At 48.1% G+C, this 72,089-nt stretch overlaps 1 protein-coding gene across 1 annotated transcript; it reads left to right on the top strand.

The window, feature by feature from the left end:
* The first annotated feature begins 44,154 nt into the window (after nt 1-44,154).
* Nucleotides 44,155-51,686, top strand: LOC125538740 (sporulation-specific protein). Its single transcript, XM_048702016.2, has 2 exons — nt 44,155-44,428; nt 51,318-51,686. The coding sequence occupies exons 1-2, from the start codon at nt 44,300-44,302 to the stop codon at nt 51,417-51,419; spliced, it is 231 nt and encodes a 76-aa protein (XP_048557973.1). The 5' UTR covers nt 44,155-44,299; the 3' UTR covers nt 51,420-51,686.
* Nucleotides 51,687-72,089: the final 20,403 nt, after the last annotated feature.

The following is a 72,089-nucleotide window of genomic DNA, read 5'->3' as shown; positions in this document are numbered from 1 at the left end:
CGAGTGGACTCCCATCGGGGGGACCGGCGAGCTAGAAGCAGCGGCTCAAGGGGTCCGGAGCCGGCTACGAGCTCAAGCCGCCCTGCTGCAGCAGCTCAACCAAGAGTTCTCGTTGACACGAACCTCTGTCCGGGTAAGTCCTTCGCTCTTGGCTGCTTTGCTTTCTTGATTTCTTCCGTGGGGGCGCGTCAGCGCACCCACTGGGTGTAGTCCCCGAGATTCGGGCCGACTGCTGCGCAGTCGGGTCGGATCTCTCTCGACGGCCACCTTACTTTGCTTTCTTTCTAAACTTTCAGGAATACCACAACCTTCGTGTTGCCGCCTTCGACTCCCAGGCTCGAGAGCTGAGCCGGCGGACCAACGACCTGGCCGACAACCGAAGTAAGTACTTGGTTTGTTTGTCTCCTGTGGGGGCGCGCCAGCGCACCCACTGGGTGTAGTCCCCGAGATTCGGGCCGACTGCCGCGCAGTCGGGTCGAATCTTTCTTGATGACTCCTTTCTTATTGATTTTTCTTCTTCTTTGTCTTCAGGGGCCAACGCCGACTTGAGGAAGGAGCTTGGCGAAGCGAAGGCCGCCCTTTTCGCCAAAGAGGCCGAGTGCACTGCCTTGGCCCAGGAACGGGATCGCCTGGCCAAGAAGCTGGCCGACCAAGAGGAGAGCCACAAAACGGCCCTTCAGGCGGCGAAGGAGAGCGAAGCCGCCGTGCTGGCGGAGTATGAGATAGCGGCGGCGACCTGGTCCGAGACCCGGTGAGGCCTGGAGGAAGGCTACGGCCGGATTGAAGACTTGATCAATGGTAAGCTGCTTTCCACGGCCTTCCCCCGTCCCTTGTCGTCTGGGTTTTTTTTTGACTTATCTTGGACTGCCGCTTGTTTTTTCTTGCAGATTACTTCCCGGGCTACCCCGTCTTCGCTGCCCAAACCATCGAGGCTCATCGCGAGGCGCGCCGTCAAGCGGGGGCCGACATTGCGCCGGATGCAAACCGGACCCTTGAGGAGCAGCTTCTGGCTGTCCAGGCGCGGCTGCAGCCGGCCCACCGGATGCTCCGCCGGCTCCAACGTGCGGGGGCGCAGGTGCTGGCCGCCCTCTGGCCTGGCGAGACGATCCCCCGCACCCCGAGCCGAACTGCCGACTGGCTGGAAGTCGCAGTCGGACGCTTCGAGGCTTGGAAGGCGTCAGCGGCCCGCCTCGGAGCCGGGCGGGCGTTGGAATTCGTACGGGCTTGGTACCCAGGACTGAGCCTGGACCAGCTGCGTACTTGGCGGATGGAGGCCGACGCGGAGCTGGAGGAGGTGAGGCCGGCTATCGCCCAGCGAGCTTCAATGATCGCCGAGTGCACCGACATCAGTGTTTTCGCACCCGAAATCGATGATGACGGTGTCGCGCAGCCGAAGGAGTGGTTCGGGCTGAACCCGGCGGTGGGCGAGAACTCGGCGGAGGAGATCGCCTCCAGCGACGAGGGCGAAGAGGACGAAGACGACGATGGCGGAGACGTCGAGCCGGCTGGTGGAACAACCAGCCGACCTCAGGCCGACCGTGCCTCCAGCAACGAGGCGTGTGGAAGCACGCCCTCTGCGGGAGGCGGCGACCAAGCCGAAGTTCGTCAGCCGGCCGCTCCTTCAGCCGGCGCGACCGTCTCCGCCAACCAGTCGGCCGCTCCGCCAGCCTGACCTGCCGTCTTTATCTTTCCTGCTTTGTTGTCTTTGAACAATCTTTTGTTAAGTTTCGCAGTTCCACCCACTGGGGGTGTATCCAAACTATGTTGAATGCTGGCCTCTTGGAGGTCTTTTTATGTAAATATTATCACGTGCATGTTTGGTTTCCATTCACGTATGCTTATTTGTCCTTAGGCTTTTCCTTTGCCGCCTTCCCTCTTTGGGGAGGCAAGTACTTGAGCTTTCTTGGATTTAAAGTAAAGTGAATGGAAACCGGCCGGCCGGCTGCTCTGGTAGCCGGTCGACGGTGTGGGAGAAACCGGCTTTGTTATATTAATCCGTTAGTCCCTAGCCGTTTTTCGTGTGGGCGGTCGTTTCTACCTTTGACCCTTGCCAGTCGGACAGCCGGTTCTTCGAACTGCGACTTTGGCAAGGGAAGGCTTGAGAGCCGGCACACTACTTGTCTGACTGCGGGTAGGACATCTAATATAACTTCAGTCGGCCAGTCCCCGAGCCGACTAGTCGGACTCGGTGCCGGACAGAATAAGTAAATGATGCGACAAGCATGATATTTTCATTCATAAATAAGGGATGGCAGTCCCCGAGCCCTCCTCGGGGAGCCTATTGTCTTGTACTTAATACAAAAGTTAGCGTGATACATACTGCCTTTCAACTGTAAAATCTTCGAAGGAGGTTGGCGTTCCATGGCCGTTCCGACTCCTTGCCGGAGTCGTCTCTTTTGCGTGCCTTCGGCTTCTGTGCGTCGATCAGGTAGTAGGAGTCATTGCCTAGAGCTCTGCTGATGACGAAAGGGCCTTCCCAAGGGGCTGAGAGCTTGTGCTGGCCGGCTGTTCGCTGAATCAGCCGGAGCACAAGGTCGCCCTCTTGGAAAGATCTTGGCCTGACCTTCCGGCTGTGGTAGCGGCGCAAACCCTGCTGGTAAATTGCAGACCGGCTGAGAGCTAACAGCCGGCTTTCTTCCAGCAGGTCGACGCCGTCTTCTCGTGCTTCCTTGGCCTCCGCTTCCGTGTACATGGTTACTCGAGGCGAGTCGAATTCGATGTCAGTTGGGATGACCGCCTCGGCACCATACACAAGGAAGAAGGGGGTGAAGCCGGTTGACTTGTTGGGTGTAGTGCGCAGACTCCAGAGGACAGCCGGCAGCTCATCGAGCCAATAGCCGGCCGAGCACTCCAGAGGTACAACCAATCGGGGCTTGATGCCGGAGAGGATGAGGCCGTTGGCTCGCTCGACCTGGTTGTTTGACTGTGGATGGGCGACGGATGCTAAGTCCAGCCGGATGCCTTGGGCTGCACAGAAATGTGCCAAGGCTCCTTTGGCGAAATTCGTGCCATTGTCGGTGATGATGCTGTGCGGCACGCCATAACGAGTTGTTATGTCTGCGATGAAGGTCACGGCAGTCGGCCCATTCAGCTTCTTGATCGGCTTTGCTTCAATCCACTTGGTGAACTTGTCCACGGCGACAAGCAGATGCGTCATGCCGCCACACACCGTCTTGAATGGGCCCACCATGTCCAGTCCCCAAACGGCAAAGGGCCAAGTGAGGGGAATGGTCTTGAGTGCCGAGGCCGGCATGTGTTGCTTGGAGCTGAAGAGCTGGCATCCCTTGCAATGCTTGACTAGTTCTTTGGCGTCGTCCAAAGCAGTCGGCCAGAATAAACCATGGCGGAAGGCTTTGGCGACAAGTGATCTTGAGGCCGCATGGTGGCCGCACTCTCCTTGGTGAATGTCTGCGAGGATTGCAATGCCCTTCTCTTGCTCGACGCATCGCTGGAGGACTCCGGTGACGCTGCGCTTGAGTAGTTCTCTATTGACGATTGTGTACGCTCCGGCTCGACGCTGGACTTGTCTTGCTTCTGTTTCGTCGGCCGGCAGGTCTTGGTTCACTAAGAAGTTGAGGATGGACTGAGCCCAAGATGGAGCCGCGATTTCTTCTACTGCCAAAGTGGCTACTGCCACTAGGGTGGGCGGGCTGGGCGGTGAGGTGCTGGAGTCGGCCGCCGGCTGTAGTGCTGGTGCAGCCCCCGGGCCGGCTACCGCAGTCCCCGATCCGGCTGCCGAAGTCCCCGGGTCGGCTACAGGGGTCTTGAGGTCGGCTACTTGATTCTTCAAGCCGGACCTGGCCGCATCGGGGTCAGGCGGCACAAAGATGGAATCGGATTCCGGAGACGGCTTGATAGACGGCTTGAGGCGTTGTAGAGCGACGCCGGTTGGAATTGCTTGCCGGGTGGAGCCTATTCGGGCCAAGGCATCGGCTGGCTCGTTGTCGGCTCGAGGTACGTGGAGGAACTCGCACCCTTCAAAGTATCCGCTGAGTTGTTGGACCAGGAAACGGTAGCTCGCCATGTTCGCGTCCTTGGCGTCCCAGTCACCGGATGACTGCTGGACTACCAGGTCCGAGTCGCCATAACATAGGATCCGGCGGATGCCAAGCTCTTTGGCAAGCCGGAGCCCGTGTATGAGCGCCTCGTACTCGGCCACATTGTTGGAGGCGGCGAAGTGGATCTGTAGCGCGTATTTGAGCTTGTCGCCTTTGGGAGAGGTAAGGACGATGCCGGCTCCCAAGCCGGTGCGCATCTTGGACCCGTCGAAGTGCATGCGCCAATGGGTGGAGTCCGGAGCCGGCGGCAGGTACTGGGTCTCGGCCCAGTCGACGAGGAAGTCGGCCAGCGCTTGGGACTTGATGCCGGTGCGGGGTTGGTAGAAGATTGTGTAAGGGGCCAGCTCGATTGCCCATTTCGCGACCCGGCCGGACGCATCCCGGCTGCCTATGATCTCGGCTAGCGGGGCAGTGCATACGACTGTGACGGGATGCTCTTGAAAGTAGGGCTTCAGCTTCTTGGCGATGAAGTACACGCCGTAACACATCTTTTGGTAGTGCGGGTAGTTCTGCTTTGAGGCGGACAGCACCTCGCTCAAATAATACACCGGCCTCTGGACCGGCTGGGCTCGGCCTTCTTCCGGGCGCTGGACTACGATGACGGTGCTGACCACCCGGCTGGTTGCAGCGATGTAAAGGAGCATGGGCTCTTTCTCAGTCGGTGCTGCGAGGACAGGCGGCGTGGCCAGCATCTTCTTCAATTCGTGGAAAGCTTGGTCGGCCTGGTCGTTCCACTCGAAGTGAGTGCTCTTCTTCATGAGGCGGTAGAGGGGGAGGGCCTTTTCTCCGAGCCGGCTCATGAAGCGGTTCAAGGAGGCTAGGCACCCGGTGAACTTCTGAATGTCTCGAAGCTTCGTGGGGATCTCCATTCTCTCGATGGCCTTGATCTTCGCTGGGTTGCATTCGATGCCGCGTTCGGAGACCAGGAAGCCTAGGAGCTGGCCGGCTGGCACCCCGAACACGCATTTCTCGGGGTTGAGCTTGATTTGGAACCGGCGCAGGTTCTCAAATGTTTCCGTGAGGTCTTCCAGCAAGGTGCCACGCTTCTCCGTCTTCACCACGATGTCGTCCACATAAACGTGGGCATTCCTGCCGAGCTGCTTGAGGAGACACTTCTGCATGCAACGCTGAAAGGTGGCACCGGCATTTCTCAAGCCGAATGTCATAGTCAGGTAGCAGAAGGCTCCGAACGGCGTGATGAAGGCGGTCTTCAGGCGGTCATCCGGGTCTAGCTTTATCTGGTGATATCCAGAGTAAGCATCCAAAAAACTCAACAGCTCGCATCCGGCTGTGGAGTCTATCACTTGGTCTATCCTTGGCAGGGCGAAAGGATCTTTGGGGCAGGCCTTGTTGAGGCTTGTGTAGTCTATACACATGCGCCACTTGTTATTCTTCTTCAACACGAGGACCGGGTTGGCGAGCCACTCTGGAAAGAAAACTTCCATGATGAAGCCGGCCGCCAAGAGCCGGGCTATCTCCTCCCCTACAATCCTACGCTTCTCCTCTGACAGCCGGCGAAGGGGTTGTCTGACCGGCTTTGCGCCTTCTCGAACATGCAGTTTGTGCTCGGCGAATTTCCTCGGAACACCCGGCATGTCCTTGGGGGACCATGCGAAGATGTCCCGATTCTCACGGAGGAGATCGGCGAGCTCGCCTTCCTATTTGCTGTTCAGGTTTGCCCCGATGACGGCAAACCTCTCTGGATGCTCGGGGTCAAGGGGTATCTTCTTCGTCTCCTTGGCCGGCTGGAAAGATCCTTGATCATCCTGCTCCTTGGGGTCGAGGGACACGGCCGACTGCTTGTCGGCCATGGCCACGACTCGGTCCAGCATCTTCTTCTCTTCAGCGATCACAAGGGATCGGCCAGCCGGCTGCTGGCCGCGGCGCACTCGGAGGACTTCTTGTAGTCGCCGGCTACGGTGATGACGCCTTTGGTGCTTGGTATCTTCATCTTGAGGTATGCATAGTGGGGAACCGCCATGAATTTGGCCAAGGCAGGTCGGCCCAGCAATGCATGGTAAGGGCTCTCCAGGTCCACCACCTCAAACCAGATCGCTTCCCGGCGGAAATGCTCCTTGTCCCCAAAAAGTACATCAATCTTGATTTTGCCAATGGGGGCGCAGGACAGGCCGGGTACGATGCCGTGGAACACTGTCCGAGTGGGCGTGAGCTGTTTTGTCTTGACGTTCAACTTCTCCAGGGTGTCATGATACAAGATGTTGATGCTGCTCCCGCCGTCTATCAATACACGAGAGAAGCGGGCGGCGCGTCTGTCCGTTGCAAGGGTGGCTTCCAGGACCAGAGCATAAGAGCCGGGAGACGGCATCACCTCCGGGTGGTCGGCCCGGCTCCAGCTGATGGGCTTTTCTGACCAATGCATGTGCTCAGCGGGGTTGGCAGCGACCACGCTGACTTCCTGGTGCTCTCGGCGTTTGCTGCGCCGGTCTTCGGGCTGGCTGGTGAAGACGACGTAGGTTGCTTGCTCATCAGGGAACTCGTCATGCACGGCTCCGACTGCGGGCCGAGCGGCCGGAGGCGGCGGAGGCGGAGGCGGCGGGCCGGCAGGCGGAGGCGGCAAGAGCCCCTCGCCTTTAGAGATTCGGGTGAGCCAGTTGCACTTCCGGGTCGTGTGGTTGGACGGCTTCGCGCCGCTGTGGAACTTGCAAGGGGCATCGAGGGTTTGCTCGTGGGAGAAGGCGGGCTGCCAAGCCGGCCTGCCGCCCTTGGGCTTCTTGGGCACCGATCGTTCTTCAGGCGGCGCATCTTCGACCGTGGCCACCTGCCGGCTAGCGGGAGGTGGCGCAGGGCCCTTGCGCTTGTTGTCGTTCGAGTTGGGGTGTCGGCCGGGCTCTCCAGCCGGCGTCTTGGGCGCCGGGTTGAGCACCTTCCCGAACGCGTCTACCCGAAGCTCGGTCTTCATCAAGGAGTCGGCGGTGGCGTACTTGTCCGCTATGTCCAGAAGCTCGTCGAGAGTAGCCGGCTCGTCGCAGAGGAGCTTGTGCTTGAGGAGGGTGCCTTCTCGGCATCCGGCTGTGAAGTATTCTATGGCTTGTACCTCGTGCACCCCTTCACAGGAGTTGCGGAGCTCGGCCCAACGCGTGAGGTAATCGCGAGTGGACTCGGCGGGGCCTTGCACGCACAAGGAGAGCTGTCTGGGCTTGGGAGCCCGCTTGTAGGTGCTGGTGAAGTTGCGGATGAAGGCTTCTGTGAAGTCTAGCCAGCTGTTGATGCTACGCGGCTTGAGGCTGTTGAGCCAAGTCCGCGCCGTGCCTTGCAGCATGAGGGGCACGTACTTCACGGCGACTCGCCGGTTGCCGTTGGCTATGCTAACTGCGGTGGAGTAGTCGATCAACCAATCTTCCGGCTTCACGGAGCCGTTGTACTTGGGCGTGTCTCTTGGGAGCGAGAACCCTTTGGGAAAGGGCTCGTCGCGGATGCGGGGGCCAAAGCAAGGCGGGCCGGCATCGTCTTCTTCTTCCAATGCCAGGGATTGTGCCAGGCGGTCGAGCCGATGGCGGGCGTCGTTCTCGCCGATTCCTTCTCGGCGGCCCAGTCGGCCGCTGAGAGTCGGGTGCGCCACTGGCGGTGAGGCGGGGTATCTCTCTCCATGGGGCGGAGGCGGAGGCAGGTCGCCCCGCTACTCCATGGCTCGGGGATAACCGTCCGCGTCCCGCTCGATGGAGATCCGGGTCCGGCGGCGGCTGGTAGCCGGCTCCTTCTCGTGTCGCGCGCGGGTATCGCTCGTAGTCGGTGTCCGGGACGTCGCGCCGTGCTCTCGGCGCGGGGGAAGGCTTTCCGCGCGAGCGTCGGCTTCGTGCCGCTGCGTGGCGGCGTCGATCAACTGCTGGATGCGCCGGGTCATGTGGGGAAGGTCTTCGGGCTCCAGGCCGTCCAGCTCGTCTACGGCCACCTGGGCGGCACGCAAGTTCTCGAGCGGAGTGGCATAGACCGGGCGGTCGACTCCCAGCGCGTCGGCGATGACGGCGCCGCGTTGCTTGACAAGGCCGGCCCGGCTTGGCCCGCTCGGGGCCGGCGTGCCGAAGGCGGCGCGGTCAGCCTCGCGCCGGTAGGCCTCAGTGAGGCGTCTTACGGAGGCCAGCCTCCGGCCCTCTGCGAGGAGGGCGAGGCGGCGTGCTTCTAGGGCTTCGTCGTCGACGTCGGCCGGGAGAGGAGCAGACAGGTCGTGGGCCGCCGCGCGCGAGGCGTCGCGGGCGCTCTCGTCGGCCGGGCCGCTGTGGCCGACAACCATCACTTCGGCGGCGACAGCATCGTGGCCGTCGGCTCGGGGAAGCGGGTCGTTGTAGATCGCGATGTTAGCGGGGAAGGTGCCGTAGGAGGCCGTGTCGGAGTCGATAGGCATCGGGTCGGTGGAACCAACCGACTCCAGGTCCGCAGCGGGCTCGCTGGAGACGTGGAGCTGGCCGAGAAAGTTGGCGAGGCGGTCAGCGCCCGCATCGGAGGCGAGCTCGTCGGAGAGATCGGCGAGGCCGCTTGTCGCACAGATGCTGGCGACGCCTTGCAGCGCGTCGTGGCAAGCGCCATCGGGCGTGCCGGGCTGGCTACGCTCGCTGGGGAGGAAGAGGGTTCCCGTCCAGAACAGGTCTCCGGGCGACGGTGCGCCTGGCCCCACGGTGGGCGCCAAATGTCGGGTGGTAGGTGCGACATATGCCAACGGGTGGCTTATCTTTGTGGGAACCAGTAAGACGTCGCCGGTGCCTGGAAGCGGGATGAGGCGAAGACGTGCTCACCGGCGGATCTTACCCAGCTTCGGGGCTCTCCGAGGAGATAACTCCCCTACTGCTGCTCTGCGGGGTCTCCGCATGCTCACTAGATGAATCGAGTAGCTACACGACGCTCCTTGAGCTGTTTTGGGGGAGGGGGAGGAAGAAAGGGCACGGCTAGCCTGCTTCTCCTCCTTGTATGGTATCTAGAACTAGCGGGGGGTCCAACCCTTTGCATGGGTGCCCCGGGGGGTTTATATAGGCCTACCTCCCGGGGGTACAATGGTAATCCGGCTGGGCGCGGGCCCACCCATCTGTGACTGCACTCGCCGGCTTCTGCGCCGACTGCTGGGGCCCGGCGGCTGGCGGGTCCCGCCGGCTGTCAACTCCTTGGTCACTGTGGCTTCATCTTGCTGACGTGAGCTTCATCGTGGCAAGCGCGGCTACAGTACCGCCGCCTGCTGGGTGATCGCTGTAGCCTTACCACGTCTTGTCTCCTTAATGGGGCGTCCTCTTCGAGGGAAGCGGCGGGCCGGCTGGCGGAGCCGGCTCCGCCTTTGGCCGACTGGTTGGAAGCGCGGCCGCCTTCGGCCGTCTCCCTGCTCTAAGGGGCCCACCGCCTGTGGGCCACGCTGGCGGCCCGTCGTGGGTGACGCCAGGGTCAACATGGCAACAGTGCTGCGCCGGACGGGTCATGCCTACCTCGTACGGCGCACTGTGCCAGGCGTGCTCCGGGATTCGGGGGTGGCAGGCTTTTCTGTAGCCATGCCCCGTCGCACCGCCGTTAGGTGGGTGCAAACTTTGTGGGTACGGTCTTGACTACTTTATGGGGAGCCGGCTTGAAGGAGTCGGCTTTCTCGTAGCCGGCTTCTTGGAGTCGGCCCTCTCATGAAGGTTGAAGTCGGACCGCCTTCCCAAAGCCGGCCTAGATCGCAGCCGGCGGGGGGAAGGCGGCCCCGTGTCTTGGATTTTTGAGAGCCGGGCGGGCTCGTAATTTTTGTAGAAGTGCCAGGGGAAGCGGGCTAGGCTACCCATGGCCATTTACTCCGACAGTCGGCGCGATTGTCGATGCTCTCTTGGGGTTCCTGAAAGAGCTCGGCTTCCGGTGCCTCCTCGTCCCAGCCGGGCCCGAGGAACGAGCCGTGACCTTCTTCCAGCTCGCACCCTTGATCCACCATGCGGGGTACATAGGCCTCCGGGGCGACCACCTTGTGGACCTCGCTGTAGCGCCCCGCATGCCACGTAGTCTGGCTTGGGGCATCGCCTTGTATGTGATGACGCGGTGGTCTGCCGAGGCCAAAGGCCACGGCGTGCATCCCTTCGCCGGCCTGGGGAAGGGCCGGCGCGATCAGCCGCCCGGTGCTGGCGGAGGTGTTGGTGCTGGATCGGCCCTGGGGCCCGCCTGAAATCGCATGGGCGCGCATAATGCCGTCGTGCGACCTGTCCTGGATCTGGGGCGGCAGCTGGATGCAGAAAGGGGGTGCTCCTGAGGCAGCGGCGTCCAGGAGCTCGGCCACTTGCTCCAACAACACGTCGCGGCCGCCTTCCAGCAAGCGGCACCGTAGTAGCTCTCGGGCCACCGTGAGCGCGGCCCTGGAGTTCGCCTGCTCCCGTCGGGTGTATGGCGCCATGGCAGCGGCGTGGTTCGAGGCCCTTGCTGCGGCCCGCACCTACCGTGGCATGAGGGAAGGCGGCGTCTGGCCGCGTCGCCCGCGTCCCGCGGCGCCCTACGGAGCACGAGTTGCCTGAGGCGCAAGGTTGGGGTCGCCCTGAGACGGCGACACGGCGTGGGCGGGCCACGCTGCCCAGCGGTCGGCGTTGGTAGCTGGGTTGCTTGACATCTGGGTGGCGAAGCGGCGGAACACGACGCGCAGGAAGAAGGACTCCGGCGCACCCCTACCTGGCGCGCCAAATATCGGATTTCGGGTTCCGGCAGACCCTTGAGGTTCGAACACTGGGGTGCGCGCGGAGATCTCTCCCCTACCGATCTACGTCCGATCCTCTCATGCGAACTAAGATGAAAATGATGAACAACACAAGAGACACGAGGTTTATACTGGTTCGGGCCACCGTTGTGGTGTAATACCCTACTCTAGTGTGTGGTGTGGTGGATTGCCTCTGGGGCTGATGATGGACAGTACAAGGGAAGAACAGCCTCGCGAGGGGTGTTCTTGAGCTGATGCGGTGTGTTCTACTTAGTCTCTACTGGGTTTTCTCTCTCTCTGCTAGGGTTCTACTAGATCTCCAGCCGTCCCTCTACTCTGTGGTGGCTAGCTCTATTTATAGAGGCCCTGGGCCTCTCCCCAAATAACGAGCGGGAAGGGCGCCAACAATTGGCCATTTTGAAGGGGAACATCTAGTACAAGTTATCCTGACCAAAGGTGGTCTTCGGCTGCCAAAAGTACTGGTGATGACGCCGTCTTGGGCTCCACGGTGACCTCCGTCCGGCCGTCCGGCTGGTCTTGGTCTCGTTGCACCGGAATGGTAACCTTTGCCTGATACCTTGGCCTGTGCTTGCCCCCTTTGCACCAAAGGGGAAACAAGGACCCTGTGCAGGCCGGCGCCCGCCTGGCGCCTGCCTGGCCTTGATCGTCATGGCTTGCGTCATGGGATCCTCGCGAGGTACCCTTGCATTGATCTCTCCGCCTCCTCGCGAGCCTGCCTGATGAGGCCGCTCTTGAGGAAGCTTCCTGTCGACCGCCCCGCGAGGCTTGGCCCCTCGCGAGGGTCTTGAGCTTGGGCTAATGAAGATGGGCCGCGATGGGCCCCCACCTGAGCCACGCCGCAGGCAGGCAAGTCTGGGGACCCCCATTCCCAGAACACCGACAAATACCTAGTTCAATCTCGTTACCGGCAAGTCTCTTTACTCGTTCCATAATACATCATCCCCCAACTAACTCATTAGTTGCAATGCTTGCAAGGCTTATAGTGATGTGCATTACCGAGTGGGCCCAGAGATACCTCTCTGACAATCGGAGTGACAAATCCTAATCTCGAAATACGCCAACCCAACAAGTACCTTCAGAGACACCTATAAAGCACCTTTATAATCACCCAGTTACATTGTGACGTTTGGTGGCACACAAAGTGTTCCTCCGGTAAACGGGAGTTGCATAATCTCATAGTCATAGGAACATGTATAAGTCATGAAGAAAGCAATAGCAACAAACTAAACGAAGTGCTAATCTAAAGAAATGGGTCAAGTCAATCACATCATTCTCCTAATGATGTGATCCCGTTAATCAAATGATAACTCATGTCTATGGTTAGGAAACATAACCATCTTTGATCAACGAGCTAGTCAAGTACAGGCATACTAGTGACACTCTGTTTGTCTATGTATTCACACATGTATTATGTTTCCGGTTAATATAATTCTAGCATGAATAATAAACATTTATCATGATATAAGGAAATAAATAATAACTTTATTATTGCCTCTAGGGCATATTTCCTTCAGTCTCCCACTTGCACTAGAGTCAATAATCTAGTTCACATCGCCATGTGATTTAATACCAATAGTTCACATCACCATGTGATTAACACCCATAGTTCACATCGACATGTGACCAACACCCAAAGGGTTTACTAGAGTCAATAATCTAGTTCACATCGCTATGTGATTAACACCCAAAGAGTACTGAGGTGTGATCATGTTTTGCTTGTGAGAGAAGTTTAGTCAACGGGTCTGCCACATTCAGATCCGTAAGTATTTTGCAAATTTCTATGTCAACAATGCTCTGCACAGAGCTACTCTAGCTAATTGCTCCCACTTTCAATATGTATCCAGATTGAGATTTAGAGTCATCTGGATCAGTGTCAAAATTTGCATCGACGTAACCCTTTACAACGAACCTTTTGTCACTTCCATAATCGAGAAACATGTCCTTATTCCACTAAGGATAATTTTGACCAATGTCCAGTGATCTACTCCTATATCACTATTGTACTCCTTTGCCAAACTCAGGGCAGGGTATACAATAGGTCTGGTACACAACATGGCATACTTTATAGAACCTATGGCTGAGGCATAGGGAATGACTTTCATTCTCTCTCTATCTTCTACCGTGGTCGGGTTTTGAGTCTTACTCAACTTCACACCTTTTAACACAGGCAAGAACTCCTTCTTTGACTGTTCCATTTTGAACTACTTCAAAATCTTGTCAAGGTATGTACTCATTGAAAAACTTATCAAGCGTCTTGATCTATCTCTATAGATCTTGATGCTCAATATGTAAGCAGCATCACCGAGGTCTTTCTTTGAAAAAACTCCTTTCAAACATTCCTTTATGCTTTGCAGAATAATTCTACATCATCTCCGATCAACAATATGTCATACATATACTTATCAGAAATGTTGTAGTGCTCCCACTCACTTTCTTGTAAATACAGGCTTTACCGCAAGTCTGTATAAAACTATATGCTTTGATCAACTTATCAAAGCGTATATTCCAACTCCGAGATGCTTGCACCAGTCCATAGATGGATCGCTGGAGCTTGCATATTTTGTTAGTACCTTTAGGATTGACAAAACCTTCTGGTTGTATCATATACAACTCTTCTTTAATAAATCCTATTAAGGAATGCAGTTTTGTTTATGCATTTGCCAGATTTCATAAAATGCGGCAATAGCTAACATGATCCAGACAGACTTAAGCATAGATACGAGTGAGAAATTCTCATCGTGGTCAACACCTTGAACTTGTCGAAAAACTTTTTGCAACAATTCTAGCTTTGTAGATAGTAACACTACTATCAGCGTCTGTCTTCCTCTTGAAGATCCATTTAATCTAAATGGCTCGCTGATCTTTGGGCAAGTCAATCAAAGTCCATACTTTGTTCTTATACATGGATCTTATCTCAGATTTCATGGCCTCAAGCCATTTCGCGGAATCTGGGCTCATCATCGCTTCCTCATAGTTCGTAGGTTCGTCATGGTCAAGTAACATGACCTCCAGAACATGATTACCATACCACTCTGGTGCGGATCTCACTCTGGTTTACCTACGAGGTTCGGTAGTAACTTGATCTGAAGTTACATGATCATCATCATTAGCTTCCTCACTAATTGGTGTAGTAGTCACAGGAACTGATTTCTGTGATGAACTACTTTCCAATAAGGGAGCAGGTACAGTTACCTCATCAAGTTCTACTTTTCTCCCACTCACTTCTTTCGAGAGAAACTCCTTCTCTAGAAAGGATCCATTCTCAGCAATGAATATCTTGCCTTCGGATCTGTGATAGAAGGTGTACCCAACATTTTCTTTTGGGTATCCTATGAAGACGCACTTCCCCGATTTGGGTTTGAGCTTTTCAGGTTGAAACTTTTTCACATAAGCATTGCAACCTCAAACTTTAAGAAACGATAGCTTAGGTTTCTTGCCAAACCCTAGTTCATATGGTGTTGTCTCAAGGGATTTAGATGGTGCCCTATTTAACGTGAATGTAGCTGTCTCTAATGCATAACCTCAAAACTATAGTGGTTAATCGGTAAGAAACATCATAGATTGCACTATATCCAATAATAGTACGGTTATGACATTCGGACACACCATTATGCTGTGGTGTTCCAGGTGGCATGATTTTGTGAAACTATTCCACATTGTTTTAATTGAAGACCAAACTTGTAACTCAAATATTTTTCTCTGCGATCAGATCATAGAAACTTTATTTTCTTGTCACGATGATTTTCCACTTCACTCTGAAGTTTTTGAACTTTTCAAATGTTTCAGACTTATGTTTCATCAAGTAGATATACCCATATCTGCTCAAATCATCTGTGAAGGTCAGAAAATAACGATACCCGCCTTGAGCCTCAACATTCATCGGACTGCATACATCAGTATGTATTATTTCCAATAAGTCAGTTTCTTGCTCCATTGTTCCGGAGAACGGAGTCTTAGTCATCTTTCCCATGAGGCACGGTTCACAAGCATCAACTGATTCATAATCAAGTGATTCCAAAAGCCCATCAGCATGGATTTTCTTCATGCTCTTTACACCAATATGACCTAAACGGCAGTGCCACAAATAAGTTGCATTATCATTATTAAATTTGCATCTTTTGGCTTCAATATTATGAGAATGTGTATCACCACAATCGAGATCCAACAAACCATTTTCATTGGGTGTATGACCATAGAAGGTTTTCTTCATGTAAACAGAACAACAATTTATTCTCTTACTTAAATGAATAACCGTATTGCAATAAACATGATCAAATCATATTCATGCTCAACGCAAACACCAAATAACACTTATTTAGGTTCAACACTAATCCCGAAAGTATAGGGAGTGTGTGATAATGATCATATCAATCTTGGAACCACTTCCAACACACATCGTCACTTCACCCTTAACTAGTCTCTATTCATTCTGCAACTCTCGTTTCGAGTTACTACTCTTAGCAACAGAACCAGTATCAAATACCGAGGGGTTGCTACGAACACTAGTAAAATACACATCAATAATCTGTATATGAAATATACCTTTGTTCACTTTGCCATCCTTCTTATCCGCCAAATACTTGGGGCAGTTCTGTTTCCAGTGACCAGTCCCTTTGCAGTAGAAGCACTTAGTCTCAGGCTTAGGACCAGACTTGGGCTTCTTCACTTGAGCATCAACTTGCTTGCTGTTCTTCTTGAAGTTCCCTTTCTTTCCCTTTGCCCTTTTCTTGAAACTAGTGGTCTTGTTAATCATCAACACTTGATGCTCTTTCTTGATTTCCACCTTCATCGATTTCATCATCATGAAAAGCTCGGGAATCATTTTCATCATCCCTTGCATACTATAGTTCATCACGAAGTTCTACTAAATTGGTGATGGTGACTAGAGAATTCTGTCAATCACAATTTTATCTGGAAGATTAACTCCCACTTGATTCAAGCGATTGTAGTACCCAGACAATCTGAACACATGCTCACTGCTTGAGCTATTATCCTCCATCTTTTAGCTATAGAACTTGTTGGAGACTTCATATCTCTCAACTCAGGTATTTGCTTGAAATATTAACTTCAACTCCTGGAACATCCATATGATCCATGACGTTCAAAACGTCTTTGAAGTCCCGATTCTAAGCTGTTAAGCATGGTGCACTAAACTATCAAGTAGTCATCATATTGAGCTAGCCAAACGTTCATGACGTCTGCATCTGCTCCTGTAATAGGTCTGTCACCTAGCGGTGCATTAAGGACATAATTCTTCTGTGCAGCAATGAGGATAAACCTCAGATCACGAATCCAATCCGCATCATTGCTACTAACATCTTTCAACTTAGTTTTCTCTAGGAACATATCAAAAATAAAATAGGGGAGCTAAACGCGAGCTATTGATCTACAACATAGATATGCTAATACTACCAGGACTAAGTTCATGATAAATTTAAGTTCAATTAATCATATTACTTAAGAACTCCCACTTAGAAAGACATCCCTCTAATATTCTAAGTGATCACGTGATCCAAATCAACTAAACCATAATCGATCATCACGTGAAATGGAGTAGTTTTCAATGGTGAACATCACTATGTTGATCATATCTACTATATGATTCACGCTCGACCTTTCAGTCTCAGTGTTCTGAGGCCATATCTGCATATGCTAGGCTCGTCAAGTTTAACCTGAGTATTCTGCGTGTGCAAAACTGGCTTGCACCCGTTGTAGATGGACGTAGAGCTTATCACACCCGATCATCACGTGGTGTCTGGGCACGATGAACTTTGGCAACGGTGCATACTCAGGGAGAACACTTTTATCTTGAAATTTAGTGAGAGATCATCTTATAATGCTACCGTCAATTAAAGCAAGATAAGATGCATAAAAGATAAACATCACATGCAATCAAAATATGTGACATGATATGGCCATCATCATCTTGTGCCTTTGATCTCCATCTCCAAAACATCTTCATGATTTCCATCGTCACCAGCATGACACCATGATCTCCATCATCTTGATCTATATCAATGTGTCGTCACATGGTCATCTCGCGAACTATTGCTCTTGCAACTATTGCTATCGCATAGCGATAATTGTAAAGCAATTATTTGGTGCTTGCATCTTATGCAATAAAGAGACAACCATAAGGCTTCTGCCAGTTGCCGATAACTTCAACAAAACATGATCATCTTATACAACAACCTATATCTCATCACGTCTTGACCATATCACATCACAACATGCCCTGCAAAAACAAGTTAGACGTCCTCTACTTTGTTGTTGCAAGTTTTACGTGGCTGCTACGGGCTGAGCAAGAACCGTTCTTACCTACGCATCAAAACCACAACGATAGTTTCAAGTTAATGTTGTTTTAACCTTCTCAAGGACTGGGCGTAGCCACACACGGTTCAACTAAAGTTGGAGAAATTGACACCTGCTAGTCACCTGTGTGCATAGCACGGCGGTAAAACCAGTCTCGCGTAAGCGTACGCATAATGTCGGTCCGGGCCGCTTCATCCAACAATACTGCCGAACCAAAGTGTGACATGCTGGTAAGCAGTATGACTTATATCGCCCACAACTCACTTGTGTTCTACTCGTGCATATTACATCAACGCATAAGACCTGGCTCAGATGCCACTGTTGGGGAACGTAGTAGTTTCAAAATTTTCCTACGCACACGCAAGATCATGGTGATGCATAGCAACGAGAGGGGAGAGTGTTGTCCACGTACCCTCGTAGACCGAAAGCGGAAGCATTAGCACAACGCGGTTGATGTAGTCGTACGTCTTCACGATCCAACCGATCAAGTACCGAACGCACGACACCTCCGAGTTCTGCACACGTTCAACTCGATGACGTTCCTCGAACTCCGATCCAGCCGAGTGTTGAGGGAGAGTTTCGTCTGCACGACGGCGTGGTGACGATGATGATGTTCTACCGATGCAGGGCTTCACCTAAGCACCGCTACGATATGATCGAGGTGGATTATGGTGGAGGGGGGCACCGCACACGGCTAAGAGATCAATTGTTGTGTCTTTGGGGTGCCCCCTGCCCCCGTATATAAAGGAGTGGAGGAGGGGGATGGCCGGCCCTCTCTATGGCGCGCCCTAGGGGAGTCCTACTCCCACCGGGAGTAGGATTCCCCCTTTCCTAGTAGAACTAGGAGCCCTTCCAAGTATTAGGAGTAGGAGGGAAGGAAAGGGAAGGGAAAAGGAGAAGGAAGGAAGGGGCGCCCCCCTCCCTAGTACAATTCGGACCAGCCCATGGGGAGGGGTGCGGCCACCCTTTACGGCCTTTCTCTCCTTTCTTGTATGGCCCATTAAGGCCCAATACGAATTCCCGTAACTCCCCGGTACTCCCGAAAATACCGGAATCACTCGGAACCTTTCCGATGTCCGAATATAGTCGTCCAATATATCGATCATTACGTCTCGACCATTTCGAGACTCCTCGTCATGTCCCCGATCTCATCCAGGACTCCGAACTCCTTTGGTACATCAAAACACATAAACTTATAATATAACCGTCATCGAACTTTAAGCGTGCGGACCCTACGGGTTCAAGAACTATGTAGACATGACCGAGACACGTCTCCGGTCAATAACCAATAGTGGAACCTGGATGCTCATATTCGCTCCTACATATTCTACGAAGATCTTTATCGGTAAAACCGCATAACAATATACGTTATTCCCTTTGTCATTGGTGTGTTACTTGCCCGAGATTCGATCGTCGGTATCTCAATACCTAGTTTAATCTCGTTACCGGCAAGTCTCTCTACTCGTTCCGTAATACATCATTCCGCAACTAACTCATTAGTTGCAATGCTTGCAAGGCTTATAGTGATGTGCATTACCGAGTGGGCCCAGAGATACCTCTCCGACAATCGGAGTGACAAATCCTAATCTCGAAATACGCCAACCCAACAAGTACCTTCAGAGACACCTGTAGAGCACCTTTATAATCACCCAGTTACGTTGTGACGTTTGGTGGCACACAAAGTGTTCCTCCGGTAAACGGGAGTTGCTTAATTTCATAGTCATAGGAACATGTATAAGTCATGAAGAAAGCAATAGCAACAAACTAAACGATCAAGTGCTAAGCTAACGGAATGGGTCAAGTCAATCACATCATTCTCCTAATGATGTGATCCCATTAACCAAATGACAACTCATGTCTATGGTTAGGAAACATAACCATCTTTGATCAACGAGCTAGTCAAGTAGAGGCATACTAGTGACACTTTGTTTGTCTATGTATTCACACATGTATTATGTTTCCGGTTAATAAAATTCTAGCATGAATAATAAACATTTATCATGATATAAGGAAATAAATAATAACTTTATTATTGCCTCTAGGGCATATTTCCTTCATATTCTAGTTCACATCGTCGTGTGATTAGTTCACATGTTCATGTGACTAATACCTAAAGGGTTTACTAGAGTCAATAATCTAGTTCACATTGTTATGTGATTAACACCCAAAGAGTGATCATGTTTTCTTGTAAGAGAAGTTTAGTCTACGGGTCTGCAACATTCAGATCTGTTTGTATTTAGAAAATTTCTATGTCTACAATACTCTGCACGGAGCTACTCTAGCTAATTGCTCCCACTTTCAATATGTATCTAGATCAAGACTTAGAATCATCTAGATCGGTGTCAAAAGCTTGCATCGACGTAACTCTTTACGATGAACTCTTTTATCACCTCCATAATCGAGAAATATTTCCTTCGTCCTCTAAGGATAATGTTGACCGCTGTCCATTGATCTACTGCTAGATCACTATTGTACCCTCTTGCCAAAATCATGCTAAGGTATACAATAGGACTGGTACACAGCATGGCATACTTTATAGAACCTATGACTGAGGCATAGGAAATGACTAATCATTCTCTTTCTATTTTATGTCGTGGTCGGGTTTTGAGTCTTTACTCAACTTCACACGTTGCAACACAGGCAAGAACTCCTTCTTTGACTGTTCCATTTTGAACTACTTCAAAATCTTGTCAAGGTATGTACTCATTGAAAAATCTTATCAAGCATCTTGATCTATCTCTATAGATCTTGATGCTCAATGTGTAAGTAGCTTCACCGAGGTCTTTCTTTGAAAAACTCCTTTCAAACACTCCTTTATGCTTTCTAGAAAATTCTACATCATTTCCGATCAACAATATGTCACTCACATATACTTATCAGAAAGGTTGTAGTGCTCCCACTCACTTTTTTATAAATACAGGCTTCACCGCAAGTCTGTATAAAACCATATGCTTTGATCACTTTATCAAAGCATATATTCCAACTCTGAGATGCTTGCACCGGTCCATAGATGGATCGCTGGAGCTTGCACACTTTGTTAGCACCTTTAGGATTGACAAAACCTTCTTGTTGCATCATATACAACTCTTCTTTAAGAAATCCATTAAGGAATGCAGTTTTGACATCCATTTGCCAGATTTCATAAAATGTGGCAATTGCTAACATGATTCTAACAGACTTAAGCATCGCTACAAGTGAGAAAATCTCATCGTAGTCAACATATTGAACTTGTCGAAAACCTTTTGCGACAATTCGAGCTTTTTAGATAGTAACACTACTATCAGCATCCGTCTTCCTCTTGAAAATCCATTTATTCTTAATGGCTCACCGATCATCGAGCAAGTCAATCAAAGTCCATACTTTATTCTAATACATGGATCCTATCTCAGATTTCATGGCTTCAAGCCATTTCACGGAATCTGGGCTCATCATCGCTTCCTCATAGTTCGTAGGTTCGTCATGGTCAAGTAACATGACCTCCAGAATAGGATTACCGTACCACTCTTGTGTAGAATCTATTCTGGTTGACCTATGAGGTTCGGTAGTAACTTGATCTGAAGTTTCATGATCATCATCATTAACTTTCTCACTTACTAGTGTAGGAATCACTGGAACTGATTTCAGTGATGAACTACTTTCCAATAAGGGAGAAGGTACAATTACCTCATCAAGTTCTACTTTCCTCCCACTCACTTCTTCCGAGAGAAACTCCTTTTCTAGAAAGGATCCATTTTTAGCAATGAATATCTTGTCTTCGGATCTGTGATAGAAGGTGTACCCAACAGTCTCCTTTGGGTATCCTGTGAAGACACATTTCTCCGATTTGGGTTTGAGCTTATCAGGTTGAAGCTTCTTCACATAAGCATCACAGCCCCAAACTTTAAGAAACGACAGCTTAGGTTTCTTGCTAAACCACAGTTCATATGGTGTCATCTCAACGGATTTAGATGGTGCCCTGTTTAACGTGAATGCAGTTGTCTCTAATGCATAACCCCAAAACGATAGTGATAAATCGGTAAGAGACATCATAGATTGCACCATATCTAATAAAGTACGGTTATGACGTTCGGACACACCATTACGCTGTGGTGTTCCAGGTGGCGTGAGTTGTGAAACTATTCCGCATTGTTTCAAATGAAGACCAAACTTGTAACTCAAATATTCTCCTCCACGATCAAATCGCAAAAACTTTATTTTCTTGTTACGATGATTTTCCACTTCACTTTGAAATTCTTTGAACTTTTCAAATGTTTCAGACTTATGTTTCATCAAGTAGATATACCCATATCTGCTCAAATCATCTGCGAAGGTCAGAAAATAACGATACCTGCCGTGAGCCTCAACACTCGTCGGTTTGCATACATCAGTATGTATTATTTCCAATAAGTCAGTTGCTCGCTCCATTGTTTCGAAGAACGGAGTCTTAGTCATGTTGCCCATGAGGCATGGTTTGCAAGCATCAAGTGATTCATAATCAAGTGATTCCAAAAGCCCATCGGCATGGAGTTTCTTCATGCGCTTTACACCAATATGACCTAAACGGCAGTGCCACAAATAAGTTGCACTATCATTATTAACTTTGCATCTTTTGGCATCAATATTATGTGTATCATTGTGATCAAGATTCAGTAAACCATTTACATTGGATGTAAGACCATAGAAGGTTTTATTCATGTAAACAGAACAACAATTATTCTCTGACTTAAATGAATAACTGTATCACAATAAACATGATCCAATCATATTTGTGCTCTCAACGCAAATACCAAATAACATTTATTTAGTTACAATATTAATCCTGAAGGTAGAGGGAGTATGCGATGGTGATCTTATCAACCTTGGAATCACTTCCAACACACATCGTCACCTCGCTCTCAACTAGTCTCTGTTCATTTTGTAACTCCTGTTTCAAGTTACTAATCATAGCAACTGAACCAGTATCAAATACCCAGGGGCTACTATGAACACTAGTAAAGTACACATCAATAACATGTATATCAAATATACCTTTGTTCACTTTGCCATCTTCTTATCCGCCAAGTATCTAGGGCAGTTCCACTTCCAGCTACCATTTCCTTTGCTGTAGAAGCACTCAGTTTCAGGCTTGGGTCTAGATTTGGGCTTCTTCATGGGAGTGGAAACTTGCTTGTCATTCTTCTTGAAGTTCCCTTTCTTTCCCTTGCCCTTTTACTTGAAACTAGTGGTCTTGTCAACCATCAACACTTGATGCTTTTCTTGATTTCTACCTTTGCTGATTTCAGCATCGCGAAGAGCTCATAATCGTTTTACGTCATCCCTTGCATATTATAGTTCATCACTAAGTTCCAGTAACTTGGTGATAGTGACTAGTGAACTCTGTCAATCACTATCTTATCTGGAAGATTAACTCCCACTTGATTCAAGCAATTGTAGTACCCAGACAATCTGAGCACATGCTCACTGGTTGAGCTACTCTCCTCCATCTTGTAGGCAAAGTACTGTCAGAGGTATCATACCCCTCGACACGGGCATGAGTTTGAAATACTAATTTCAATTCTTAGAACATCTTATATGCTCTGTGGCGTTCAAAATGTTTTTGCAGTCCCGGTTCTAAGCCGTAAAGCATGGCGCACTAAACTATCAAGTAGTCATCATACCGAGCTTTGTCAAACATTCATAACGTCTGCATTTGCTCCTGCAATAGTTATGTCACCTAGCGGTGCATCAAGGACATAATTCTTATGTGCAGCAACGAGGATAATCCTCAGATCACGTATCCAATCCGCATCATTGATACTATCATCTTCCAACATAGTTTTCTCTAGGAACATATCATAAATAAAACGGGGAAGCTATATGCGAGCAATTGATCTACAACACAGATATGCAAATACTAACAGGACTAAGTTCATGATAAATTTAAGTTCAATTAATCATATTACTTAAGAACTCCCACTTAGATAGACATCCCTCTAATCATCTAAGTGGTCACGTGATCCATATCAACTAAACCATGTCCGATCATCACATGAGATGGAGTAGTTTTCAATGGTGAACATCACTATGTTGATCATATCTACTATATGATTCACGATCGACCTTTCGGTCTCAGTGTTCCGAGGCCATATCTGCATATGCTAGGCTCGTCAAGTTTTAACCCGAGTATTTTGCATGTGCAAAAATGGCTTGCATCCGTTGTATGTGAACATAGAGCTTATCACACCCGATCATCACATGGTGTCTCAGCACGAAGAGCTATCGCAATGGTGCATACTCAGGGAGAACACTTGTACCTTCAAATTTAGTGAGAGATCATCTTATAATGCTACCGCCGAACTAAGCAAAATAAGATGCATAAAGGATAAACATCACATGTAATCAAATATAAGTGATATGATATGGCCATCATCATCTTGTGCCTTTGATCCCCATCTCCAAAGCATCGTCATGATCACCATCATCACCGACTTGACACCATGATCTCCATCATCTTGATCTTTATCAACGTGTCGTCACATGGTCGTCTCACCAACTATTGCTTTTGCAACTATTGCTATCGCATAGCGATAAAGTAAAGCAATTGTATGGCGCTTGCATCTTATGCAATAAAGAGACAACCATAAGGCTTCTGCCAGTTGCCGATAACTTTAACAAAACATGATCATCTCATACAACAATTTATATCTCATCACGTCTTGACCATATCACATCACAACATGCCCTGCAAAAACAAGTTAGACGTCCTCTACTTTGTTGTTGCAAGTTTTACGTGGCTGCTACGGGCTGAGCAAGAACCGTTCTTACATACGCATCAAAAACCACAACGCGGTATAGTGATTGCTTTTTGATCTTCAGAAAGAACCCTGTTCATTGAGTCTGATTCAACTAAAGTTGGATAAACTGACACCCACCAGCCACCTGTGTGCGAAGCACGTCGGTAGAACCAGTCTCGCATAAGCGTACGCGTAATGTCGGTCTGGGCCGCTTCATCCAACAATACCGCCGAATCAAGAAACAACTACTGACGGCAAGCAATATGTATATACCCACGCCCACAACTCCTTTGTGTTCTACTCGTGCATATAACATCTACGCATAAACCTGGCTCGGATGCCACTGTTGGGGAACGCAGTAATTTCAAAAAAAATCCTACGCACATGCAAGATCATGGTGATGCATAGCAACGAGAGGGGGGAGTGTTGTCTAACTACCCTCGTAGACCGTAAGCGGAAGCGTTATGACAACGCGGTTGATGTAGTCATACGTCTTCACGATCGACCGATCCTAGTACCGAAAACACGGCACCTCCGTGATCTGCACACGTTCGACTCAGTGACGTCCCATGAACTCACGATCCAGCAGAGTGTCGAGGGAGAGCTTCGTCAGCACGACGGCGTGATGATGGTGATGATGATGCTACCAGAACAGGGCTTCACCTAAGCACCGCTACGATATGACCGAGGTGGATTATGGTGGAGGGGGGCACCGCACACGGCTAAGAGATCAATGATCAACTTGTCTGTCTATGGGGTGCCCCTCCCCCATATATAAAGGAGTGGAGGAGGAGGGAGGGCCGACCCTCTATGGCGCGCCCTGGAGGAGTCCTACTCCCTCGGGAGTAGGATTCCCCCCTTCCCTAGTTGGACTAGGACAGAAGGGATGGGGAGAGAGGGAAGAAGGAAAGGGGGGCGCCGCCTCCCCTTCCTAGTCCAATTCGGACCAGAGGGGGAGGGCGCGCGCGGCCTGCCCTGGTTGTCTCTCTCTCTCTCCACTAAAGCCCATTAGGGCCCATATACTCCCCGGGGGGTTCCGGTAACCCCCCGGTACTCTAGTATATGCCCTAACTCACTCTGAACCTTTCCGATGTCCAAACATAGGCTTCCAATATATTGACCTTTATGTCTCGACCATTTCGAGACTCCTCGTCATGCCCGTGATCACATCCGGGATTCTGAACAACCTTCAGTTCATCAAAACACATAAACTCATAATACTGATCGTCACCGAACATTAAGCGTGCGGACCCTACGGGTTCGAGAACTATGTAGACATGACCGAGACACGTCTCCGGTCAATAACCATTAGTGGAACCTGGATGTTCATATTGGCTCCTACATATTCTACGAAGATCTTTATCAGTCAAACCGCATAACGATATACGTTGTTCCCTTTGTCATCGGTATGTTACTTGCCCGAGATTCGATCGTCGGTATCTCAATACCTAATTCAATCTCGTTACCCGCAAGTCTCTTTACTCGTTCCGTAATGCATCACCCCGCAACTAACTCATTAGTCACATTGCTTGCAAGGCTTATATTGATGTGCATTACCGAGAGGGCCCAGAGATACCTCTCCAACAATCGGAGTGACAAATCCTAATCTCGATCTATGCCAACTCAACAAACACCCTCGGAGACACCTATAGAGCATCTTTATAATCACCCGGTTACATTGTGACGTTTGACAACACACTAAGTGTTCCTCCGGTATTCGGGAGTTGCATAATCTCAGTCATAGGAACATGTATAAGTCATGAAGAAAGCAATAGCAACAAACTAAACGATCAAGTGCTAAGCTAACGGAATGGGTCAAGTCAATCACATCATTCTCCTAATGATGTGATCCCGTTAATCAAATGACAACTCATGTCTATGGTTAGGAAACATAACCATCTTTGATCAACGAGCTAGTCAAGTAGAGGCATACTAGGGACACTTTGTTTGTCTATGTATTCACACATGTACTAAGTTTCCGGTTAGTACAATTCTAGCATGAATAATAAACATTTATCATGATATAAGGAAATACAAATAACAACTTTATTATTGCCTCTAGGGCATATTTCCTTCAGCACTTGTGCCGCTCCGGCGAACCAGTACGTGGGATCCGACGACCGGCAGTTCAAGGGAGATCGGACAAGGAGGAGACGACTCCGGTGACGCACTGCCCCAACTCTACTTCCGCTGCATGGTACTGCGTCGTCTAATGGTAACAATCCGTGATCCATTCCCGTAGCATGTTCCTGGTTGTTCTGCGCGTAGGAAAAATTTAGTTTGCAGTCGATGCACCCTACCATAGAACCCATCAGTCGCAAGGCATGTATTGTATTGTATTGTTGCTGCTAAGGGTAAAACTATGGGGTTTAATCATATTGCTTGGTTTTATTTTGTCTACATTATGTCATATTGCTTAAAGTGTTACTCTGTTTGTCATGAACTTAATGCCATAGATGCAGGGAAGATTCGGTCAATTGGTGGAGTAATAGTAGTAGAGGAAGGCAGGAGTCGGTCTGCTTGTCATAGACATAATGCCTATATACATGATTGTTGCCATGAATATCATCATAACTATGCGCTTTTCTATCAATTGCCCAACAGTAATTTGTCTGCCCACCATATGCTATTTTTATGAGAGAGAAGCCTTTAGTGAAAACTATGGCCCTCGGGTCTATTTTAATCATATCACAAAAACCAAAAATACCTTGTTGCAATTTTCTTTCTTTTATTTTACTTTGCAATTTATCTATCTACCGTTACTAGATTTAATCCTTGCAATTAACGGGCACAAGGGGATTGACAACCCTCTTCCCCGCGTTGGGTGTAAGTATTTGCTCTTGTGTGTGTGTGCAGGTACTGTTTACTAGGCATTTGCATGAGTCTTCTATTGGTTAGATAACCTTGGTTATCTACTACGGGAAATACTATCATCCACTACTATATTGCTTCACCCTTCCTCTTCAGGGGAAATCCCAACGCGGCTCACAAGTAGCAAGCCTAACCATTTGTAACGCCCGGATAATCATGCTACAGTAATCCCGCGCTAATGGTGCCACGTCACCACGGATACTGTTGTTAACCTCGCGATGATTCAAAACCGATTCAAACTCAAATTTGAAATTAAGTCAAACAACAAAAGTTTTTAAAAGATTGAAACAAAAATGTTCGGACAGTGCCAAAAATGGCATAGGTAATTATGGTGTAGAAGACACAATTTTACAAAATACCTAAATGCCCTAAAACTAAATAAAACGGAAAAGGAAAGAAATAAAAAGAAAAGGTGGAGTTAAAACAAAAGGAAGAGAAACCCCCTCCCCCTGGACCGAAAGGCCCAGCTAGCCAGCTCACAGGCCGGCCGGCCCACCTGGCCCAGCTAGCCACACCCGGCCCGGCTCCCCCTGCCTCGTCCCCTTACCCTGTTCCCCCGACCCGGGACGGAATAGGAGCGCGTCCCCGCCTGACCCCCTCGCCGGCGTTGAGGAGGGGATAAGATGGCCACGCCCCCGCCTCCCACTCACCCCGCTCTCTCTCTCGGTGCCTGCGCCCCCCACCCTCAGATCCACCTCACTCTCCCCCTCATTCCCCACTGCATCCGAGCGCCCCCATGGCCTCGCCGCCGTAGAAGACGCGACCACCGTCATCCGTTCGTTGCCCAGGCAAGTCCTGCAGCTCCGCTGTGGTCCTCTGCTTCCACTACGCCGCTGGATCGAGCCCCGGACACCTCGCGCCGCCGCATTCTTCTTCTTCTTCTCCGGCTCGGCCACTGCGTCGTCCTCGCCTTCGATCGACGCCGCCGGTCCTCCCCGAGCCCTCTGCCCAGACCCCATGCTCCCCGGTGAGCCTCCGCGCCGAATGCGCCCTCCCCTGCCTTCTCTGAACACCGGTAGCACCCGTTCCACGCTCACCAAAACGCGCCGCCACCTGGCCTCATCGCCGGCGTGGCCACGGTGACCATTTGGTCCCGTGCGTGCCACCGTTCCGCTTCTCGCATCAAGTAGACGCCGTAGACGTCTCACGATGCTCGTTTAGCGCACCGCAACTCCGAACCCGACGACGACTGAACTCCGCCGTCTGCCTTGCTGCTCGCCGCCGTCATCTTTGCCCATCTCCGGTCGTGCTAGTGCGACCGCTGGATGCGCCGGCTCGTGCGCGTTCGAACGCGGCCATCCGCGTCCAAAATGATGGCCTATGGCCATTTTCCGGCGGATTCCGAGCTCCAGCCGCCACTCAGCTCGACGCAGGTGATAGCTCCGGCGACCTCGGGACGAACCGCCCACGCCACTAGATGCGCCTCTTCGCGCTCGTTCGAACGAGCCCATGCGCGCGCTGATCCGTGCCCTATGCACGTTTTCCGGTGAACTCCGGCGGGTCAGCGTCGTGCATTTGGTCGCCGGTGGCGAGAGCCGGCCGTGCTGACCTGGCGCCGCGGGTCCCACCGCCTGGGCCACTGACTGGTGGGCCTAGGCCCCCTATTGACCAGTTGACTGAGTCAACTGCTGTCTGGGTCGCCCCTGTCTCACTGACCTATAGGGCCCACCTCAATAAACAAAAATAAAATAAAAGGAATAATTAGTTAACTAAATAGTTTAGCTAATTAGAACCCTAACATCTCATTGACTACTGGGCCCCACCCTCTAATTAACCCATTTAGTTAGTCTAAACCCCCCTGTTAGAGCCCCTGACAATGACATGTGGGTCCCACTGGACCCACCTGTCTGGTTTGACTGGTCAACCGACCACTTGACCTGCTGACATCACTCTGATGACATGCCTGCATCATCATTCACTGTTCTGGATAATGTTGGATTTAAGTAAATAATTAAAATTAGAAAATGATTTAAATCTATAGAAAATCATATCTTTTAATCCGTAACTCGGATGAAAATACTTTCTACATGAAAGTTGCTCAGAACGACGAGACGAACCCGAATACGTAGCTCGTTCGTCCGCCACGCATCCCTAGCATAGCGAACACGCAACTTTCCCCCTCCGGTTCGCCTGTCCGAAAACACGAAACACCTGGGATATTTTCTCGGATGTTTCCCCCCTTCACCGGTACCACTTCATACCACGTTAGGGCACACCTAGCATCACGCTTTGTCATGTCCTGCATCATCATGCATCTGTTTGCTTAATATTTATTGTTTCTTCCCCCTCTTCTCTCGCTAGACACCGAGACCGACGCCGCCGCTACCCAGTACGACTACGGTGTTGACGACCCCTCTCTCTTGCCAAAGCAACCAGGCAAGCCCCCCCCTTTGATTACCAGATATCGCCTACTCTTCTCTCTACTGCTTGCATTAGAGTAGTGTAGCATGTTACTGCTTTCCGTTAATTCTATTCGGATGCATAGCCTGTCATTGTTGCTACAGCTGTTGATACCTTACCTCCAATCCTAAATGCTTAGTATAGGATGCTAGTCTATCATCAATGGCCCTACATTCTTGTCCGTCTGCCATGCTATACTATCGGGCCGTGATCACTCGGGAGGTGATCACGGGTATATACTGTATACTTTATACATGATACATGTGATGACTAAAGACGGGTCGGCTCGAGGAGTACCCGCGGTTGATTCATGAATTGGGGGCTGGAAGGACATAATTTCCCGACAGCCCTCTGTGTGGATCTTTGTGGCGAAGCGACAGGGCAGGTTGAGACCACCTAGGAGAGAGGTGGGCCTGGCCCTGGTCGGCGTTCGCGGTTACTTCAAGATAACACGTTTAACGAGATCTTAGTATTTGATCTGAGTCTGGCCACTGGCCTATACGCACTAAACATCTACGCGGGGACAGTTATGGGCACTCGACGTCGTGGTATCAGCCGAAGCCTTCGTGACGCCAGCGACTGAGCGGTGCGCGCCGGGTTCGACTGGAACGCCTGCTCTTGTATAAGGGAGGCTAGGTCTGCTCACCGGCCGTGTACGCAACGTGCAGGTGTGCAATGGGCGATGGGCCCAGACCCCTGCGCCATAGGATTTAGAACGGCGTGCTGACCTCTCTGTTGTGCCTAGGTAGGGCTGCGACGTGTTGATCTTCCGAGGCCGGGCATGACCCAGAAAAGTTTGTCCGGACAAAGGGGATCGAGCGTGTTGGGAAATGTGGTGCACCGCTGCAGGGAAGTTAAACTATTCGAATAGCCGTGATCTTCGGTAACAGGATGACTTGGAGTTGTACCTTGACCTTATGACAACTAGAACCAGATACTTAATAAAACACACCCTTCCAAGTGCCAGATACAACCCGGTGATCGCTCTCTAACAGGGCGACGAGGGGAGGATCGCCGGGTAGGATTATGCTACACGATGTTACTTGGTGAACTCACCATCTACTCTCTTCCTCTGCTGCAAGATGGAGGTTACCAGAAGCGTAGTCTTTGAAAGGACTAGCTATCCCCCTCTTATTCCGGCATTCTGTAGTTCAGTCCACATATGTTACCCCCTTTTCCATTTGATACCAATGCATACATATGTAGTGTAGCTCCTTGCTTGCGAGTACTTTGGATGAGTACTCACGGTTGCTTTGTTCCCTCTTTTCCCCTTCCTATACACGATTGTTGCGACCAGACGATGGAGCCCAGGAGCCAGACGCCACCGTCGATGACGACTACTACTACTCGGGAGGTGCCTACTACTACGTGCAGCCCGTTGACGACGACCAGGAGTAGTTTAGGAGGATCCCAGGCAGGAGGCTTGCACCTCTTTCAATCTGTATCCTAGTTTGTGCTAGCCTTCTTAAGGCAAACTTGTTTAACTTATGTCTGTGCTCAGATATTGTTGCTTCCGCTGACTCGTCTATGATCGAGCTCTTGTATTCGAGCCCTCGAGGCCCCTGGCTTGTAATATGATGCTTGTATGACTTATTTTATTTGTAGAGCTGTGTTGTGATATCTTCCCGTGAGTCCCTGATCTTGATCGTACACGTTTGCGTGTATGATTAGTGTGCGATTGAATCGGGGGCGTCACAAGTTGGTATCCGAGCTGACTGCCTGTAGGAATCCCCCTTCCACACTCCTTGGCCGAAGTTGAGTCTAGACATTACAAAAACTTTTACTAACATGGTTGTGTGCCTTACGGGCCCACGTCGCCATCTGGGTGGTATTAGGATCTTTTACTCCTCGATACTTACTCTGGGACTCTGAACTCTCTTCTACTCGGGTTAAACGATTTTACTAACTCTAACATTAGGATCCCGTGACCACGTTCACCCCAAAGTTGGATAAGCCCTAACTATTCTTTAGAGTAGTATATTGAACATTATCCACACTGTCAGTTGACTCCTTTGAAACATCTTTGTTTTCAGATGGAACCCACGAGATAGGTCGTGCGCCACATGACGGCCATTGATGCCTCAGGAACACCTGCTATGTTGGTTGAGATGATGACCTATCTGGGTTATCGCTGGCACCCTGAGTACACTGTCTACGAGGAGTACCAGGACTTCAACCAGGAGCAGTACCGTGCCATCGTCCACCTCTACTCTCGGGAGTATGACTCCACTACCGTGCTGCACACTGCTCATGGTGTTGGAGTGACTATCAATATGGCAGTCCACGATGCTGCTTATGCTGCTTTGACACGTCTTCGTGGAGAGTACCAGGAGTTGGACACCTCCCCCTTCAGGCACATTGCTATCGCATCCGATGTTGGTGCGGAGGGATACTACACTGCTGCCTACTCCACTGTCACCCGAGAGCCCTTCTACCATCAGAACCTTGTTCTGCATGCCGATGGGCTGGATAGAGCTAATCGAGCTCTTCGCCACGAGTTGTACACCACCCGTCAACACATGTACCGTGCTCTGACGCTGTTACACCCCTCTGTCCGATCTGGTGATCTGCCGCGTTCTGCGATCTACCCTTCCAGGACCGTGATGCCCCAGGGCGTCGGCTGGCCAGATGTGGGAGGCTACTCTCCCGCACTTGGTCCTCTCCTGCCACCTACGCATCGGGTTCCGCACCAGAGTATCCGCGGACCCCAGGCTACTCGTGTGGAGGTCTTCCCTTCGCGTCACTACCAGCTGTCAGGCTACACCTACCTCCACAGTTCCTCCTGGGACTGATGTAGGCTTGCTTGTTAGTGTTAGATTCATTCGTCGCGAGCCTGCGTGCCGCCTATGTTGTTCTTAGCCTATGTACTGAACTCTGTGTACCGAACTCTATGCATGATCTCTTCGGTAAGATATGCCAACTACTATGTAGTATCTATCGTGTTCCTTTCATTATGCATGTTTCATCATGAATGATTTTTGCCCTTGCGAATTCTCAATGCTGAACTACCCCTATTATATATTGGCAGGATGGTTAGACCAGGTGGTCGTGGTCGTGGTGGCCATGCCCCACCACCACCTGAGTACATGGCTGGGATGATGCAGCAGTTTGAGCTGAATCACCAGTTCATGGAGAATATTATGGCTCAGTTTCCTCGCCCCAATATGAACCAGCAGCCAACCCAAGTGACTCTGCAGGATTTTATGCGCCTCAACCCAACCGTGTGCCGCAACTCAACTCAACCTCTGGATGCTGATGACTGGCTCCGTGACATCACCTATGAGATGGAGTCGGCTGATGTAGCCCCTACCAGCTATGTCACCTTTGCCTCCTTCTTCCTGAAAGGACCTGCTGCTCAATGGTGGGACAGCCACAGGCATACTCCGCCAGTTGGAACAATCATCACCTGGCCAGACTTCCAAGTCGCTTTTCGTGCTCGCTTCATTCATCAGGGAGTCATGGACCGTAAGAAGCGCGAATTCCGCATCCTCACCCAAGGCAACAAAACTGTGGAAGCTTATCAACGGGAGTTTCTGGACTTGTCCCACTATGCTGAAGAAGACATTGCGACTGATGCACGCAGACAGGAGAAGTTCCGTGATGGCCTTCAAGCTAATATCAAGCTCGCACTTCTAGTGCACGACTTTGCCGATTTCGCCACCTTGGTGAACAAGGCCATCAATGTCGAAACTGGTCTGCAGGAACACCAGAGCTCTCACAGGTGCAACCGTGACACGGGCTCATCTTCAGGCCCGTCCTCACAGAAGCGTAGGATATGGATTCCCAACAGCATGTACCAGCCAACTGCACCTGCTCCAAGGCAGTCCTATGCTGCACCGCGTCTACCTCCCCCGCCAACTAGGCAGCCAAGACTTCCAGCTCCACCACCCCGAGCTCATGTTCCCACTCCCAATAATGGTCTGTGCTTCAGGTGTGGTCAACCAGGACACCATGCTGGGAATGCAACCAGAACCAGAATCAACTGGCCCTCCCTGCAGCTGGCTGTGGAAACAACCAGCCTCGCAACAATAATGCCAGGTCTTATGGTCGTGTTCATGCCAACCACGTTGATCTTAATGAAGCTCAAGACCAGCCTGCTACTGTGATGGGTACACTCCTCGTAAATTCAGTACCTGCATCTGTTTTATTCGATTCAGGAGCATCGCATTCATTCATGTCAGAAGATTTTGCATACAAGCATGACGTTAAATGTGAGGAGATGAACACTTCGGTATTGGTAAAAACCCCCGTGGGACAATGTCAAACCTCATTGGTTGGCATCGACGTCCCCGTGGAAATCGAAGGGCTGGAATTCTATGCCTCTCCCATTATCCTGAAGTCGTCTAACATTGACCTCATTCTAGGGATGGATTGGTTGAAAGCGCATACTGCTTCTATAGTTTGCGCCACTAAGACCGTCCATCTGCTACATCCTTCCGACGAAATAGTTACTTACCAGGCTCATCTAGTTCAGAATGCCGAGGCACGGCTTTATGCTTGAATGCATTGAACGCTGCACCACTCGAGGGCATTGAAAATATTCCCGTCATTCATGAATTCCAAGACGTCTTTCCGGAATAACTTCCAGGGATTCCCCCTGCTAGAGCTGTCGAATTCATCATCGACTTGAAACCAGGCACCACTCCTATAGCCAAACGACCCTACAAGATGTCGCCGCATGAACTCATTGAGCTTAAGGAGGAAATCGATAAATCTCTTAGCAAAGGTTTCATTCGCCCTAGCTGCTCTCCTTGGGGAGCACCTTCTCTCTTTGTTAAGAAGGATGGGACAAACCGATTGGTCCAAGACTACCGCCCTATAAACCAAGCTACCATTCAGAATAAATATCCTCTTCCTCGGGTCAATTATCTTTATGATCAACTGGCCGGCTCATCAGTGTTCTCCAAACTCGACTTGAGGTTGGGTTACCACCAGATCCGTGTTCGTGAAGAGGATATCCCAAAAACCGCCTTCGTGACTCGGTATGGATCATACGAGTACACCGTCATGTCATTCGGCTTAACGAATGCTCCAGCCACTTTCTCTCACCTGATGAATTATATATTCGTGGATTACCTTGACAAGTTCGTCGTGGTTTATCTGGATGATATCCTGGTATTTTCCAAGAACAAAGAAGAACATGCTGAACATCTTCGTCTTGTGCTGGAAAAGCTTCGAGAGCATCAACTGTATGCTAAGTATTCCAAGTGTGAATTCTGGCTCCCCGAAGTAACCTATCTTGGGCATGTCATCTTCAAGGATGGTATTGCCGTCAACCCTGAACGAGTTCAGGCTATTCTTGATTGGACTCCTCCGAAGAATGTCAAGCAAGTCCGAAGTTTTCTCGGTCTCGCCAGCTATTACCGTCGATTTGTCGAGAACTTCTCCAAGATTGCTAGGCCACTGACTAATCTGTTGCATAAGGGTGTCAAGTTTGAATGGACAGACAAGTGTCAGGAAAGTTTCCAGGCACTCAAAGACAAGTTGACTTCTGCCCCAGTGCTTGCTCCACCTGATACTAAGAAGGACTTCGTCATTTACTGCGACGCTTCCCGTCAAGGATTAGGCTGTGTCCTAATGCAAGAGCGCAGAGTGATTGCTTATGCCTCTCGTCAACTGCGCCCTCACGAAGAAAACTACCCAGTTCACGACCTCGAGCTTGCTGCTGTCATTCATGCACTGAAGCAGTGGCGACATTACCTTCTCGGTAATCGTTGCGAGATCTTCACGGACCATCAAAGTCTGAAGTATCTGTTTACTCAGCCTGACTTGAACCTCCGTCAGCAGAGATGGATGGAGAGTGTTGCAGATTTTGACGTGGGTATATCCTATACCCCCGGCAAGGTTAATGTAATGGCTTATGCCTTGAGCCGCAAGTCTTACTGCAACCACCTCCAGGTTCACAAAGTTTAGCCCTCGCTTGTCGAAGAATTTAGAAATTTGAACCTTCATATTGTTCCTCCTGGAGCACCCGCTCCCCCTCCCCCAGAGTTCCAAAAGATGAATCTTCGTGTTGTTACTAAGGGTTCTCTAAATACCCTGGCTATCGTACCAGATCTCGTAGATGGTATAAAGACTATTCAAGGTTATGACTCTGAAGTCCATAAGATTAAACGCCATCTAGCAGAAGGAAAGCCCTCATTCTTCTCTATTGCCGATGATGGCACCTTGTACTTCAAAGGCCTCCTAGTGGTACCACGTTCGAGGAAAAACCTGGATCAGACTAAAAAGGTTATGAAAGAAGCTCATGATACGCCTTTGTCTATTCATCCCGGTAGTACAAAGATGTACCAGGACATCCGACAGAGATTCTGGTGGTCTAATATGAAGCAGGACATTACTCGTTATGTTGCTGAGTGTGACGTTTGCCATCGTATCAAAGCTGAACATCAAAGTCCTGCTGGAACTCTGCAACCTATCTCTATTCCTGAATAGAAATGGGACCATGTTGAAATGGACTTCATCACTGGATTTCCCAAATCACAGAAAGGTAATGATGCTATTCTTATTGTCATTGACCGGCTCTCTAAAGTTGCACATTTTCTGGCGGTCAAAGAGACAATCACTACTAGTCAGCTTGCTACTCTCCACATGTCCAGAATTGTTTCACTTCACAGTATTCCACTGGTTATCAGTTCGGACCATGGCAGCTTATTCACTTCAAGATTCTGGGCTAGTTTCCAAGAAGCTATGGGAACTCATCTGTCGTTCAGTACTGCGTTTCATCCTCAGTCGCAAGGTCAAGGTGAACGTGTCAACCAAGTTCTCGAAGACATGCTTCGAGCTTGTGTAGTTTCCTTCGGCAAGAAATGGGAGGAATCTCTTCCATATGTCGAGTTCTCTTATAATAATAGCTATCAAGCTAGTCTGAAGATGTCCCCCTTCGAAGTGTTATATGGACGAAAGTGCCGGACCCCTCTGAACTGGTCAGAAACTGGGGAACGTCCACTCTTCGGTCCGGATATTATCCAACAGGCCGAAGAACAAGTTCGCATTATTCGCGAGAATCTCAAGACTACTCAGTCACGTCAGAAAAGTCAGTATGACCGTCATCACCAAGACATGGTCTATCAACCTGGCGAAAAGGCTTATCTTCGAGTTACACCAATGAAGGGTGCTCACCGCTTCGGGATCAAGGGCAAGCTAGCTCCTCGCTATATCGGTCCCTTCACTATTCTCGAAAGGCATGGAAAAGTGGCATATCAACTGGAGCTTCCGCTGAACCTTTCCCAGGTTCACGATGTGTTCCATGTGTCACAACTCCGCCGTTGCTTCAAGGATCCAATCCAAGCAGTGGATCATGAAGTGCTCGAATTGCAACAGGACCTCTCCTATAAAGAGCATCCGATCCGCATTCTCGACCAAGCTGAACGCCGCACACGTCAGAAGGCGATCAAGTTCCTCAAAGTCCAGTGGTCGAATCACTCTGAAGATGAAGATACCTGGGAACGCGAGGATCGTCTTCGCGATGAATACCCCGCACTATTTCCTTCTACCTCCTAAATCTCGGGACGAGATTTCTTGTAGTGGAGGAGTTTTGTAACGCCCGGATAATCATGCTACAGTAATCTCGCGCTAATGGTGCCACATCACCACGGATACTGTTGCTAACCTCGCGATGATTCAAAACCGATTCAAACTCAAATTTGAAATTAAGTCAAACAACAAAATTTTTTAAAAGATTGAAACAAAAATGTTTGGACAGTGCCAAAAATGGCATAGGTAATTATGGTGTAGAAGACACAATTTTACAAAATACCTAAATGCCCTAAAACTAAATAAAACAGAAAAGGAAAAGAAATAAAAAGAAAAGCTGGAGTTAAAACAAAAGGAAGAGAAACCCCCTCCCCCTGGACCGAAAGGCCCAGCTAGCCAGCTCACAGGCCGGCCGACCCACCTGGCCCAGCTGGCCACACCCGGCCCGGCTCCCCCTGCCTCGTCCCCTTCCCCTGTTCCCCCGACCCGGGTCGGAACAGGGGCGTGTCCCCGCCTGACCCCCTCGCCGGCGTCGAGGAGGGGATAAGATGGCCACGCCCCCGCCTCCTCGATCCCGCCTCCCACTCACCCCGCTCTCTCTCTCTCTCTCGGTGCCTGCGCCCCCCTCAGATCCACCTCACTCTCCCCTCGTTCCCCACCGCATCCGAGCGCCGCCATGGCCTCGCCGCCGTAGAAGACGCGGCCACCGTCATCCGTTCGTCGCCCCGGCAAGTCCTGCAGCTCCGCCGTGGTCCTCTGCTTCCACTACGCCGCTGGATCAAGCCCCGGACCCCCTCGCGCCGCCGCATTCTTCTTCTTCTCCGGCTCGGCCACTGTGTCGTCCTCGCCTTCGATCTAAGCCGCCGGTCCTCCCCGAGCCCTCTGCCCAGACCCCACGCTCCCTCGGTGAGCCTCCGCACTGGATGCGCCCTCCCCTGCCTTCTCTGAACACCGGTAGCGCTCGTTCCACACTCACCAGAACACGCTGCCACCTGGCCTCATTGCCTGCGTGGCCACGGTGACCATTTGATCCCGTGCGTGCCATCGTTCCGCTTCTCGCGTCAAGTAGACGCCGTAGACGCCTCATGCTGCTTGTTTAGCGCACTGCAACTCCGAACCCGATGACGACCGAACTCCGCCATCCGCCTTGCTGCTCGCCGCCGTCATCTTTGCCCATCTCCAGTCGTGCTAGTGCCACCGCTGGATGCGCTGGCTCGTGCGCATTCGAACACGGCCATCCGCGTCCAAAATGATGGCCTATGGGCATTTTCCGGCGGATTCCGAGCTCCAGCCACCGCTCAGCTCGACACCGGTGACATCTCCGGCGACCTCGGGACGAACCGCCCACGCCACTAGATGCGCCTCTTCGCGCTCGTTCGAACGAGCCCATGCGCGTGCTGATCCGTGCCCTATGCGCGTTTTCCGGCGAACTCCGGCGGGTCAGCGCCATGCATTTGGTCGCCGGCGGTGAGAGCCGGCCGTGCTGACCTGGTGCCGTGGGTCCCACCGCCTGGGCCACTGACTGGTGGGCCTAAGGCCCCCTATTGACCAGTTGACTGAGTCAACTGCTGTCTGGGTCGCCCCTGTCTCACTGACCTATAGGCCCCACCTCAATAAACAAAATAAATAAAAGGAATAATTAGTTAACTAAATAGTTTAGCTAATTAAAACCCTAACCTCTCATTGACTACTGGGCCCCACCCTCTAATTAACCCATTTAGTTAGTCTAAACCCCCCCTGTTAGAGCCCCTGACAATGACATGTGGGTCCCACTGGACCCACCTGTCTGGTTTGACTGGTCAACCGACCAGTTGACCTGCTGACATCACTCTGATGTCATGCCTGCGTCATCATTCACTGTTCTGGATAATGTTGGATTTAAGTAAATAATTAAAATCAGAAAATGATTTAAATCTATAGAAAATCATATCTTTTAATCCGTAACTCGGATGAAAATACTTTCTACATGAAAGTTGCTCAGAACGACGAGATGAACCCGGATACGCAGCCCGTTAGTCCGCCACGCATCCCTAGCATAGCGAACATGCAACTTTCCCCCTCCGGTTCGCCTGTCCGAAAACACGAAACACTTGGGATATTTTCCCGGATGTTTCCCCCCTTCACCGGTACCACTTCATACCGCGTTAGGGCACACATAGCATCACGCTTTGTCATGTCCTGCATCGTCATGTATCTGTTTGCTTAATATTTATTGTTTCTTCCCCCTCTTCTCTCGCTAGACACCGAGACCGACGCCGCTGCTACCCAGTACGACTACGGTGTTGACGACCCCTCTCTCTTGCCAGAGCAACCAGGAAGCCCCCCTTTGATCACTAGATATCGCCTACTCTTCTCTCTACTGCTTGCATTAGAGTAGTGTAGCATGTTACTGCTTTCCGTTAATCCTATTCTGATGCATAGCTTGTCATTGTTGCTACAGCTGTTGATACCTTACCTGCAATCCTAAATGCTTAGTATAGGATGCTAGTTTATCATCAGTGGCCCTACATTCTTGTCCGTCTGCCATGCTATACTATCGGGTCGTGATCACTCGGGAGGTGATCACGGGTATATACTATATACTTTATACATGATACATGTGATGACTAAAGACGGGTCGGCTCGAGGAGTACCCGCGGTTGATTCACGAATTGGGGGCTGGAAGGACATACTTTCCCGACAGCCCTCTGTGTGGATCTTTGTGGCGAAGCGATATGGCAGGTTGAGACCACCTAGGAGAGAGGTGGGCCTGGCCCTGGTCGGCGTTCGCGGTTACTTCAAGATAACACGTTTAACGAGATCTTGGTATTTGATCTGAGTTTGGCCACTGGCCTATACGCACTAACCATCTATGCGGGGACAGTTATGGGCACTCGACGTCGTGGTATCAGTCGAAGCCTTCGTGACGTCAGCGACTGAGCGGCGCGCGCCGGGTTGGACTGGAATGCCTGCTCTTGTATAAGGGAGGCTAAGTCTGCTCACCGGTCGCGTACGCAATGTGCAGGTGTGCAATGGGCGATGGGCCCAGACCCCTGTGCCATAGGATTTAGACCGGCGTGCTGACCTCTCTGTTGTGCCTAGGTAGGGCTGCGACATGTTGATCTTCCGAGGCCAGGCATGACCCAGAAAAGTGTGTCCGGACAAAGGGGATCGAGCGTGTTGGTAAATGTGGTGCACCCCTGCAGGGAAGTTAAACTATTTGAATAGCCGTGATCTTCGGTAACAGGACGACTTGGAGTTGTACCTTGACCTTATGACAACTAGAACCAGATACTTAATAAAACACACCCTTCCAAGTGCCAGATACAACCCGGTGATCGCTCTCTAACAGGGCGACGAGGGGAGGATCGCGGGGTAGGATTATGCTACACAATGTTACTTGGTGAACTCACCATCTACTCTCTTCCTCTGCTGCAAGATGGAGGTTACCAGAAGCGTAGTCTTCGAAAGGACTAGCTATCCCCCTCTTATTCCGGCATTCTGCAGTTCAGTCCACATATGTTACCCCCTTTTCCATTTGATACCAATGCATACATACGTAGTGTAGCTCCTTGCTTGCGAGTACTTTGGATGAGTACTCACGGTTGCTTTGTTCCCTCTTTTCCCCCTTCCTATACCCGATTGCTGCGACCAGATGATGGAGCCCAGGAGCCAGACGCCACCGTCGATGACGACTACTACTACTCGGGAGGTGCCTACTACTACGTGCAGCCCGCTGACGACGACCAGGAGTAGTTTAGGAGGATCCCAGGCAGGAGGCTTGCACCTCTTTCAATCTGTATCCCAGTTTGTGCTAGCCTTCTTAAGGAAAACTTGTTTAACTTATGTCTGTACTCAGATATTGTTGCTTCCGCTGACTCGTCTATGATCGAGCTCTTGTATTCGAGCCCTCGAGGCCCCTGGCTTGTAATATGATGCTTGTATGACTTATTTTATTTGTAGAGCTGTGTTGTGATATCTTCCCGTGAGTCCCTGATCTTGATCGTACACGTTTGCGTGTATGATTAGTGTACGATTGAATTGAGGGCGTCACACCATTCCCCCCGTTAAATTCCATCCTGCACATTGCGTGTTTTGTCACGCTCTGCGAAGCCTTTCTCCGTGCAGAGCCTCATTTCGGCTTATTGAGGAAGTATTTCTGCGTGAAGCTCTAGATGAACGTAGACAAGACACAAGACCTCGGCACGGGGTGGAGCCGCCATCAACAAGCATGTCGGATCTGATTACCTATGTGGGGAGTTCTAGGAAGCCAAGAAGAAATGGCAGGAGGAGTGGTTTGATACATCTCAAACGTATTTATCAATTTTGATTGTTCATGCTATATTTATACCATTTTGGTGTAGTTTGGGCATCAATTTATGTTATTTTTATGGACTAACCTGTTATTTCGATGCCCAGCGCCAGTTGTTGTTTTCTACTGCTTTGGGTCATTGAAGAAAAAACTATTTTATCGGACTAAAAAAATCCAAGAAACTACGGAAGATTTACATCTAGAAGGACCCAGCAGCAACCGACAAAGGTCGGGGGGGCACATAGGGGCCACATGCGCCACACGCCTGGGGGGCGTGGCCCTACCGTGTGGCCCCTCTGGTCCTCCGATCCATTGGCTCTTGGTCGATGTGCCTTTATATACCTTTGAAAACCCTCAGGATTTTCACGCCCGAATTTGTACGCCGCCGCACAACTCTGTTTCTTCATGATCCAATCCATCAACTTGAAGCCCATCACGATCGCCGATGAGTAGTTTCCTTTGGACTAGGGGTCTGTAGCACTAGCTAGAGGGTTCTCTCTCTCTCTTCCTTGCCTCTCAATACAAAGGTCACATGAGCTACCCTACATGATTGTGATCCATCTGTAATCTTCTAGTGTGTTTGCTGGGATATGATGAATATGATCAATTTTTTTTTATGAATCATCTTGAGATCTATTTATTTCTGTTGTACCACAATTCTTATTCATATATGCTCTTTGATCTATTCTCTTTCTTTGTCAAAGTTTGGGGTTTGATCTTCACATGAAGTTGTGTATGCTAGTTGAGTTCAACCGTGCAAGTAAGCTACTGCAGTGACAGAAAGTGGAAAGGCTTGTATTTGCGTCGTTGCCATCGGGGATAAAAAGATGGTTGCGTAGTTGTCCTTTGAACGCAGGGTGAAGATAATATATTATCTACTTCATGTCACCGTACTCATTGTAATACTCTGTTTTTAACTTTATACTTTAAGATGCATGCTGGATAGCGGTTTTGAGTGGAGTATTAGTTATAGATGTAGTTGAATAACGATGTATAGATTTTACGGACGTGATGCTCATATGTTAATTATGCCACAAATAGTCATGCTCATAAATACTATAATTTAATAACTGCCCCACTCTGATCTATTACCACACCATGTTATCGTTTGGAGAGAGATCTTTAGTGAACCTATGGATCCCTATCCATTTTCGTCTATAACGCTTTCAACCTCAATTAACATTCTTTTAGTTTCTTGATTTTACATTCTTGCTTATTTCCATGAACTCTTTCCAACTTGCATTTAATTCCTTTGTAACCAGCAAAGCTAGTGAGATTGAAAACCTCGCTAGTACCGTTGGGGCACAAGGAAGTTTGTTTTGTGTGTGAACGTGCTGATCATTGGTTGTGCCGCTTAGCTCCTGTTGGGATTGATAAACCTTGATGTCACTTAAGAAAAAGTGTTGCTTGCTACAAACCCTTGCAATTGGGTCCCCAACAACTTCCTAGTAGACAAGAAGCATTGTTCTACATCCCGGATGTGGAACTGGAAGACCCTCCTCGGGCTGGGATAGTCACACCATTTAGCCCGGCTCCCCCGGCCAAGCATCATTCCTAGAGTCCCAGGAACAACTCACCCATGTCATCCGCAACTGAGAGGCTTCACCGCAGGGTGCATGGGCTTGTGCAATCCGCGTCACCCTATGATGTTGAAGGCGATGAAGGAGTTGATGACGCTGATACCTGACCCAGCCAAAGGCATTATGTCAGTGGGCATACTACGGTGGGCGATGGATGAGGTCGAGTCTGACGATCCTGGTCAGAGAGCCAAATGGGTTAAGTACAGGTTTGTCAAGGTTCCACATGACCAACCGTCATCGTAGTGGTGCTGACCGCCATCATTCTAGAGGACGAGGAGGAGGAGATGGTGGATGATGCGGTCGAGTCTGAGGACGCTGGCAATGTCGAAGGGATGAAGATAGTGGTTAGGGTGCTAGAGCCAGGCAACCGTACACTACCCATGGAGGTGGATGATTACAAGCATCAAGGACTATCGATGCTCCAAGCATTTCTAGGCTCGCCACGACTAGGATGTAGTGGTTGTTGGGATGGTTTTGAATGGATGGCTCAGTGTACCCCACCCCCTCTAGTGAAAATTGTACTGTTCGAACTGCTGAAATCTCTAGTCGGATATGCCTAAGTCGGATACCAAATTGAACCCGATAGGTAGATTGGATGCCAAGTCCATGATTTGTAAATCAAAATGCGGGTAAGGATGGCAATTTTACCCATGGGTACGGGTACCCGCGGGTACCGTACCCGCATGGGCCGGGTATGGGCACACGTTTATACCCATGGGTAGTACCCATACCCTGCCCATTAAGTCATGGGTAGGGCACGGGTATAACCTCATACCCATGGATATACCCATACCCTACCCATTTATACTGACATGTGGACTTTACCCATGGAGCTCCAACATATGCGCAAGGGTTAGTAGTGTCAAAGGAGATGGGCGACCCAACTACTCCCGTAATTAAGCCTCACACCATCACACGAAATACCTTCACCTTCATTAAATGTTTTTTGTAAAATATGCTATCAACGAATATAAAAATGTGAATAACTTGTGCACTGCTTGATCTACCCGTTGGGTACCCAATGGGTATCTGTACCCAACGGGTATGGGTACGGGTAAAGTCTCATACCCGTGGGTATGGGTATGAGTAAAAATTTATACCCATTAACTACACGGTTATGGGTATGGTATTGCTCTACCCGCCCCATACCCTACCCATTGCCATCCTTAACTACGGGCATGGTATGAATCTCCATCAGGGATAAAGGGTTTACCGGCATTGCCGAGCACCAGCCCGTGAGGTGGTGAAGCCGGCGCTCGTCTTCCAGTTCTTCCCTCCAATGCTTGCAGCCGCCGCTCTCTGTCCTGATCTTGCGCTCGCCACCGTCAGTGTGAGAATGGAGAGATGGAAGAGTAAGAGGTGAGAGAAGGGTGAGGGGAGTTATGAGGGCGCTTCAGGAAGCAACGCGACATCTCAAGCGTGACTCCTCACGTGCAACCTTCGACATCCACGTGCGTCGAGTTGCATCGCTCGGGCCTGGCTGTGAAAAAACGTCCGATTCGAGCGTTCCTACCCAGCCAGACCCGGAGGTGCTTTAAACATCATGCTGGCCAAGATTCAGGTGCAAGGCAAGTAACCAAACGAGTCAAAACTATATCATGCAGGTCTGGTTGAACCTAATGCAGGATACCAAACACGTCACAAGCTTCCTCTGTGGTCATGTGAGGTGCTCTGAATCCCTAAAAAAATCCAAAGAAAAAACCCCGAGGTGCTCTGAAATTTTGCAAAAGGCCCCTTCGGAAACCCCTTAATTAAGCGCAGAAATCTCCCCCAAAACGAGAGCAAGGAACGCCCCTATCTACTGTGTGCGTGTCGTCGCCATTGCCACCGCTCGAGAGATTCCTGAGATTGGAAAGAGGGAAGGGAAGTGAGAGAGGGAGGAGGCCACGGCCATGTCGTCATTGGGGACGTCCAAGGGGATCCTCGAGATCGCCAAGTTCGGGGTGTACGTCGCCGTCCCCGTTACCCTCACCTACCTCGTCGCCACCGATTCCAAGGCCATCAAGAAGCTCATGGGCCTCGTAAGGATTCCCTCCCGCTGTTCTCCCATTCGGTTCAGTTGTTAGATCAAGGATGGATCGATAACGTTGCCTAGTTTTTAGGCCCTGGCATCCTGCTGCGGAATTGAGGGGGATAAAATACTACTCCCTCCGTTCACCATTATAAGATGTTTTAACTTTTTTCTGATACGGCAATTTAGTGTGTTCACTCATTTCAGCCCTTATGTAGTCCATAACGAAATATCCAAAACATCTTATATTTGTGACGGAGAGAGTATTATTTAGATGGTTAGATTGTCATATTATTGCTTGTAGGGTGGTTCTTGACCATGAACTAGAGTTTAGGACAAAGTAGGCAGAGTTGGCTCTGTAATTTGTGCATTTAAGAAAGCTTAGGCTCTCATCTGTGTTAAGCACTTCACGGCTGCTAGGTTTGTATCTGCAAAAGGAGAATCTGTTGATAGGTAAAGGGTATAGCTGCACTATCTTTGCACACTAGTTGAATTACTGCTAATAGTGTTGATTCATGACCCATAAGATGAGACGGTCCATTATTCGTTGATAAGAGACTTCAGGACTCTGCTGAGAAAAACACTCGAGACCTTCTTTGGCGGCACTCTCCTCTCTAGCTTCACCAAATCCTTTGGTATCTCTCTGTAATCAGTATATCCTCGTGATACCAAGGAATGCAGGAAGCAAGACTTGTTACTGAGTAGGTAAAATTCATGGGCTTTAAGAATAACAAGAAGGCTTAGGTGCTCTGCTAGATTAGTAGCTGCTAGAAATATTTTTGTTCATTTGTAAAGCATAGAGAAGATGAATGTCTTTACCTGTTTGGATCACGAGCTGAATTAGAGGCTTATATCAATATAGTAAGCATGTGAGTATAAATGGAATGCAAATGATCCCTTCGTCTCTAAAGAAAGTGTGTGTGTTGAGGGGGAGGAGGGTAGCACATCATTCATCGTATTTAACTTCATACTCATACAACAAATATAGGAAGGATCGAAACATAAACCAACTCACACAGAAAATAAGCTTAGCGCTCACTTTATCTGCCTGTTCTTGGCTTTTTTTTTTTGCACCTTCTTTGTCTTGGTTGTCGAGAGGGCCACAATCATCTCTGTATTAGCAGCTGGCTGCACCATGTGTTTTGTTTGGCAGGCCAGGGTGTTGTATCAATGGACATTGTAGGAGTAGTTCTCTCCTTGATGAACTGAACCTTGGCATCTGTTGACTGTTGTTGCCGAATTGCTTGCTAGAAAAAACAATTGTTCAATTGTTCTTCTTTAGATTGCACCATTAAATTAGTTGTGCTATTTCACAATTAATTTTCATCCAGTTTCTTGATATCAAAACATAACTATATCTACTTAGAAAAAATAGGACATCACCCTACCATGGTAAACAACGGACTCCACAGCTAGTAAGTCCTAGGTTGTCATAGGCGAAATATTTCCTTCTTCAAAATTCTCGCAAGGCACCATAAGTGAAATCATGCTGGAAAAACTTGGCTTGAGAGCTCAACTAATTGTGCCTTTGATAAAGTGCAAAACATAGAGATACAAAGGGCAATTTGAGAAACATTATGTCCTTTCTTTGCACACAACTCCATAGTTCTTTTTTAGATCTTAACTCCATAAATTTTTTAGATCATAACTCCATAGTCCCATAACAACATGAACACAATTCCCGTAGTAGGCAAGTTGTGTATTAAGATACTAAGACTACCACTCAGTTTACCGCCCAGTCTTTTGACAAATTTCAACCAGGGGTTCGCTCCGACAGGCCCATCAGTTTGTCATAGGTATGCTGGCCTCGACTTGCTTCATAGTTAACAGGGCCCAGACTTCGGTTTCTTGATCGTCCATCCCGATGGGTGCCTGTCTCTGTCTGTACGTATTCTACTTCTTGGGACATGAAGCCTTCTTCTTCTTGGGACAAGGAAGTATAAGCTCAATGCAAATAAATAATGCATACCCCCAAGCACAAGCACCATGAAGAGGAATTGCCCCTTCTTCATCTTTGCACTGTAAGGTTGCTCCACCTTGCTGCAGAAGCTGAGCACAGAGTAAAAGGTTCAGAAAGATAGAAAAATATTCAAGATAGCATTGCAAACCTGCACACAAGGTACACAGCCATATAAGCATGCCAGGTGAAGCACAGTACCTCATCAGAAGTTATGCAATTCGGCTGCTGTAGCCCGATACCTGCCACCGCCTAATACTCTCGTCAGTTTTTTGTCGGGCCTAGGGATCATAACTATTGCAATTTCATTATTCGATATGCCTTTAACATTACAGAAAAGCAAAACAAAAAGAACTCTGCAGGAGCACAAGCTACATGCCAATATGATTTTTGCCTTAACTTGAAAGGAATGGTAGAAGCAAACAGTTCTCCAGTCAGTTTTTATTTTCTTTGAATAAGTACTTATAAATTCTAACGCTTTTTTGCTAGTAATAGAACATCATGTCTTACAAAGAAGCTTTGTTTTCTATGCCACCCACCATGGAACATATATCAACCAGTTAAAAATTAATGCACCTTTGCTTCTAAGTAAGACATAGGAATAGTGTTTGTTTTTGGTGCAAGGGCAAACAGCTAAGAACCACATATCAAAATCAAGTAAGGCTTAAAAAATGTCAGCACAATGCCTTCTGCTTTAGCATAACCTGTTGAATACGAAATAAAAAACCTTCCCAAAATGTGAAAAGCAGCAAATTGGAGCATTTCAGAAGCATATTTCTGTTTGACTCAAATGACATGTGAACAATGCCTAAATTCATAGAAGATAATTGCCAAGTTTGGGCGCCAATTTAGTTCATACCCAAACCTTGCAATCAGGTACAGAGACCATCAGAACCTCATCATTCCCATACCACAAACACCTCACAGTTCACATGCATCAGAGCTGAAGCCAGTTTATTCAACAACAGTGAAGGCACTAATCGGCGACTAATCCGCTCACCCTCCTGCAGGAAGTTGAAAAGCATGTAGTTAAAACGTGTTGTTTGTTCTGCAATCAAATTTAGATGGAGTACTCTTCACTTGCATAGATACAACAACTCTGATCTGTAAAACCTCACCACAATAGCAGAGATCTGGATAAAATGGAGGCAAAACTTGAATTCAACCTAGGCGACGTGGGCGCTCTCCTGACTTCTACGTGGTGTCGAGCCATGCCATGTACGTTGTTACATCCAAACTGTAGTTAGTTTTCAGTTCTTCTGTATCAGTCTGACAACATTAAGATAAGCCAGATCATCATGACACATTGTCAGAGAGACAGAGACCATGTTCTCATGATGAATTCAGAAATGCCGATGTGAATAATTATTAGCAGTTTCATAGTTATATAATGTGTGAAGTAGATCAGATATACTCCCTCCTTCCATCTATATAGGGCCTAATGCGTTTTTCGGGGCTAACTTTGACCAAATATTAGAGCAATAATATATGACATGCAACTTACACAAAGCACACCGTTAAATTCGTGTGTGAAAGGAGCTTTCAATGATATAATTTTCACATTGTGCATGCCATGTACTATTAATCTTGTCAATAGTCAAAGGTGGTCTTAAAAAACGCATTAGGCCCTATATAGATGGAAGGAGGGAGTAGGAAACTTAATAAGAAAAAATGCCTGTATCAGAAGAGTTTATGTTATTTCTCCCTGATAACTGTGAGTTTGGTGAACCAATATATCTGGTTTGTGTTGCTCAGTCTAATTCTGCACACGCTTACATAAATTGGATGAGCCAAAAACAATGTGAATTGGTGAGCAACATTCTTAAACAATATGAGCCTCAACCTTGATGAGGCATCAGAACAGTGATTTTCAAAATATAACTCTACATAATGTACAATGACACTGAAGAATTGCAGTTTCCATCTCTCTCTCTCTCTCTCTCACAGCATGCACATTCATTCAGCATGACATGGGTACAATATGGATAACTCAAAAAACAAAGAATTTCAAAATGATGTGAAGAAAAAATTGGTCAGAACTGCAAAAGGAGGTGATCTCAAAGTTATTATACACTAACCACTCACCCTCTTAACATCAGGTAAGGTAATCAACTAACAGACTTGCCAAATTGACACTTATGTATCTTTTATAAATGAAAACAGTAGTACTTTCTCGTATCAGATGACACTTTCATCTGACTTGCTGGCTAGCTGGACAGACAAAACATCAACAGTTAGTTTTTTGTTCTTCTGTATTAGTCTGACAACATTAAGAAACATAAAGTGCAAAAGAAATAAATTCAGTTTTTCTGTTGTGTGAGAATAAGGAAAGAACAGAGAAACAATAAAGCTATTCTTGCCTTGCTGATCTGAAACCCCATTTCTTCAGTGTTTAACATGGAGGCAACAAACCTGTGATTAAACGTTTTCTCATCCAGTCTACGTCGCCCATCGAAAAAATTAGGATTGAACAAATGATTTGTACAACTATCACTGGGATTAGAAGACAATTGTTATAGATCTTTTTTTGCACAGGCAAATGCTCAAGAGCTCAGAAAACAGAACAGTAGTATTCCTCAAAAGCTTAGAAAAATGCTACATTAGGACTGAAGCATTAAAATAAAAGAGGCTCACCTGGCATAAAATTCAAACCTCTGCTATCAAGGCTGCATATTCTACCAACTTCCTGTGTAGAAGAAATAAAAAAATTTGATACGAGGGAAACTTTCTATGAAAATGTTCACAGGATATGTTTACGGAAATCACATGGCAAAATAAATCTCAGCTTTCTTACATGACCAAGAATAGTCTTAAATCAATGCTTCAGTAGTATCCAGGACTACATCATATAGATTACCTTGATTCACCTCACATGCAGCCTGCTTGGATCTCTTATGAAACGCCCTTGTCGACATGACACATAAAAGATCTTCAGAAACAACATGAGAGAGAGAGAGGTGGTTAAGTTAGCAAATGGGAATAAGAAGGGTAAATGAAGAATCGACGTCTAGAATCAATGTAGATGATATGCAGCAGCACCAAGAATCGGTGTCCAGAATCAATATAGACGATCTGCAGCTGCACCAATCGTTTAGACAAGTCTGTATCCAATTAGGAGCCATATTTAACATTACAATCAACACAATCAAAAACGGGACTCGGGAATCCGCAAGTCTGAACAGGTAGGATGAGATGATCGATCTCATATATCAGCTATATGTGCAACCAAAAGATTTGATGGTTGCAGGTCTTGATAACTATGAGAAAGTCTAGGATTCTTGTCTGAATTTTGTTTTGCAATCGAGTGTCTAAGGTTTGAAGCCCTGAATGAAAGATAAGCACTAAAACAGATAGAAAAAACAAACAATTAAGTTTCATCCGACGAAGAGCTGCAGCACGACAATAGAGCGGATGCCAAAATCCAAACCTCAACTTTGCATCACCGAGAAGAGTACGGAGATCTTCTTGTCTAGGAAGCTCGTCCTCGTGCACCATCGCTTCCTCATTGGACAGAACAAATTAATCCAGCTAGTTAGTGATCCTAAAAGATTAACACCACAATCTTTGAGGCAATAACACAAGCACCTGGTGCAGCGGAGAGTGGTGTGCGCGTGGGTCGCCTGCTCGTGGAGGTGCTGAAAAGGCCAATGGGGAGCGCGCCGGTGCTGCGTGGGGGCAGCGGGGAGGTTCAGCGAGGGGAGCAGGGAGGGAGGCGATGAGGCCCGGCGATGTCGGCATCTGTGAGGCTATTGGCGACGTTGGTTGGGAAGGGACGCGACATGCAGGCAGCAATGGGATGCCAGACGGCTGTTGGAGGTGGATGGCGAGGCTCCGACCGCTGTCCTTCGGGGACCCTTCGGTCGGCCAGCGACGGATCTGGCGACCTGGTCTCCCGCATCCATGGAGTCCACCATGCAGAGGACGACATCGATGGGCCACTCCCTAGACATCCCGGCGCCATCAGGAGTAGGGGCAAATGCGTTTGATGAGGGGCCGCGTAGTACAGGAGGGGGAGCCGATCTCAGTCTTGGCATCACCGCTAGGGCGTCGGAGGGGCTAGAGGATTGGGGCGGGGGGAGCCGGGGCGGTTTGCGAGGATGACCCAGGCCATGCGCGAGACATGCAAGCGAGGGCCGTGCGCGTGGGGGTCGTGTATAGCGAGGGTTGATTTTTTTCCTTGAGCGGTAGGGCCGCGGGCAGAGTTGGGTCAGTGCTAATTGCAATTAACACAAAAGATTGGGTGAATTTAGGCTGTTGGATTTGCTCTATGGATGGATAAGATGGATTTGGATCTCCGCACTTCGTGCTTTTATAGGGGTAGTAGATAGATATAGATAGATGTGGTGAATGATGGTGTGTCCTTGGAAGTGCTGGTGTCGAGTTTGTTATAGTAAACTAAAAGTAACGCTTCATTACATGCATTGCATACTTTTTTTGATGGGGACTCTATGATGGTGCTGACTAACACCGGATGCCTTCTTTGATGTCACCTCTTTCTAGTTTAAAAAACAAATCATGTAGTCAGTTCGCCCTAGTGGTATGAAAAAATTGAGCAAACAAGGGTTATGTTGTCAAGCAAGTCAGTTCAATCATCTTATTTGTTTATGTGCCGGTGGCAATTTGCTCTATTTGTAGGCAACATGGTGATCTTGCTTGTGTTGGTGGCAATCTGCCTTACTTGTAGGCAAAGGCGGTGATCTTTATTTGCACGCATCTGCATTTGCTAATATGTGGTTCCTCAACACGTATAAGTTCATAATATTTTTTATGGTGGTCATACTTCCTACAACTGTTTCTTGTTCTGTTGCATCAGGAAGTTATCAGAAGCAAACCTTGTTAGCCATGTGCTTTCATGTATCCCTTTTTGTACATTCCCTCCCTTTCCTTCCTTTTGGCGCTTTACAAAAGCTTGAATCTGTACTCTGTTTTGCTCCTATTGCAGCGTCCTTATGTGGTTTACCCTCCAGAAGGCCCACGACCACCACCGCCCGAAGAACTTCGTGAAAGGGCTCGGGAGATAGCTCGCAGCAGAAGGCAAGAATAAACAGGTGGACCATGGTTGCTCCATATAGTTTGTACTCAGATAATCTTCTGCATGATACTACGATCCAAAAGATTCATGAAACTGGGACACAAAAACTTCGACTATCAGACATGCTGTCATGGGTGTATGGTTGTCAAATAACATGATTTCACTTTGGAAGAAACCCACTTGACTCCGGTTATTCTGTTGTGGTGTTTCTGGTTGTTGATGTAAAATTATGAAATGTTTGTGAGTTGCGACCAAGAGTAATAAACCGGTTTCACCGCATGATCCGTTTGATTGCTGACACCATTTCTAACATCATCATCATCATCTCTATCATGCCGTGTTTTTTTTATGTGAACACGATTTATCCAATTTGACCTGTGTACTGAAGTACGATTGAAAATCAAATGCAAGTAGGCCAAGCAATAAAAGGGCTGTTTTCGCGGGCGCATTATTATTTGAGGTAACATCAGTGCTAGTCATAGAACTTGCATCAAATGTGCAGTTTGGTGCTAAAACTTTAATAATACGGTTTTCGGATGTGCAGTTTGGTGCTGCTAAAACTTTAATAATACGGTTTTCTGATGATCTAACTTGTGTTTAGGTGCAAATACGGTCACTCCGGCTGTTTGCACGCGTATACGCTGCTGGCGTGGTATGCCACACAGGCACGGGCCTACTGTCAGTGATAGATATCGCCTCAGGCACGGGCCTACTGTCAGTGATAGATATCGCCTAAGGGGCACGCGCACATTTTTATTTTGCAGAAAAGCCCTCAAATTTATTATTTTGCAGAAAAGCCCTCAAATTTATTGAATTACGAACAATGGCCCACAAATGAAATAAAAAAGGCTGCAGCAGCCGATGGTTTGGAACCCATGACCAAATAACACACCGGCGCACATGGGCTACCCAGTACACCAAATACCTTTTTGTGGTCAAAAAGAGAAATTCTTAATTTTATTTTTTTTGTAATGACCACTACTCATATCCAAATAATCTTTCTGTAACCAAATTTCCATTAAGAGAAATTGAGCGCCCGAAAATTTTGAATTTAAACGAGAGAAACAAGTCTAACAATACATGAGCATAACTTAAATCCTCATATGGGCATACACTATCAGACCTCTTTTGGGGAAAAAATTCTTGTGTTATTCACGCTCATTTAGAAAAAATACATTATTTAAAATATTGTTCTTGGTGCCGCAACAATGAATTCGACTCGTGACTTTTCTATAGGGACGGAGCCGGGCTGACCACTGTACAAGAAGCACTTATTTAAACTAATGTGCTAAACCAAATATATTTAGACATTAAAAAATTAAATTCAAAATTTATTTTAACATTTCAGGCAAAAAAACCTAGAATTGCCAAGATATTTCCAAAACCGGATTTTGCAGCTCCTTCCAGAAAAAATGGAATAAAAATATCTTGCTCGTGAACAAGTTTGTGTACGTTTTGGGTTAAACATTATACATTTTGATGTGTGTTTTAAAATCTAATTTCATTTAAAAAATTCTGGCGAAAAAAATACTTTTTGGAAACCTATTTTTCTGGCCAAACCCAGGAAAACAGAATGGAGAAAAAAATGTGTGTGTTTTTTTTGCGAGGAACCATAGGGTATTTTATTCCAGAGTGATAGAGTTACAATCTTCAGCAACTAGCTTGCTAATACATGGGGGAGGTTGACCCAACCAACAGGCTATGCTATCCCCACATCTACCAAAATTAGCTAAACAATGTGCAACCCTATTCTGATCCCGAAGAATTTTAACAGGAATAACTACCCTATCATTCAAGAACCTTTTGATCTCCGCCACCAAGTGTCTATATGCCGACCTATCCAATGAATCATCCCCAAGCATCTTGAGAGCCACCGCACAATCAGACTGAAGAAAAATAGTGGCCTGAGAATGCTCTATCGCCAGCTTCAACCCTTTCATCATAGCTTGCAATTCTGCCTCGAGAGCTTCATTGCAGTGAAATAGTTTGCGGTAGGATGCGAAGATAACAGTCCCGGTCATGTCACGAAGAATCATTCCCGAGCCCGCTGACCCGTCCGTAGGGTCAAAAAATGTGTGTTCAGTGTAAAAGTAAATGTATCTCCACATATGCCTGAAACTATGTTGGGTGGAGTGGTTCACTAGTGCGTTCACTTGTAAAATAAAGTCGCGAGTTCGAACCTACATCCTTTTTATTTCTCATTTCTTGCACCAATTTGTTTCAGTCACTGACAGTGGGCCATAGCCCCACTGGCATGCCACATAAGCAGTATTTGCACGAGATGACAAGTTATGTGACCACAATTTCATATTTTACAAGTTTTATAACCAAACTGAATATCGGAGTCAAGTTGTATGACTTCCGGTGATATTATCTCTTTCTTTTAGACAACCCTGCAGCACTCGTATTGTTGTGCAAAAGAGGCACGTGTAAATGAAAGCATAGTGGCGACTATTTGGTGTTCCCCTTCTGCAAGTAGTAGGCGTCCCTGCCCGCTGCGTCTAGTCTCTCTTCTATCCTTGCAATTTATGTCTCCTTTCTTGATATCTACTACAATTAGGCTGGTTGTAATGGAAAGTATCATATAGTAATATCATACATATGATACTAATGTATAATAGTAAGTATCATGTAGGACTCTATTTATTGCCATGCATGACACAAAGTAGCGTATCATTTATTATAACACGGTATCATAATATGATACTCCACCATCTCTTTCTTCATTTAATGATATGACACCTCATCAAAATTGCCTAATTGGCATGCATGATACTAGTTATGATACTACCATTACGACCAGCTTTATATCGTCTAGTTTTTAGATAGCAAGCAATAGGACACAGAGTATGACGGACTTAGCGACTGTGTATACGTACAAAACACGCTTCATTGAAGCCACACTCAGACTCCCGAAAAGGCAACATCATTCAAGCCACACTCCGGCCGATCCAAAAAAGCAGTTTCACCATACCCTAAAAAAACAAAGTTCCACGATTGATTTGCACACTTCCACCGTAGAGTGCTGTAGGATAAAGGAGTAAAATGCACATAACACAACTCCGGAGTATAGCATAGCAGAAAACAACAACTACAGTTTAGTTTAGTTTTTTTTTTTTGAAAGGTTTTTTGAAACAATAGTTGAAGATCTGTGATGTCCATTTATGTGGTAGTGGTAGTACTTCGCAATCTACACCATGAGCTTAATGTGAGATAAGCCTTTTTTTTCCGGCGCCGGGGCTAGAGAGACAACAAGAAGTGCATGGGAGCAAAGCAATACTAATCCCACGTCGATCTCTACGGAGCGCCAGTGTGAAGAGTTACATCAGCCTATGAACAGTAGCAACATGCATGAGCTAGTACTGGTTTTCTTTGAAGGAAAAACAAATGAGCTAGCTTTTCCGGCGCCCCCGCTGCTAGGCAGCCTACATACATGTTAGGGGCAGGGCCATTGCTCCCCATCCATCCATCAACCAGCTGACAAGTGGTGGTGACAAATGTTGCAGTACTGGAGCGGAGGCAGATTGGGCAAATTTGACAATTTTAACCTCTGGACGAAATCAATTCACGGAATGAACTGCCCGTGAAACTATTTCACACCCCTGACCTTTTTGTGTAGCGCCCGCCACGACGACGCCACACCCTACGGTGCAGCGCCTAGCTCGGGGGCGTTGCACTCCAGTCCACCGTGGCAGCACATGTAATGTGCAGCGCCCAGCTTGTAGGCGCTGCACTGTGACTTAGATGCCAGCCGCCCGCTCCCCCTCCCCCCACCCCACCCCATTCGTTCAGTTGCACGTTACAGAAGCAGCGGCGTTGGCGGCTTCCTCCTCTCCCCCTCTCAATCCCCTCTCTCAAATCCTTCAGATCCGACGATTTGGTCCGTGCATTTCTTCACCAATCCATCCTAGAAGGTACTCTCCTCCGATCCCCTTCTTTCTACCCATAGAAAATATGATATTTTAAAGATTTGGGGAATCCTTGTTTGATTAGATTAGATTTGAATCTTGCATGTATTAGAACTTTGCATGTATTACAACCCTTGTTTGTTTGATTTGTTGAACCCTAGTTTAGTTTATGGAAGAGTTATTTGTATGAAGTAGGCATAGTTTATGGAAAAGTTATTTGTATGAAGTAGGCCTAGTTATTTGTGGAACCCTAGTTTATTAGTTTTGTTTGATTTGATATGGTTGGATACATAGATTGGTATGGTTGCATCTAGTAGGCGTACTTTAGTTTATTTGTATTCAAAAGATAATCGCGTTGACAAGAAAACTTTCTTTCAAAATTGTTAGGATGGTTTGGCTTCTCGATGATCACTGGGAAAAACAACACCGGTCGTATGCTATGGCGGTGGAGCAGCGGGTAATAATGAAAGTGGCCGGTTTTATGAATTTCGTATTTATTTCAAACACAAATGCCCCATATGTAATGTTATGAATTGTTTGTTTATAGGAGCTTGCACCTCTGAAGCTTCGTTCTCATGGGGTCACCTTTGGGTGGATGCTCTATGATGAGCGATACACACCGTATGTAAGGGAGACATGACTTCTCCCTTTTATTTATATGGTCAGACGGTCGACGCCACCCAAGAATGCTCCAGCACTCACCGCGCTTATTGATCATTGGCGGCCGGAGACACATAGTTTCCATCTTCGGACTGGGAAGATGACCGTGACGGACCAGGATATTGCTATGATCACCGGTCTTCCTATCGATGGGAATCCTCTATGTATGAGCACTGATTCCGATGGGTGGCGCGCGCAGATGTATGCCCTTCTCGGTATGGTTCCTCCGGAGCCTCCGGAACCAGTAGCAAAAGACAAGAAGAAGGAAAGAGTCGCAGCCGGTGCTACTTTCACGTGGATTACTGAGCACTTTGGTACTTGCCCACCGGAAGCTAATGAGGACACGGTCAAGACATATGCTCGTGTCTACATGTGGTACGTGATATCCAGGACTATGTTTGCTGATGGCACAGGCAAGAATGCTCCATGGATGTGGCTGAAGGCGTTGACCGTCTTCGATAGCAATTGGAGTTGGGGTTCGGCGACACTGGCTTACTTGTATAGACAGGTATGAAGTTGTTTCCTTTTCACTTCATTGCTACATTATGAATGCGATCTTGCTCTTAATTGAACCATGTTCTCTTTTATGTGCAGTTGGACGAAGCCTGTTGTAGGTCATCTGGAGGTATTGGTGGTTATTTGCTCGTACTTTCCATATGGAGCTGGGAGCGTTTGCCGGTTGGACGTCCGAAGACCGTGAAGTACGATGATTGGTACGACAAAGACGACCCACTACGGCGACCCACTTGGGCTTACAAGTGGAATGTGTTAAATGAGACGACAGATGATCCCTCGGTCATGTACAAGTTGTACCAGAGCGAGCTTGACGCGATCATGCCTGAGCAGGTGAATTGACAATAAGTGATTATGATGCTTCTATTGCAAGTCGATACCAATTTTGCATTCTATCCCATTTTGCAGGTGATATGGGAGCCGTATGGAACAGGAGACAGTTTTGGTAACCCTTTAGAGTTCAGGCTGAATCCGATGTGCACTAGGGATAGGGATCTCTGGCGTATGCGGTGCCCACTCATATGCAACTGGGCGGTTGAGCTTCACCTCCCACATCGAGTGCGCCGTCAGTTTGGTTTGTTCCAGGCATATCCGCCGGAGTGGGAGGACACGGACAAGTTGCTACACGCGTAAGATATAATTAACCTTGAGCACTTAGCAGCTTCTCGGCGGTTTCGATACTACTAATATTATGTTTCTAACTTGCAGGTTGGATAGGAAAAGGCAGCGGAAGATTAAGGATTGGGACAAGCATCACAGAAAGTATGTTGTATAGTTTGCGCTTAGTGTGGAGCAAGCTAGGGCTGGAAAAGGAGTCCAGCTTCGTGAGCACTGCCCGATCGCGTTCAACAACTATCTCACATGGTTTCTTGCAAGTACCCGTGTGGAGGTATGCAAGCCGACGTATGCTGAGGAGATTTTGGAAGAACCCACTGTTTTTGATGAGGTAGCCCAGCACCAGTACAACGCATTAGTCAGGAAAGGCAACTCAGTGATCCCTTCAGCTCCAATGATGAACTTTGTGGTATTTGCCCTCTTTGCTTTTCATTCACACTATTCACATCTTCGCTTGCCTAACACGTTAATACCATTTCTGTTCATAGCGTGCCTAGATCAAGAAAGCAGCTGATGAGACCGAGACTATTCTTGAAACAACCCGGCTGGCAAAAGGGATGGAGAAGGTGCACTTCGAGCATTCATCAAGGTTCACATCTCCTTCAAACTAGCACTTAACATGTGTTGCTACGTTTGATGTCTCATTCACTCGTACATGTTGCAGTGCCAGGGCCAAAAGTTAAGGCGGCTATCAAACCTTTTCGGTTGTCGTGACCCCGAGTATGTATCACCAGAACGGTCTAGGTCGGCGACACCATCAGATCCCGCTTCGGGGCAGAGCCATGGTGATCATTTGGAGGATGAGGATGTGGGTGTAGTCACCCAAGAGGTATGGCATGAGCATATATATCCAATTGTTGATGCATTGCTAACTATATCCTCACACACGGTCTTTCCATATCTTCTGTTGATGCATAGGTTGCTGATGATATGACCTTGGGGACGTACCAGGTTAGGTCTGCATACAGGTTAAAGCCTAGGACGGGAATCAACAAGTACACACCTGAAGACTTCACCCAAAGAGGCAAAAGGACGGTCGGCACCTCATGGATGGCGGCTTTGGATGACTATTTGGATGACGATGTCGATGACGTGGAGGAACCGGAGCTGGAGCGGGAGCGTGTTCCTCTTCCTAGGAAGGTGAAGAAGTTAGTCAGCAAGAGGGGGGAGCAGCCAAAAAGCGCTCAAGGAACTAGCTCTATTTGTAACTAGCTCTTCCTAGGAACCAGCTGTGACGCCCCAAGACCGGAGCTTCAGATGCCTTCCATGTTTTCGAGTGTTGTCGGGTGTTTTGTTTTGGTTCGTTGCATCACGTGCATTACATCATGTCATCATGCAACCCGTTTTAAAACTCACTAAATAAATTGCATGGATCTTCGGTCCATTTAAACCGAGGGAATTCACATGGTGATTTTATCTTTATAACATATATCCTCCCAATATTATTAGGGAGCTATAATAAATATTCCATCCTTATGGAATCAACCATAACACACGTGCAAAGTATTTTCCATGTCTATTCCTCTTCGAGTTTGACCTTCAAACCTTGCCAATATTTTTTCTCATCCCTTCTATCGAGGCTCTTCAAAAATCTCAGCCCATTTTGAGTCTTTTCGAATGGGCTTCAAAATTCAAACATGTCGAATTATATTCAACATGTGTGTATCTATTTTCTCCAAAAATCCCCTTGTCATTTTATTTAAATTCCTCACATTTTTGTGAGTCCAGAAATTTTACCCTCGTGCGCTAATTCTTTTCCCTAAAACCCCTTCCTTTTCCTTTCTCTCTAATTCTTTTCGGTTAAAGAAATTAATTAGGGAGAGAGAGCCCAGCCGCCTCTGGCCACTTGGGCCTCCTAGCAGCGCCGGCCTCCCAGGCCCATATGCCCTCCTAAGCCCACCATCCTAACCCTAGCTAGCCCAGTGCCGACCGCACACATCTCCCTCTCGTTCCCACGCGAGTCGCTCCTCTCTCCTCTTGTCTCCCTGCTCGCGCCGCCAGGAAGGAGTGCCCGCGCTCGATGCCTTTTGCTGATCCCATCTCATATCGATCGCTCCTCTCTCCTCTCGCTCAAGCCAACCACCCCGCAGCCCCGCGAGCTCGTCTGCCCGCACGGCCATGGCATCGCCGCCCTCGACCCGGCTCGCCCTCAACGTCCACTTCGCCGGAGCCCTTCCTCCGCCTCTTCTCCGGCCTCCCACGACAGCCACGCCGCGCCCTCAAGCGCCTCACCTCCCGCAGCCGGTCCAGGACCTCCTCGTTGCCTCCTCGTCTACCCGGCGCCACGGACTCGTCAGCTCCATCACCAGGGGAGGAGCCCCTCGACCCGTCCCCTTCGGCCCCGACTCCAGTGAGCGCCGCCCCGTCGACTCTCCTCCGTGTGACGCCTCCCCTCTGCTACATCGTTCCTCTGCCCGCGACTGTCCTTTGCTCTCCTGCCTTGCCTCACGCGAGCCACATGGCCGCCGGCCATGGAGGCCACCGTGCTGGCCTGCAGCTTCGTGCGCGCTGCCTTGCCTTGCTGCTGCTTCTTCTGACCGCGGACTACCTCCGGCGAGCTCGCCCGGCCACCTTCGACCTCGGCGTGGCCCTGCCTCCACTAGCAGCCTCCTGGTGCCGTCTGTTTCCATGGGTTCGGGGAGCCCCAAGTCTTGTCTGTGGCCTCGTTGGCTGTTGATGTTACGATGTTGGCTTTCTCCATCGTCTCCCTGGGTTCGTCAAGTCGTGTACCAGGAGCCCAAGCCGGAAGACTCCGTGGATGTGCATCCCACTTGTGCCATTTTGGATCGTCAATAATGTTGCAGGATTCGCCAAGTACCATTACGCCCGGAGACCACGAATCTCTGAAGTTCCACTACCGTCACTATGGATCCGACAAGTTCGCGAGTACGACCACTTCCCACGACGACCTTGTACCACTACCGTTGACGAAGACATGTGCACCGCAAGCATCAAGTTCAACTACCATCGACCGCGAAGGGTTTGGAGTCATCAAGTACCTCTCCGAAACAAACGTGAACGACTACCGTCGCAAGAACGGGACCAGAAAGTCCGAAGACCCCAAGTACCACGACACCGATGACATGAACGTCTATGGAAACTCGTGCAACGATAAACATGTACCACTACCGTCGCCAAGTTCGCGAGAACCTCTACCGTCGCGAGAACGCATACTTCCTCTACGAACTTGAACTGTCCCGCTTGCACGCTTCGAAGGTATAACCTCGAGACGACGTCTGTGAACGAATGCCTGCGATGTTTGAGATGCTCGTGTCTGCACCGTGTCCATTGTCACTCATTTCCTTGTCACCAACTCGTGGGACACCCGGAATCCGGGAGCGCCCCACCATCTTCTGCACACATCCGCACACTTCTCCTTTGCATCGGTATCTCAATCGAGTTACCGGAACCGGAACGTTGCCGTGGCACCGTTTTTGTTACCGTTGCCGTGGCACCCCTTTTCCTTTCCACCACGGTGACAAATGCTTCATAATGCTCTTGTCAAGTTTTAATAAAAATTGCATAAACTTGTTCATGTCATCCTCATCATGGTAACAACAATTAAAATGTTTAAATTGTTGTTGCAATAAATTACTAAGGCATATGGGGATTTACCGAATTTGTTGTTTGTTATATCCGGCCCCATTTAAAATTGTTTAGATAGATAATTCCTTTATGTTTCACCTCTTGACATGCTTAACAACATTTAATATTGTTGGGTACATAACTGAGAGAGAACTAAATAAGTCATGTGGTGTTCCGTCAATATGCAACTCGTTGCATATTGAGATCCACTTAATTTGTAGTATTGTTTGTGCACTTTGCCATGCCATGCATATTTAAACCGGACATGCATCATACTTGTTTGCGCATCATGCCATGTTATGTGATGGTTGTTTACTATGTTGTGTGTTTCTTTCCGGTGTTGCTTCTTCGGGTTGGTTCCGATAACGTCGCGTTTGTGAGGACCCGTTCGTCTACGTCCGTTTGTCTTCTTCATGGACTCGTTCTTCTTCCTTGCGGGATTTCAGGCAAGATGACCATACCCTCGAAATCACTTCTATCTTTGCTTGCTAGTTGCTCGCTCTTTTGCTATGCCTATGCTGCGATACCTACCACTTGCTTATCATGCCTCCCATATTGTTGAACCAAGCCTCTAACCCACCTTGTCCTAGCAAACCGTTGATTGGCTATGTTACCGCTTTGCTCAGCCCCTCTTATAGCGTTGTTAGTTGCAGGTGAATATTGAAGTTTGTTCCTTGTTGGAACATGGAGATGTTGTTCCTTGTTGGAACATGTTTACTTGTTGGGATATCACAATATTTTTATTTAATTAATGCATCTATATACTTGGTAAAGGATGGAAGGCTCGGCCTTATGCCTGGTATTTTGTTCCACTCTTGCCGCCCTAGTTTCCGTCATATCGGTGTTATGTTCCCGGATTTTGCGTTCCTTACGCGGTTGGGTTATAACGGGAACCCCTTGACAGTTCGCCTTGAATAAAACTCCTCCAGCAATGCCCAACCTTGGTTTTACCATTTGCCACCTAGCCTTTTCTTTCCCTTGGGTTCTGCAGACTCAAGGGTCATCATTATTTTAACCCCCCGGGCCAGTGCTCCTCTGAGTGTTGGTCCAACCTGTCAGCCGCCGGTGGCCACCAGGGGCAACTCTGGGCCGGCCTACCGGAAGTTTGGGCAATCTGAGTGTGCCCTGAGAACGAGATATGTGCAGCTCCTATCGAGATTTGTCGGCACATTCGGGCGGTGTTGCTGGACTTGTTTTACCATTGTCGAAATGTCTTGTAACCGGGATTCCGAGTCTGATCGGGTCTTCCCGCTAGAAGAAATATCCTTCGTTGACCGTGAGAGCTTGTGATGGGCTAAGTTGGGACACCCCTGCAGGGATTTGAACTTTCGAAAGCCGTGCCCGCGGTTATTGGCAGATGGGAATTTGTTAACGTCTGGTTGTAGAAAACCTGAAGTTGACCTTAATTAAAATACATCAACCACGTGTGTAACCGTGATGGTCTCTTTCCGGCGGAGTCCGGGAAGTGAACACGGTGTTGGAGTTATGCTTGACGTAGGTTGTTCTAGGATCACTTCTTGATTATAGTTTCATGATCGTGCTTTGCCTTCTCTTCTCGCTCTCATTTGCGTATGTTTAGCCACCATATATTCTAGTCACTTGCTGCAGCTCCACCTCATACCTTTACCTTATCCATAAGCTTAAATAGTCTTGATCGCGAGGGTGCGAGATTGCTGAGTCCCCGTGACTCTCAGATACTTCCAAAACCAGCTTGCAGGTGCCGATGAGTCCGTGCAGATGACGCAACCAAGCTCAAGGAGGAGCTCGATGAAGATCTTGTCCTTTGTGTTGTTTCGTTCTAGTTGATCAGTAGTGGAGCCCAGTTGGGGTCGATCGGGGACCTTGTCGCTTTTGGGGTTCTTCTTTTATTTTGGTTCCGTAGTCGGACCTTGATTGTATTTGGATGATGTAATGCTTTATTCTTGTAATTGTGTGAAGTGGAGATTGTAAGCCAACTATGTATCTCTTTCCCTTATGTATTACATGGGTTGTGTGAACATTACCTCACTTGCGACATTGCTTTCAATGCGGTTATGCCTCTAAGTCGTGCTTCGTCACGTGGGAGATATAGCCGCATCGACGGCGTTACACCAGCCATCGTCCTCTATTTGTAATGTTGAACTTGAAGTGGTGGTAGCTTGTAGTAACGTGGAACTTGTTATGTCGGTGAACTTGGAGTTGTGGTAGCTCTATGTTGAACTTGATCCTCTTTATATGTCTTAGTTATGTTGAACTTGGAGTGGTTGTCTTAGCATTGTTGAACTTGATCCTCTATATTGCACTTATTGTCTTAATAATGTTCAACTGTGACTGAAATGTGAACTTAAAGTTTCTGACTGCTTATTCTAGGAAATGTTGCAATGTGCCTGAAAATGACCAAGTTTGCAAGCTACATCCGCTGCAGCGCCTAGCTTGGGGGCGCCGCACCGAGCAATGCAACGCCTAGCTCCAGGGCGTTGCACTGCTTAGTGTGGCACCTCCAGGCTAGGCGCGGCAGCGGCTGTAGCTTGCAAACGCTTTGTTTGCTCTCTGCTTAGCTCATCCTAGGCGTGCAACGCCTCAGAGCTAGGCGCTGCACTGAGCAGTGCAATGCCTATTGGAAATATGCCCTAGAGGCAATAATAAAATGGTTATTATTATATTTCCTTGTTCATGATAATTGTCTATTGTTCATGCTATAATTGTGTTATCCAGAAATCGTAATACATGTGTGAATACATAGACCACAACACGTCCCTAGTGAGCCTCTAGTTGACTAGCTCGTTGATCAAAAGATAGTCATGGTTTCCTGACTATGGACATTAGATGTCATTGATAACGGGATCACATCATTAGGAGAATGATGTGATGGACAAGACCCAATCCTAAGCATAGCTCAAAGATCGTGTAGTTCGTTTGCTATAGCTTTTCCGAATGTCAAGTATCATTTCCTTAGACCATGAGATTGTGCAACTCCCGGATACCGTAGGAGTGCTTTGGGTGTGCCAAACGTCACAACGTAACTGGGTGACTATAAAGGTGCACTACGGGTATCTCCGAAAGTGTCTGTTGGGTTGGCATGAATCGAGACTAGGATTTGTCACTCCGTATGACGGAGAGGTATCTCTGGGCCCACTTGGTAATGCATCATCATAATGAGCTCAAAGTGACCAAGTGGTTGATCACGGGATCATGCATTACGGTACGAGTAAAGTGACTTGCCGGTAACGAGATTGAACGAGGTATTGGGATACCGACGATCGAGTCTCGGGCGAGTAACGTACTGATTGACAAAGGGAATTGTATACGGGATTGATTGAATCCTCGACATCGTGGTTCATCCGATGAGATCATCGAGGAGCATGTGGGAGCCAACATGGGTATCCAGATCCCGCTGTTGGTTATTGACCGGAGAGTCATCTCGGTCATGTCTGCGTGTCTCCCGAACCCGTAGGGTCTACACACTTAAGGTTCGGTGACGCTAGGGTTGTTGGGATATTAGTATGCGGTAACCCGAAAGTTGTTCAGAGTCCCGGATGAGATCCCGGATGTCACGAGGAGTTCCGGAATGGTCCGGAGGTGAAGAATTATATATAGGAAGTCTAGTTTCGGCCATCGGGAAAGTTTCGGGGGTCACCGGTATTGTACCGGGACCACCGGAAGGGTCCCGGGGGTCCACCGGGTGGGGCCACCTATCCCGGAGGGCCCCATGGGCTGAAATGGGGAAGGGAACCAGCCCCTGGTGGGCTGGTGCGCCCCCCTTGGGCCTCCCCCTGCGCCTAGGGTTGGAAACCCTAGGGGTGGGGGGCGCCCCACTTGGCTTGGGGGGCAAGCCACCCCCCTTGGCCGCCCCCCTAGGGGTCCTATATATAGTGGGGGGGAGGGAGGGCAGCCGCACCCTAGCCCCTGATGCCTCCCTCTCCCTCCTGTGACACCTCTCCCTCTCGCTGAGTTTGGCGAAGCCCTGCCGAGATCACCGCTGTTTCCACCACCACGCCGTCGTGCTGCTGGATCTCCATCAACCTCCCCTTCCCCCTTGCTGGATCAAGAAGGAGGAGACGTCTTCTCAACCGTACGTGTGTTGAACGCGGAGGTGCCGTCCGTTCGGCGCTAGATCATCGGTGATTTGGATCACGACGAGTACGACACCATCAACCCCGTTCTCTTGAACGCTTCCACTCGCGATCTACAAGGGTATGTAGATGCACTCCCCTCTCCCTCGTTGCTAGATGACTCCATAGATTGATCTTGGTGATGCGTAGAAAATTTTAAAATTCTGCTACGTTCCCCAACTTTGGCATCATGAGCTAGGTCTATGCGTAGTTTCTATGCACGAGTAGAACACAAAGCAGTTGTGGGCGTCGATATTGTCAATTTACTTGCCGTTACTAGTCTTATCTTGATTCGGCGGCATCGTGGGATGAAGCGGCCCGGACCGACCTTACACGTACGCTTACGTGAGACTGGTTCCACCAACTGACATGCACTAGTTGCATAAGGTGGCTAGCGGGTGTCTGTCTCTCCCACTTTATTCGGATTAGATTCGATGAAAAGGGTCCTTATGAAGGGTAAATAGAAATTGGCATATCACGTTGTGGTTTTGGCGTAGGTAAGAAACGTTCTTGCTAGAAACCTATAGCAGCCACGCAAAAACTTGCAACAACAATTAGAGGACGTCTAACTTGTTTTTGCAGCATGTGCCGTGTGATGTGATATGGCCAAAAGGATGTGATGAATGATATATGTGATGTATGAGATTGATCATGTTCTTGTAATAGGAATCACGACTTGCATGTCGATGAGTATGACAACCGGCAGGAGCCATAGGAGTTGCCTTAATTTATTTATGACCTGCGTGTCAACATAAACGTCATGTAATTACTTTACTTTATTGCTAAACCGTTAGCCATAGTAGTAGAAGTAATAGATGATGAGACAACTTCATGAAGACACGATGATGGAGATCATGGTGTCATGCTGGTGACGATGATGATCATGGCGCCCCGAAGATGGAGATCAAAAGGAGCAAATGATATTGGCCATGTCATGTCACTATTTGATTGCATGTGATGTTTATCATGTTTTTACATCTTATTTGCTTAGAACAACGGTAGCTTAAATAAGATGATCCCTCACATAATTTCAAGAAAGTGTTCCCCCTAACTGTGCACCGTTGCGAAGGTTCGTTGTTTCGAAGCACCATGTGATGATCGGGTGTGATAGATTCTAACATTCAATACAACGGGTGTAAGCCAGATTTACACACGCAATACACTTAGGTTGACTTGACGAGCCTAGCATGTACAGACATGGCCTCGGAACACGGAAGACCGAAAGGTCGAGCATGAGTTGTATAGAAGATACGATCAACATGAAGATGTTCATTGATGTTGACTAGTCCGTCTCACGTGATGATCGGACACGGCCTAGTTGACTCGGATCATGTTTCACTTAGATGACTAGAGGGATGTCTATCTGAGTGGGAGTTCATTGAATAATTTGATTAGAGAACTTAATTATCATGAACTTAGTCTAAAATCTTTACATTATGTCTTGTAGATCAAATGGCTCACGCTAATGTTGCCCTCAACTTCATCGCGTTCCTAGAGAAAACCAAGCTGAAAGATGATGGCAGCAACTATATGGACTGGGTCCGGAACCTGAGGATCATCCTCATAGCTGCCAAGAAAGATTATGTCCTAGAAGCACCGCTAGGTGACACACCCATCCCAGAGAACCAAGACGTTATGAACGCTTGGCAGTCACGTGCTGATGATTACTCCCTCGTTCAGTGCAGCATTCTTTACAGCTTAGAACCGGGGCTCCAAAAGCGTTTTGAGCAACACGGAGCATATGCGATGTTCGAAGAGCTGAAAATGGTTTTCCAAGCTCATGCCCGGGTCGAGAGATATGAAGTCTCCGACAAGTTCTTCAGTTGTAAGATGGAGGAAAATAGTTCTGTCAGTGAGCACATACTCAAAATGTCTGGGTTGCATAACCGCTTGACTCAGCTGGGAGTTAATCTCCCGGATGACGCGGTCATTGATAGAATCCTTCAGTCGCTTCCACCGAGCTACAAGAGCTTTGTGATGAACTTCAATATGCGGGGGATGGAAAAGACCATTCCCGAGGTATATTCAATGCTGAAATCAGCGGAGGTGGAAATCAAAAAGGAACATCAAGTGTTGATGGTTAATAAAACCACTAAGTTTAAGAAAGGCAAGGGTAAGAAGAACTCCAAGAAGGACAGTAAGGGGATTGCCGCGCCCGGTAAGCAAGCTGCCGGGAAGAAGCCAAAGAATGGACCCAAGCCCGAGACTGAGTGTTTTTATTGCAAGGGAAGTGGTCACTGGAAGCGGAACTGCCCCAAATACTTAGCGGACAAGAAGGCCGGCAACACTAAAGGTATATGTGATATACATGTAATTGATGTGTACCTTACCAGTACTCGTAGTAGGTCCTGGGTATTTGATACTGGTGCGGTTGCTCACATTTGTAACTCAAAGCAGGAGCTGCAGAATAAGCGGAGACTGGCGAAGGACGAGGTGACGATGCGCGTTGGGAATGGTTCCAAGGTCGATGTGATCGCCGTCGGCACGCTACCTCTACATTCACCTACGGGATTAGTTTTAAACCTCAATAATTGTTATTTAGTGCCAGCTTTGAGCATGAACATTGTATCAGGATCTCGTTTAATTCGAGATGGCTACTCATTTAAATCCGAGAATAATGGTTGTTCTATTTATATGAGAGATATGTTTTATGGTCATGCCCCGCTGGTGAATGGTTTATTCTTAATGAATCTCGAGCGTAATGTTACACATATTCATAGTGTGAATACCAAAAGATGTAAGGTTGATAATGATAGTCCCACATACTTGTGGCACAACCGCCTTGGTCACATAGGTGTCAAACGCATGAAGAAGCTCCATGCAGATGGACTTTTGGAGTCTCTTGATTACGAATCATTTGACACATGCGAACCAAGCCTCATGGGTAAAATGACCAAGACTCCGTTCTCAGGAACAATGGAACGAGCAACCAACTTATTGGAAATCATACATACTGATGTGTGCGGTCCAATGAGTGTTGAGGCTCGCGGTGGCTATCGTTATGTTCTCACCCTCACTGATGACTTGAGTAGATATGGGTATGTCTACTTAATGAAACACAAGTCTGAGACCTTTGAAAAGTTCAAGGAATTTCAGAGTGAGGTTGAGAATCAACGAGACAGAAAAATCAAGTTCTTGCGATCACATCGTGGGGGAGAATACTTGAGTCACGAATTTGGCACGCACTTAAGGAAATGTCGAATAGTTTCACAACTTACGCCGCCTGGAACACCTCAGCGTAATGGTGTGACCGAACGTCGTAATCGCACTCTATTGGATATGGTGCGATCTATGATGTCTCTTACCGATCTACCGCTGTCATTTTGGGGCTATGCTTTAGAGACTGCCGCATTCACTTTAAATAGGGCTCCGTCAAAATCCGTTGAGACGACACCGTATGAATTATGGTTTGGGAAGAAACCTAAGCTGTCATTTCTAAAAGTTTGGGGATGCGATGCTTATGTCAAGAAACTTCAACCTGAAAAGCTCGAACCCAAATCGGAAAAATGCGTCTTCATAGGATACCTTAAAGAAACTATTGGGTATACCTTCTACCTCAGATCCGAAGGCAAGATCTTTGTTGCTGTAGCGACCTGACCCGAATGGATCACGTCTACTGTGCTACAGTGTCATCCCTGGATCAGTAATGCTGACACCACACAGTACATCGAGGTTTTATAGCAGAGTTGCAATCACACACTTATTACATCGATGGCTCAAAAAGAACTTATTACACCGAATATGGCTTAAGGCCATATAATAAAAATAACAGCGGAAGACTTGGAAGATAAATGGGTCCATCAACTCCAGCGGCATCACTGAGTATAGGGCCACGACCTAAACGCACCTCAATCGTCGTCTGAAAAGTCTGCAACATTAACGTTGCAGCCCGAAAACGGGTCAGCACATGGAATATGCTGGCAATGTAACACATAGAGAATAATGGAATGAAACAGCTATACTATATGCACCTATGGCTGGTGGAAAGCTCTATGGTTACAGTTTTGCGTAAAGCCAATTTTTCCCTACTTCAAAGGAATAAATTTATTTAACTATCATGGTGGTTGTGAAACATTGAGAATGGTTGACAGCATTCTCAATCCCAATTAAAAATAATTAAAAACCCAACAACATTAATTAGAAGTAACATGTTGAGATTCACAATGATATTCAAGTACTAGATACTCAAGTTGTCCATAACCGGGGACACGGCTAATCATGATTAGTTTGTACACTCTGCAGAGGTTTGCGCACTTTTCCCCACAAGACTCGATCGCCTCCGTTTGTTTTCTCGCACTACATGGTGTTTGAGAAGACGGATGACCGAGACACAGTCTTTCAGAAGCGCTAGCACCTTACATGTGGGGTAGACCGTACCACCTACAACCCCTACATCTGCTAGTCCACCCCGTAAGAGTTCGCACAACTTAGTCAACTATGCCAGAGCCCATAATGGCTTGTGGCTGCACACGAAAGTTTCTAGCATGAAAGATCTTATGATCCCTTTGAGCCTGGGTGGCGGTCCAAAAAAACAGGCAAGTCCTGATAGACATCAGGTGCCTCAATCCACCCAGATGTGTGTTTAAGTTGCCACCTTAGATAAACCTTTTAAAATTATCAACTCACATCTGTAATGGATATCACTCACCCAATCCACGTCTACTAGCATAGCATGGCATAATAATAAGCAAACGTAGAAGTAACTCCCAAAGGTTTCATAATAATACAGGTAATAGGTACTACCTCATCTACTTCCCATCCCACAATTTAATTAGATCCTAATCATGCAATGTGTGAGGATTGATCTAATGCAATAAAACATGGGTTGTAGAAAAGGTATGATCAAAGTGTTACTTGCCTTGCTGATGATCCGTGAGTCCTAGGGTTTCGAAGTAACAAGCGGCGCAATCCGGGTAATCTATCGCAGACAAACAACAAGCATACAATAAGTACTCATCTAATGCACAGGTAAAACTCGAACAAGAGAACGAACCAGGAAGTTCAATTTAAGAACTCCGGTTGCAAAGAAAGAACGAACCGAACAAAGAAACGGAAAACAAACGGCGGAAGAAAACAACTCGGTTCTAGCAAGTTGAAACTAGGTCAAATTTTTATCGGGGCAAAAGCTTGTTCAAGTTGATTAGACGGAACGGCGGTTTCAAGACGAAACTCCAAGCGCTTGAATCACCTGATTCCGATAAACGAGCGAAAAGAAAAACTAGAAAGGAGATCGGATCTAAGATCACGATCGCGGAATAAATCCGACGAAAAGAAAAAGAAGAACGGTTAAACGAACGGACGTCGTTAACCTAGAAAAATCCGGTGATCACGTTCGTTAGGACGAACGGTCCGGCGAACGGTCCAAAGACAACTAAATCGGAGAAGAAAACGAATCCGATCTAGGGTTTCGGAGAAGAAAAACCGAATGAAAAACCGATCTAGAAAACCGGAATGGTTTAGAGAAGAAAAGAATCGGAATGATTAGAAGAAAATGATCCAAGAAAAAGAATAGATGTAGCGGGGGGCTACCTCCGGCGAGGTCTCCGGCGAGGGGCTCCGGCGGCGTGGGCGTGGGGCGGCGGCGGCAAGGTGCGGCGGCGGCGCGGGTGTGGGGTGGCGGTGCGGCGCGGGTGAGGCGGCGGCTTAGGGCGGCGCGCGGGTGTGGCGGAGCTCTAGGCTTTGGGTTTGATGATTTAGAGGGGGGGGTGCTTGGGTATTTATATTGGGGAGGGGAGGGGTTTACTTGGGGTAGAGGGCAAGGAATTAGACTAGGAATAGGAAAGAATATACGGAGTAGGACTAGGAATAACGAAACAAAGGAAAAAGGGGCAAGGGCTACCCTAGAATCCTAAAAGGATTCGTAGAGCAAGAGGCGGCGGCGCCGGCTCCCTGGCGCCTGGCACTAGGTGCGCGGTGGCCTGGGGCGCGGTGGCCTTCGGCCCGGCTGGGCCTTGGCTGGGCCGGCCTGCTCCAGTTTTTTTTAATATATAAACGGTTCAGCGCGCAGAGAAAAAAAACAAAAAGAGATCTAAACGAACTCCGAAAAATCTAAAGTAAATTTTCCCCGACTCCTAAAAATGAGCCAAACAAAATGAACTTTTCTCCGGATCTAAAATGCAATTTTCGAAAACGCGCATTTCTCCCTATCCAAATAAAATGCAAATAAAACTCCGGCAAACAAAAATTGATCTATTTATTAAATCTTAATTTTCCTAAATTTTGGGAAAGTCATATTATTCCCTCTCTCATATTTTGACACCGGAAAATTTATTGAAGATAAAACAAATAAATCAAACGATCCTCTTTTCAAAATTTGAGAAACTCTCAAATATGAAAATAACGAAATCTCCAACTCTCTCCGGAGGTCCTTGAGTTGCGTGAAATTTCTAGGATCGGCCAAGATGCAAGAAATATGTTATGCATGATGATCTAGTGTATAACATTCCAAATTGAAAATTTGGGATGTTACAAACCTACCCCCCTTAAGATGAATCTCGCCCTCGAGATTCGGGTTGGCTAGAAAATAGGTGAGGGTGGTCTTTGAGCAAATCTTCTTCTCTCTCCCAGGTGGCTTCATCCTCTGAATGGTGGTTCCACTGAACTTTGCAAAACTTGATAACCTTGCTGCGGGTAACTCTGCTGGCATAATCGAGAATCTTGACTGGCTTCTCCTCATATGTTAAGTCGTCCTTTAACTGAATCGCTTCAAGCGGCACGGTATCTCTTAGCGGTACCTCCACCATCTCGGCGTGACATCTCTTCAACTGAGAAACATGAAATACATCATGAACTCCTGACAGTCCCTCTGGTAATTCCAACTTATACGCGACTTCTCCCATACGTTTCAAGATCTTAAACAGTCCAACGAAACGCGGTGCTAATTTTCCCTTAACTCCAAAGCGCTTAACTCCTCGAAGTGGGGATACTCGAAGATAAACTCTGTCTCCGGTTTCGTAAACTATCTCCTTGCGTTTAGAATCTGCGTAGCTCTTCTGCCTGGACTGGGCTACCTTGAGCCTATCGCGAATCAACTTAACTTTCCGTTCAGACTCCTTAATCAAATCTGGTCCAAAGAATTGTCGGTCTCCAACCTCGTTCCATGACAACGGTGTCCTGCACCTCCTTCCATATAAAGCTTCGAAAGGTGCCATCTTCAAACTGGTTTGATAACTGTTGTTATAAGAAAACTCCGCATACGGCAAGTTATCGTCCCAACTAGATCCATAATCTAGTGCACAAGCTCTCAGCATATCTTCCAAAATCTGATTGACTCTCTCGGTCTGTCCATCTGTCTGCGGATGAAATGCTGT

The sequence above is a fragment of the Triticum urartu genome, chromosome 2A (assembly GCF_056163025.1).
Source record: "Triticum urartu cultivar PI428250 chromosome 2A, HENAU_Tu73, whole genome shotgun sequence".
Classification (NCBI taxonomy): domain Eukaryota; kingdom Viridiplantae; phylum Streptophyta; class Magnoliopsida; order Poales; family Poaceae; genus Triticum; species Triticum urartu.
This window is presented reverse-complemented; position numbering and strand designations above follow the sequence as displayed.

Coding starts and splice junctions, on each gene's coding strand:
- LOC125538740 (XM_048702016.2), top strand. CDS start 44,300: ATGTCGTCATTGGGGACGTCCAAGGGGATCCTCGAGATCGCCAAGTTC. Junction 44,429..51,317: donor TCAAGAAGCTCATGGGCCTC/GTAAGGATTCCC, acceptor CTCCTATTGCAG/CGTCCTTATGTGGTTTACCC.